The sequence below is a fragment of the Lutra lutra genome, chromosome 16 (assembly GCF_902655055.1).
Source record: "Lutra lutra chromosome 16, mLutLut1.2, whole genome shotgun sequence".
NCBI lineage: Eukaryota > Metazoa > Chordata > Mammalia > Carnivora > Mustelidae > Lutra > Lutra lutra.
The window spans coordinates 12,092,670-12,153,617 of record NC_062293.1 but is presented as its reverse complement, the minus strand read 5'-3'; the positions used below and the strand labels follow the sequence as shown (position 1 = coordinate 12,153,617).

Genomic DNA, 60,948 nt, shown 5'->3' with positions numbered 1-60,948 from the left:
CCGAGTTACGCCAGGGAGAAGCCAGCAGCCAGCTCTCTGCCTGTGGTTTGTTCTTAGAAAATTAGGATGCATTTTCAGCATAGCCTGATAGGCGGAAATGATGTATGTGATTTGTTCCAATCCCAAGTTTTCAAACAATCATCTGCTGATTTTGATATTGTATACGTAGCTGCGCGAGGCTATAGAAAAGAGCCCTTAGGGGGAACTGGAAACACGCTTAGTGTGGCCTGTCCCTCCTGCCCCGGGAGGCTGCGGGGACTCCGTCTGCATTCTCTTACGCAAAAAATGTGCCTCAGGTCAGGGTCCCGAGTCCTTGGCTCTGCGACAGAACGCATCCTTGTGGGACACTGGGTGCTGGGACTGTGAGTATCGCCAACCTTTGATTTTCATGATGCTGTAATCCAGATGTCTTCGGTTAGACACATGTGAGGTGTATTGGAATCAACCCAGACTTTGAAGTCAGACAGGCATGTGTTCAAGTTCAGACTGTGCCACTTACCGACCAGCTTGGCTTGGACAAGCCCCTCAGCCTCTCGGATCCTTGATTCCTTGGGTGGTGTGTGAGGAAACATAGCCACCTGTTAGCCGGGTGTCAAGGCCACCAACCCGGACCGGGCACCTGCCTGGGTAAAGTTCCGGGGGTGTAAGAGTGAAGACATTTCATCCTTGCCCCTACAGAGCTTAGGGTCCAGAGCTGTGGGTCCAGACTCCTTTCTGCCCAGTACAATGGGGACTTAGATGCAGACATGGGCATCCACAGAGAACCTGACTCACCAGGGCTCTCCCGGTGAGATGGGGCACAAATCCCAATGGAGAAGCTCTCCATGGCTGTCCAGGACCTGGACAGGACCTCCCTGACCATTCGGGTGTTCCAGTCACAGTTTTCATTTCTTTTTTCCCCTGCAGCCTTGAGGGTCCAAGACAAGTAGGCTCTGGACATGGGCCTGGGGCACAGATTTTAATGTTTTAGAGGGAGCCGTTCTGCTTGTGGGTCTCCCAGGAAGAGGATGCAGAAGGGTCCTCCAGAGAAGGAGGGAGCAGGGTGGGGGGTTCCCAAGCCGTATCACGCACAGGGCTGATTTTCTCCAAGAAAAGCAATGGCTTCTCTGCGCCATTCTACAGGAGGTGAGGTTAACTTTTAATTAACTGACTCTGGAGCCCCTTGGAAGTCTGGCCTGGCCCTGGAGGCTGGCCAAGTGTGTTTGGCTGGCCAGGGAGGCAGAGCAGGGAGCGGGCTCTGGACCTGGTTAAACTTCTCAAAGCCTCACTCGCTGGCCTGCTTTGATCTCTATCCTCAAGTCTGAAGAGGTAACTCAGATGCTCCGTGATGAATTGCATTTAGTGGAGATCACGTGACTTCATGGTGTCTGTGGCTTGTAGGGACAGACCCGGGTCTCTGTCAGCATCCCGCCTGTGGGTCAAAGTTCTGCCCCGTGCACATTTTCATTTGCGTGAAGCCGGTGAGGGCCTCCGTCAGCCTGCCCGTGATGTGCGGCGAATGTCGCTTTCCTCCCTTCCTGCCCACGTCTGACATTACTCACCATTTCGGAAGTGGCGTGTGCTTGAACATTCTTGGAGAACTTTCCCAGGGTAGATTCCTATTTTTATCCCTATGACAGTCTTGGAAATGGGCAGGGCAGGTAAAGCCATCCCGGTTATGGGAATAAAGGGCACTGAGTCAGCGACAGATAGGGACGCGCCCTTGCTCCGTGTTCAGATAACTAGTCCGTGGCAGCCCGTGGATGGGAACCCAGCCCCAACTCTTGCTGGGCAGCCCTGGTGTAGCCAACAATGAGGTTCATGGTTAGTTCTGGGCTCAATCTGGGGTCACCATTCCTTTCCCTGCCGTGTCTCTTGCCCCTTTCACAGCCGAGAGGTATCTTCTAGAGCCATGGGGGTCCCCATAATCCTGGTGACAAAGCTGATGCTGGGAGTCCTAGTTTGGACTTTTATTCACCTTCTGGATCTGAACCATCTAAGGTCTGCTGAAGCACAAGTTGCTGGCTAATTCTGAGGCTCACGGGACATACTGGGAGTCCCGGGAGGTCTCATCACCCACTAAAGCAGATAACTAAAACTCAGCATTCTGGCCTCCGCCAACCCCTACCTCCCTCAGGCACCTGCTTTGCCTACAAGCTCTGAGAGTACAAGGTGCCCTCATCCCTTCTCCTATCCCCGAGGCCTTCACCAGTGACGAACAAAGGCCAGGGCAGAAATACCCCAGCTCCTTCTCTCCAAACCGGTGAACCAAATTACTGCCCTGGGGACACTGATGGACATCATGCCCTCTGCAGGCCACCACCGCCTCCCCTCCAGACTTCCCCTGAGACTATTTCCTAGTCATTCACCTGAACTGCCATCTCAGGATCAGCTTCTGGCGAACCCAACCTAAGAAAGTCGCTGGAACAAAATGTAAACCTCTCACGAAACATGCCACCTTAGATTACCGTGGCCTCCCACTGAGGTCCTGGCTTCCTGCCTCCCACCCCCCCATTAGACCCAGCGCCCCCCCAGCACTCCCACAAGGAGGTGCGTCCTGAGAGCTCGATGACGTAGCTCCCCCGCTAGCTGGTTTCTCTGTAAAGTCAAGGTCATACTCTACACCAGAACGTTCGGTTTCCCCTTGCTTTGGCCACGCCCACTCCACTCTGGACAGCCGCTTGCCTGGCACGTTGTGGGCTCCTGAGATGCAGTCCTGCAGGCAGCTGGATCAGAACCCTTTGCTCAGGCTCTTTTGCTTTCCAGGGCTGTGCTGCTTACCTTCCTCCGTCTGGTTCTGCCCCTTCATCATCTCATCTAGGGCGGGCCCTGGAGCCCCACGCCCCAGCCCGCAGCACCCAGTGGACATCCTGGCTTTGGCTCTTCCCCTGTTCTTCCTATGTCATCTGCTTCTCTGTTTCCCTCTCAAACTCTTAAAGCACAAAACCAGTGTCTGGCCATCGCGGACACCGCCCCTGAGCCTAAGACGGTGCACGACACGGGGCAGACCCCTCCCGATGTGGGTCCGACTGACCTGCCCATGGTCTTGAACCTGATGGGGTACAATGAACTGTGCCCCGCCCCATTTACGTGCGGAACCCCTAAACCCCCAGAAGATGGCATTTGGAGCCTTTAGATGAGGTCATGATGGTGGGACCCCTGCGATGGGATCCGTGCCCTTATTAGAAGAGGAAGAGAACAGAACTCTCTCTTTCTCTCTCTCTCTCTGTCTGTCTCTCTCTCTCTGCCATGTGAGGATATAGTGAGATGGTGCTTGTCCATGGCCAGGAAGAGAGTTCTTCCCAGGAACTGAATGGGCTGGAACCTTGATCTTGGATTTCCAGCCCCCAGGACTGTGAGAAGTGAATTTCTGTCACGTAAACGACGCAGTCTATGGAATTTTGTTATGACAGCCTGAGCGGACCGAGATACACAGGCACAGTAAATCCAAACATAGACATTTCTGAGGAATACCAGAGCAGGTCTCCTGGAATCCAGCATGAAGACTTGTTGGAAATTTAATTGTTTAGGGATGAAAGAAAGAATTGAAGCGTTAATGTTATCGGCGTGTAACAGTGCCAAAGCCATCATCCATTTGCTTTAGATTATCTTGGCCCAGCCCTGTCTGAAAATCAGTGAACTAGCTCCCCAACACCTATACCTGGCCTCCTGAGTCTCCCAAGGGGAAGAGCTCTGGACCTTTCCAAGGATCCTGGTGCAGGTGACAGGGGCGGCCTGCTGGTCTCTTAGACACCGCTGGGCCCGTGAGCTAAGGCCAGGTCTAAAACTGGACTCACAGAGGCTCGCACTCTGTGATCCTGCTTTATTTCTTTTACCTATTCAATTCCACTTCTTCTGTTTCATTTTTAAATTGTATGTATTATTGGCACGTGGTGTGCAGGGGCAAGAGCAAGGCGGGTACCCCTGAGATGGCATAGTGTCAATCCATCCAAGATGCACGCAGGGAGAGGGGCCTGGAGAAGCCATTCTCTCTCCTCTCGAGGCACATGTGGACATCGGCTTCACCTTCCATGGCCCAGAGTCACTGTTTTTCCTGGGGCTTTGAGGTGGGGTGGCAAAGGGGTGGGTGTACACTTTCTTGCTTCTGTCTCGAGCAGAGGGATAAGGTGAGAAGATCCTGCCCCGTCCGCATGCCCCAGGCCACAGAGCCACCCTGACAGCCTCCTGGGGCCCGAGGGTCTCCCCTCGGGGGTGGGGGGGTGCCACCCACCCTTTCAGTGCCAGCACCTTGACCTTGGCCTGGACACCTCTGCCAGCAGCCAGCACTGCCCTTGCCAAGAACTCTTCCCTGTGGTCCCCCGCGCCAAAGGTTTACGGCTCCCCATGGACGGAGGCTGTGTGGTTCCTCTTCAGCACTCAGAGCCCCTTCCTAGGCCTGGGGGGCTCCCTTCCCTCCAAGGCCATCAGGTGCTCCTGGTCCTTGCAGAGGGTTTTTCCAGGGCCCAGAGAGGCAGAGCCCCAGGGGTGCCTTCGGCGCAGAAAGCCCTGGGGACTGGAGCAGAAGAGTTAAGTTCTGGGCTGAGGCTCCAGGTTCAATTCCATTACTTCCTGCCGAAGACACTGCCGCCTTCCCACAGCCATTGACACATGTTGCTTTCATCTGCTTCATTTCAAGACATGCGTACACTTGCTGGAAACTATGCTTAATAGCTAAACTCAAAACATTTGGATTTCCTTTCCTTCTTGACTCTTCGCTGGTATGCTGCGTACTCTCGTGGGTTGGTTTTTTGGGTGGTGGTGGCTTTTTTTTTTTTTTTTTTTTTTTTCTAGCCACCATTTTTAACCCAGCAAAGAGAAGCCAGTGGCTTCCTGGCCAATTGGCTCAGGCCCATCTGCTCCGTGTGGGCTCTCTCATTTCCTGGGGGGGCCATTGGCTCAGGCAGCCCCCTTGTTGTGGTGGTTAGACAGCGTCTCCCAGCCTCTTTCTCTGCCCAGCTCTTCCCCAGGTCAGGGAGAGAACTGGCCTGTGTCATTAGAGAATGGGCAGCGGGTTCTCCGGAAGGTTCCTGCTTCCTTGAGCTTTGTGACTCACGGCTTGGGCCTTCTGAATGGAGCCTCAAGAGTGGAGAGGTGAGCTTCTCTGTCTGGACCCGAGGACTCTGGGGGAACAAACAGGCCCGGCTGCTGGGGGATGGGATCCGGACAAGCCTGCCGCTGGCCAGGACTGGGGTGGAAAGTGGCCGTTGGAAGCAGGCCAACCTCATCTGGTTGGAATTGGGTTCGACATGTGTTTCTAAAACCTGGTCGCAGCCACTCAGCCCTCCCAGAGCCGGGACGGCATTGCGTGTTGACATATGAGCAATCAGACTTCTCCTGGAAGAGCCTCAGAAGTGCCTGGCCTGGGGTGACTGCCCGCTGCTCAGCATGCCCAGCCTCCAGCCGTCTCTCCCTCCAGAGGCTCTGGGACATTTTCCCGTGGGGGCACCCGGGGAGGGAGGGGGAGGGAACGGCAGGCAGCCTGGTTCCCTCAGCGGAAGGGCAGCAAGCATTAGATTGGACCTTGTGTCCTTTTCCTCATCCTGCCCTCCCTGTTAACATTCCCATTTCATGGTCGAGAAAATCGAGGCCCAGGAAAGGCAAAGTGGCGACACTGGGACAGGAGCCCAGGACCGAGGCGTCCCCAGCAGCTTCCATCTGCCTGTGCCATTCTTGCCTTCTCCCCAGGAGCCCAAGGTGCTTGGAGACCCCATATATCCCCCCCTTTTCTCCATGTCACCCACTCTGGGCCTTTCCTGCCCAGCAATCTGCGTTGCAAGCAGGTAGGAAGAAGGTCCTCGGAAGCTGGCAGACGGGTGAACGTGGTCTCATGCATTTCATCCAGGAAGAGAGAACGTTTGGGGCCCCTCTGCTGCCCTCTCCAGTGAGCAGACCTGGCCAGGAGTCTGAGGCAGCAGGACGTGCGGAGAACAAAACCTTCCAGGGCAGAAGCACGTGAGAGGAATGGAAATGCTCAGGGATCACAGGGTCAGAGATGTATCACTCTTACCTGCTCAGGTTCACGGACACAAGATCCCCCGCGGAGGAAATGGACTTCACGTCTGTAAAACAGATGCCACGTTCTCCTCCGTCTCCTTGTCTGCTCCTTCCAGGTTGTTGGTCTTCTGGTGTGCGTGTGCGAGCGTGAGGGGCTGCGTGAGGCAGTGCCAATGCCCGTGCTCTCTCTTGTCTAAAAACGGCGTCGGCACAAAGCAAGCGAGGCCACGCTGCCTTCCAGAGCTGACGTTTCTGAGAGGGACGAGGCTCTGTTGGCCTGTCGGGGTGTCCCCTGCGGGCCCTGGCTGGGGGAGTCTGATGCCAGCGCCGCCAGATGGAGATCTGGGCTGCAAAGCATCCAAATGGCCCTGAACCCCAGCTCTTCCGTAACCCTGGTGAAATGATGCGACGCCAAGCTCATTTAAAATATTTGACCTTCCTGAAGGCTCTCTAAAATGGCAGGGTTGCCAAGGATCCAATGGATCCCCTCTTTGGCAGTGAATTATTTCATTAAAAGTCATACACTGTCATTGCAGAAGCTCCGAAAACACAAAGTAATATTATTCCATTTTAAGGACCAGAGACCCACTTGATTGAACCCAAGGGAAAATAGGGGTGTGTTTGCAAAACACAAGGGGCTTGGGGTGCCCTCAGGGCACGGCCCCTCCCTCTGCCCCTCACCATTTCAAAAGCTCCCCGGCCATGGCAACCATCCCCTCAGCCTCGCTCTGGCCCCTTTCTATAGCTTTGGCTCCCACGGAGCACAATTTTTTCTTTGTTTCTCAGTTCAAATTTCCGAGTTCAAGAGAAAAACCGAACAACCCAGCTCCTCTTTCCAGGCCTGACTCGTCCAGTCGAGTGGCGCCGGCGAGCCCGTGATGGGCCGCCCATGAGTGACTAGGCGGCGTGGGGTTCAATCAGCTGTACCCAAGAAGGGGTAGGGTCACATGGCACCGAATGCCACCATCCAGGCCTGGCAACGCAAGCCCGCTAACACGGTATAAAAAGCCAGAGAAAAATGATCTATAATCCCACCGTCTACAGCTCTAGTCTTTTTTCTATACATTTGCCTGTTTGAATACGTGTTCAATACCACTTTTGCCTCTAGCTTCTTGGAGTGGACTTCATATGGACTTCCAATATCATTGCAACCCCATTACCTTGTATTTATGGTTTTTAAAGAGGGAGAGTGAGGGAGGGGCAGAGGGAGAGAGAGAGAATCTTAAGCAGATTCCACGCTCAGTGAGGAGCCCAACTTGGGCTCGATCTCTTGACCCTGAGATGGTGACCTCAGCCAAATTCAAGAGTTGGGTCTTAACCGACTGAGCCACCCAGGAGTCCCACTCCATTGCCTTTTAGATGACGACATAATGTTCCTGTGTACTGCCCGCGGTGTGTATATGATTTACATAATCGGTCCCCTCGCAGACGTGGATGTTATTTTCAAATCCCTCCTATTATACATAACCCTGAACGTTTGGGGTAGTGTCAGGAACGCACAAGACGGCATCCCAGACTCCTCGTTAAGTCTACGAGCATTTGGGAAACCTGACCCTTCCTCCCAAAGCAGAACTATGATGGCTCTTTGGAAGAGGCCACAGGGACCAGAGGAAGAAGTGGGTCCCGACCTCTTGGCATCTGCTTGCCTTCATGTTATCCTTCTCGAATGCTGGACCCGTGGCCAAGACCAAAGTCACAGCCCGGCCCCTCTCCACTCCCTCCAGGGAGGCCCACCAGGCTGCACATGGGAGGAGCGAGTGGGTGACAGCCTGTGGCCTTCTGCAGCCTTGTCGCTCCTCGCCGGTGGGTCCAGCCGTGGCCAGGGTGAGATTGTGCCGTCTCCTATGGATATGACGTGCAGCCAGGAGGGAGAATGGAGTAACGGGAGCTGGTGTGTGCGAGTCAGAGATGCCGGTCTCCAAGCCCCTTGCTGTGCAGGTGGGCACCCAGCACCCCCCAGAGTGTCCTGGGCCGGCGGGCAAGCTGGAGGCAGAGCCAGGACTGGGACACAGGCCTGGGCGCCAGCCACGAGCCTTCCCTGGGGCTGTGTGCCATCGGTGAGAACACACAGACACCTGGAAAATTAATAAACGCTTCATCAGTGTGACGGCTCTTGTTCTGAAAATCAGCCTTCCGACTGGGCGCCTTTGGAGCATTAGGCCTCTGAGCACGGACACCTGTCATTCAGAGACCGGGAAGCTGACACTGACCAGAATTTATACGAGAAAACTCCTTGAGCTCAAGACCAGGCCTGCACCCCGGACTCCAAGGCACATGAGTTCCTGGTGGCAGAGCCCACAGCTCTGTCCTCAATGGATGCTTACATGGTGGCTCTGTCCAGCCCGGTGCCTCCAGCGCCCCAGAAGCGTGTCTCAGCTAGCGAAGATTGCCATCTTCCAGGACAATGGCCCTCCTTGAAACCCTTGCCTTCTCAGAAGAATCCACCTATCAGAGAGCAGGGTGGCCCCGAGCTGTTGACTTGCCCTTTCTGAGCCTTTGCTGGCAGCTGGTGGCAGCACTGTCCATGGGGTAGAGGGAGGGCTAGGAGGAGTCCAAGAACCAACCCTTGAGCTTTGTCCTTTCCCACCGCCCGGCATCCCCACCCGGTGTCACCACTACTTCCTGCCACGTGGTCTTCGCCAAGCATCTGGGGCCCTCTAGACAGGCTGGCTCCGTGGACAGGTGATCAGTGCAAGTCACACAGCCACCAACTCCAAGGGGCCTGTGCGGTTGCCATCTTGAAATTCCCAAAGTGAGACAGGGGGCCTGTGTTCACGTCCTACACTGTGTTGTGCAAGCGGGGAAGCAGGTCCTGCCCCCAGGCCTGTGTTTCCCGTGACATAGGTTGGTCACAGTAGCGTCTGCCATGGGGAGTGGCTGGGCAGGGGAGTAAATGAGGTGACCCCTTCCTTCACAGAGAGCCTGGCTCCCGACAAGTGTCTCCTCACCTCAGCCGCTCTGCTGCTGTTATAACCCGAAGCCCTCGGCAGCCCGCCCCTCACCCTCCCGGCCTTTTCCGTCCTCTGGGAGGACTTTTCCCCAGCCTCCTCTCTCTCCGTGGCCTCTGACCCAAGAATTCAAATATCTAGGGCACAAGGACCAGACTTGGAAATCACAGTGTCTCCTCGGAGCGCTTGAAGCCCTTATCAGAGAGGAAACTACTAACGACTCTCTCTGGTTTATGGCAGTTTGCTCCGTTTATGGCCTTTTTACTGCCCTGGGCCCTGGGGCTTCAGACAGAGCCGCTCTTTGTGAGGGAAGATGGCGCCAAGGAGGGACTCCTCGCTGGTGGTGACTCCTGGGACCCACCTTCCCTCTGGGCACAGGCCTTGGATTCCCTGTGCTTGGGGCAGGGTCAGCCTGGAAACTTCTACAGAAATGTAGGACTGGGTGGGCCCAGAAGCCTGAGTGTGGTCATCCTGCCCCGTCTCTGGGCTCAGCTTCCTGGACCGGACACAGGTTAATCCTCATGGCGACTAGCGGCCCTTCTGCTTCCTCCCGGCCAGGGACGATGGCTGGCACTCCGCATCTACTGTCGTGATGCCCACAGCATCGTGGGCCTGTTAGCCGGGGCCTGGTAAGTGGGAGGCATTTAAAAAAAAAAAAAGGATAGCTTGAAAATTCTTTCAGTCACAAGCAACCCTTAAAAGTGGATGTTTAGCCTTAGCTCTGTTTTGCAGATGGGGAAATTAAGGTTTAAAAGGATACATGACTTACTAAAAAGGATATACGATTGGGGCGCCTGGGTGGTTCAGTGGGTTAAGCCTCTGCCTTTCGCTCAGGTCATGATCTCAGGGTCCTGGGATCGAGCCCCACATTAGGCTCTCTGCTCAGCGGGGAGCCTGCTTCTCCTTCTCTCTTGGCCTGCTGCTCTGCCTGCTTGTGATCTGTCTCTCTGTCAAATAGATAAATAAAATCTTAAAAAAAAAAAAGGATATATGACTTATTTCAGGTCATGGTGGGGTCAGGATTTGAGACTTGATGTATGTCTGACTCCATCTTTCCAGCATGGCTTCTCATGCATGAATTCTTCTGCTCCTTCCTTCATTACACTGTGCCAGGTATGAAAGAGGTGATAGGCTTGGTCCCAGCAACTGATGGTTCTGTGCAGGTCAGGCTGGCCATTATACATGCATGTTATATATGCAAGACAAGCAGCCCGGCCCAGGTCACATGCAGAAGAGTGGGAAAGAGGATTGTCCTAGGATGAGCATGACTGTGACTTCCTGTGACTGTGTCTCTCTCTTCTGTCCCCTTCTCCTCCCAGCCTGGGGTACCCCTAATAAGGGCCACCTCCAAGAGTACATTCATAGAGGAAACTCCTAAATTGAGTATTGAGGTTCTGGGGAAGGGGGCTAATAGCTAGCACTGCCATTCCCTGCCTGAGTATAGAGCCAATGGAGAGCAGACACAGGGTTCGGGCAGGTGGTAATTATACGTCAGATTTGCTGTTGAGGAAGGAAGTGTCTGGCAGGAATCAGCAATCTGGCTTCCTAGAACTGGGACCAAATTAGACGTCCTCACCTGATGCTGGTTTGGAGGAACAACCTCAGATCTCCCCAGTGGGGTCTGACCTATGAAACTTAGGGCTTCGAGAAGCTGATAAAGATGGGGACACTGTGCAGGCCAACTTCAAAGAGGCATGGGCCGATTACACATATCCCTGGTTGGTCTCCTCTTCTTCCGGGGTCAGGGGTCCCCCCACCCATGGAGCTGAAGTTGTGGAGGGAAGCGTGCGCCCAAGCCATGGCCAGCAGCCCAAGCCTCCGGCCGACCAGCAGAAGATGGAGCAGCCTTGCATCCATGAAGGGTGGTTGGACGACATGGGCAATGAAGAGATGTGTCCTGTGGCTCCATTCCTAAAGCACACGGGGCCTCTGTTCACACTACTGAAAGCGGGCAAGGCCCAGCAGGGAAGACCCAGCTGGAAAGCCCCAGATGTTCCCACTGCCCCTTCCTGCCCCTGCACACTCATCCAGCCTCAGGGCTCAGGGGCTCTGTACTGGGCGCTCTGCACCTAGTAAGGTCATTCAGCCTCCCTCCCCGGTCCTCAGCCCCCACCAGGGAGGAAAACAAAATCTGAAAAGTGCTGGCCGTCGGTCCTCACAACACGGCCGAGCCAGCGTCCAGTACTTCCGGGATGACCAAACTCCCTTGTCCCTCTCTGCCACGAATGCCTGCTGCTCTGTGGGCTCCCACGTGGGCTTCAGAGCAGGTGGAAGTAACGGATGGGCTTGTGTGCACCTTCAGTGTCCCGCGATGCAGCTGTGCCAGGAGGGCTCTGGGGCCCCAGGGTAAGTAGCCTCCAAGACCCAGTCGCCCCGTGCCAGGCACACACAGCACGAGATGGGGCAAAGGGCACAGCACAGCATGCACAGGGAGCACTGCGTCAGCGTGCGGAGCGCCAGAGGGTTGGAGAGGAGCCGGCAGAGACTCAGTCTTGGACCCTTGTCATCCTCTGAGCCTCCCGTTCCCCCCCACACCGAGATGTTACAGCTCGCCGTATCTCAAAGACACACAGAAGCCTTGTGGGTGAGGAAGACCAGTCCCGTGCCACACCCGGGCAGGAGCCCCCCTGGCTAGCAACAGAAAACGCACCCCGGCAGGAAGCCTTGACCCATCCTAACGCACTCCCCGAGGACCGGCTTTGAACAAGGGCTTTTTTTGACGCAGAATAAGATTGGATGGGATCTGTACTGAGAAGTCATCGGAACTCAGCATCTTGCAGGATTTGCAAAGAGAGGAGCAAATGTGCGGGGGTGGGGGGGGTATCAGAAACTTGGTAGTCACACCTGGATGGTTAAAAACTTGTGGAAACAGAAAGAGAAGCAGCACGCCGTGCCGTGTGTCTGGTGCCAAGGCCGTGAAGCTCCCTCGGAAGGCTCTAGGGGAGAGGGAGCGGCTGGGGGCCTTGAGGATAAGGGGGTTCGGGGACGGGCACCCCCTTCTCCCAACACCGCCCTATGGAGCCCATCTTACAGCTCTGGGGAGAAGCAGCAGGATCCTAAAACACGCCAAGGCTGCTCATATCCGAGCCTGGGGACAGGCCTGGAGGGCGGGAGGTGGTGGTGACAAGAGGCACCGCCATGGCAAGGGGTGCGGATGCTGGGCAAGAGTCCCCTTACTGTCGTGGCAGCAAGGCTTGGGGTTGGGGGGTGCTTTTTGAGGAGACTCAGATGAAGTTAGCCGGCGGCAGTCCTCCCCCCTAGCCGACGGGTAACACGCGCGCCGACACCCCAGCCGGCCTAGGCAGACCGTTTGGTGCCAGAAACTAAATTTACTGGCTAGAACGTTTCCACTCCAACTCCATCTGAAACATGCTGTTATTTTATTCCCATTTTATGGTGAAGGGAAGGGAGTCTCCAAGAGCCCAAAACACTTTGCAGGGTGTTCTGCAGAGGAGGCTGGCCCCAGCCCGGATGGCTCGTTTTGATTTTTGCCCAAGGTGATTAATCCTTCCCAGGTGCCCACCGGTCACCGGGTGGGGTCCCAGCCACTTGATGGCATCACTTCATTTAATCCTCACACCAGCTCCCAAGCCAGGTGCCGCCATTCCTCCCAATCTATACTTGGGGAAACTGAGGCACAGAGCAAGGTCAGACTCTCTCCTCTCTCTTTGGGGAGCCGGGCATCCCTTTTCAGAGCCTCCATGTTTAACCCCTATGCCACACTCACCTGGGCTCATAATTACATTTTAGGATAAAGAAAAACATTTTCTTCCCTTGGCCCGCAAGGCTCTGCCAAGCCCGCCCAGGTCAGTCTGCTTCACCTGCCTTTCTCCCTGGCTCTCAGCGTTCCTGGGTTTCTGGAGAAGGCACAGCTTCCTCCTGTCTGGGACCTGTGGGGTCCAGCTCCCAGCTGCCCACGGCCCCCGCGCCCCTGGCCCCTACCCCTAGGCTGCGGTTCACCAATTTCAGCAGGGAAGATGGATCCCAGGCTCTACCATTCACCAGGCTTTCCCGCCCCAGGTGATCAGAGCCCCCACCGTGAGCCCTCCTAGTCGAATAGCCACCTTCCCCCAGACAGCAGGCTGCAGAGCTCAGGCACTCTGGCCTTTGGATCCACTCTGGGGTCCTGGCGCCCGCAGCATGGGACGCCGGTCTTCCTCTTCTCTCCAGGCTTACCGGGAAAAGGTCCCTTCTTTGGGGGGGAGGGGGTGGTAAGCACATCCCAAGGGCACATTAGGCCCTCCATTGTCTTGTAGAGTGTAAGGTTGACACCTTTTCACAGGGAAATTCAGAACGGGGACCCCCCGGGGAGGCTGGCCCAGAGGAAGGAAGGCGGCCTTTGTCAGGGTAGCAGAGGTTAAAGCTTGGGGTGGGGGTTGGGAGGGTCCTGTCTGTTACTGCAAAGCCAAGTTCAGGTGAAGTGGCTAGACCTATGGGAAGTGGGTGGTCACCTGAGAAAGCCGACTTGAGGTGGGGAGAAGGCCTCTTGGCCATGCCCCCCCCGCCCCCCCCTCCCCGCACGCCCTAACTGAGTGGCAGAGTTTTTCCTGGCAGGCTTTTTGGTCTTGACCTCTGAAAGCTGTCCTGTGGCTGGGGCTTCTCCAGGGCTCCTCCCAGCAGCCATTGGGAAGACAGCCCCGTCTCTACGGGGCAGGCGGCTGTCTCACACCTGCCCTTCACACCTGGCTCCCTGTGCTCCCATCTTCTCTGACCTTGGCTTTGAGAAAGGGAGGAGGAGCAAGCCCCTTACTCAACTTGTTGCCACCCCGAGGCAGGTGGCCAGGTCCCAGTCATCTTCTGATGTGTGAATTAATGGATTCAGGTGCCAAGTGGTACACAGGTAGACAGATTTAACGCACTGAACAAATTGAGAAAAAATTTTAATTCTGCAAAAAAGAAATAGTTCAGGGAGAGGGGAAATGGTGTTTTCAACTAAAACACTGTCTTTTCATCGTGGCCTCTGTTGGTGTTACCATGCCCCAGTCGTCCATGTCTGGAGAGCTGGGTTAGCTCATGGCGGATTTTTTCCACTTAATTTTTTCCCTAACATCCCCGAAATATTGGGGTGATGTGTCGAGATTATCAAGACATATTTTGTAGCTTCTCTAACCTCTGTATCTTTTTTCCACACTCAAAAAGTATTATTGGGGAATATTTATTAACGGGACATTAGTAACAGGAGGAGATGCTCAACCCACACATTCTAAATTTGGTGATACTCATATTTTTGCTAAGAAAATCATTAAGTACTGTGTCCTGTGCAGCCAATGGTCACATGGTCACATCAACAATACAAAAACAAAAAAAAGACTTCCCAAGAGTTGTTCTGGACCATCCCATTCAGGAATTCTCTCCCCCAAATCCAAATGCAGTGATAGGAATTCAGAAGATTGCTTTACAAATATCATTAAAGGGGCACCTGGGTGGCTCAGTCATGAAGTGTCTGCTTCATGGTCCTGGGGTCCTGGGATGGAGGCCCACATCGGGCTCCCTCCGGCTCCCTGCTCCACGGGAAGCCTGCTTCTCCCTCTCCCACTCCTCCTGCTTGTGCTCCCTCTCTCGCTGTGCCTCTCTCTGTCAAATAAATAAATAAAATCTTTAAAAATATATATCATTCAAAGAATGAGCCCCAGCCCCTCCTACTGCTGGCGTCCCATCTGAATCCCAAAGATCCCCTCATTAGCAACTCCTCGTCAGGGTTCCTTTATCACTCCAAGCAGAAGGCTGGCTTCCCTCTTCTAAATCTGAAGCAATAAATAATATTCATAATTACCTTCTAGACGGATAAGTCCAATCTCTCCATTTCCGCAGGGGGCAGGGGGGACCCCAATAACTTGGGCAAAGGTGGCGGCAGGGTAGATGTTGTTTTTGAGTGTGATCAAATGTCACTAGCCTGGAACTCAGGAAAATCTCAAAACGATTTCGGTTTTGCGTTTCATAACCTATTTGGAGAAATCTGATATGTTTTTACAGAAACATCCAGTAACCTTGGAAGAACCTCAGACGTGTTATAATGATTGCAGGCTTACTCTTGTCGCCATTCCCCCCTCAATGCGCTGTTGTGTGTAAGTGTGGAAAAGGCTCCTGGAACCGGAGGGACTGCCACTTGGTCCCCAGCATGAGCCCTGTTAGCCGACAGAGCACACTTCTCAGGGACCTGTCTGGTTTGGCCACGCCCTTTCGGAAAGGAAGCCTCTTAATCCGTGGGCCCAGAATCTGGGCGTGGCTTAGCCGGCCTCTGGCTCCACGGGGTCCACGACGCGACAGGGGGGTTAAGGAAGGTTAATGGTGGGCCTACCCCACCTGAAGGTTGCCTCACCATCCTAAAAAAGCACCGAAGAGAGAAGTCACAATCTTTTTATAATCCAATCTCAGAAGGAACATCCCCGCCCTGTCTGCCATATTCTGTTGGTTGGAGGCAAGTCAGCTAGCCTCAGCACACTCAAAGGGAGAGAATGACACGGGGCAGAGTGCCTGGACATGGGGCTTATTGAGGTCTGCTTCGAGGATACCAACCATGATGCCCCATGACACAGCAGCTAAAGGTTTCACTCTGCCATGAGGATGTCAGGACCCAGCCCCGGGACCCAGGCCAGCATCCGTGCCAATGGGCCTGTGTCCATGTTATATCCGTTGTGCAACGTTTCATGTATCACCCACGTCCACGACAGGGTTCAGCCGTGGACCGGGCTAAAGGAGGCAAAAAATGTCAAAAACATGGCGCCTTCTTCGGAGCCCGTGGTTGAGCAGGTAGGACAGGTGTTTTGCTAGAGGTGAGGCCCAGGTGCCACAGAACCACAGAGAGGAGTGTCCCCCAGTTCGGGGGCGATAAGGCAGGGGAGGAATGAAGAAGCTGAAGAGGGTGGCCAGCTGGCCAAGGGCATCTCAAGCACAAAGGCACAGAGCAGTAGAAGACAGGAGCCACCATGAGGGACCGCCCTTGGCAGGGGCCTGGGAAGCCAGCAGGAGGGAGAGCTGGAGACCGGGCAGGACCAGCCACCTTGGGCACCATACGATGGGCTTTGGGCCTTGTCCTGGAGGATATATGTGACCAAGAAAGGATTGGAAGCCAGGGATGATACAGTCAATTCTGGAGTACAGAATGGTCTCTGTGGTGGCAACATGTCAGGGGGCCCCGGGGGCAGGGAGCTCTACTGCAGGCCGGGAGAACAAAATGTTCTGCTGTTCCTGGCAAGAGATGAGAAGAGCGTGAGCCCTGGTCAGTGGTTGTGGATAGGGGGAGAAGGTGGTGACTGTAGGAGATTTTTAGGAGGCGGAGTCAACAGAGCTGGATGACTGAGTGGAGACGGATGAGGGCGTGGAGCCATCTAGAAATGGTCCAGGTTTCTAACTGAGGCAGTGGGGCGATGTGATGTCACTGCCTACCAGGAGGACAGCTGGTTTCAACAGGGACAAAGTAGGTTTTCTTTTAAGGTGCCAGCCGTGCGCCCCCACCCAAAGTCTTGATGATGAGGGAGGTCGTGAGAGAGGGCAGGGCATAGGTCTGGGAGGCCCCGTCTTTAGAGGGTGGGTCTTGGACCGGCAGGTGGGGCAGGAGACCGTCCAGAAGACATTTCAGGGGAAAGGAACCCCGAGGAAGAGCAGCCCGGAAGGTCTGGGAGTGGGGGGTGGGGGCGGGAGGAATGCGGAGCAGCAGGAGGTAGAGATGCTCCTGGTAAGGAAAGTCCTGTCTGATAAGGGGGAGCTCAAATTGCGGGGAGCAGAAGGAGCAAGGCCGCAGCCACGTGAAGCCAGAGCAGGAGCAAATCATCCCACGAATTTACCCATTAGGATGGGTTTCAACCGCCTGGAAATGCTCTTTGAAGGGGGCAAGACTATCGCGGGTTGAGGAGACAATGGGAGGGGAGGAAGTGTAGACAGCAAGTGTAGACTCCTCTCCAAAGACATTTGCCAACACATTATCTGAGCGCTCCGAAGCCCACTGAAGCCGGCGGAGTGGGGGCCGCTTACGTAATAAAGCAGCACGTTGGGCCGCCTGGGTGGCTCAGTCGGTTAAGCATCGTCCCTCCTCTGGAGTCATGATCTGGGTTCCTGGGATCGAGTCCGCCTCGGGCTCCCTGCTCGGCTGGGAGTCTGCTTCTCCCTCTGCCCCTCCCCCTGAAAACTTTTGCACAAGCTCAAGCGTGGGCTCTCTCTCTCTCTCTGACAAATAAATAAAATCTTAAAAAAAAAAAAAATTAAGTAGCACGCGGAGGACTTGACAGAGAGGCGTTTCTTGCACCGGAAGGCAATACCCAGAGCCTCTCCAGGTGTTCTGGAGCAGCCCGGACTCTGCCTAGCCTCCCAGCCACCCCTCACGGGGTAACCCCCCCACCCCCCGCAGACCAGAGAGCACTCAATCAGCTTGTGGGGATGCTCGGAGCAAATGGAGAAACTGACGTGAAGGAGTAAAGGAACCCATTCCAAGCTTGGCAAACCTTCACTTTCCAGAAGCTGTGTCTGAGGAGCGGGAGGAAACATCGGGAGCAGAAACCGAAGTCTACGGAGAGAGCTTGGCAACGCAGACCTATTTACCAGCAAGGTTTCACGGGGAGCCACTGCGCATGCTCCTCCAGCGCCTCCTCTCCCCTTTCTCCCCTCCTCTCCCCCAAACAGCCTCTCCCGTGGGCACGTCTGCTTGATACCCTGGAGAAGAAAATGTCAAAACTCGGAACCTCTTTTTGGGTTTGTTTGGGTATTGGTGGTCTCTCCTGGTTAGGAGCTCAGGCCCACTCTTAAGAAGCCAGACTCAGAGATGATGAATGGCAGTGTGCCAAAGGCCCGGCCATTTGTAGCTCCATTTATAATAAATAGGAAAAGCACTTGAAAGGAAATCAGATTAGGAAGTTTTACACTATTAGCTCTGTTTTAAATTTAACATTTAAATGATGTGTTATCATTCGTTTTATTAACAAATAGTAGTTTCCCCAACACTTCTCTCTGGATAGGATTTCTGAGGGAAACCTCCCCTTTTCTCCCGTGGCTTCAAAATTTCCACCTTGACATCCCAGTCCCTGCTCTGCTAGAGGAGAGCAAGTAGGAAGGGGAGCGCTGGGGGTAAGTGGAGTCCGCCTTTTCCTCTTCCCTTCCTCCTCTCAGGTTCTGTGAAAGTCAGTCCTCCCTCAGGTGAACCCACCCCACTGAGATGCCCATGGAAACACCTGCCACCCGTGGTAGACTTGATGGATAGTCCAGTTCCAAGGGTCAACGTGATCCCTAAGCAGGGGCAGAAGGAAATGTGTTTCAGTGGAATTTCAGGCTGAAGCCCTGGGGTGATTCTTTTAGGAAGACAGCCCCGATCCTGTGATCCTGTTTATTCGTTCCGCAGTGGAAGTCAGGGGCTTGAGAAGCTCAGGTCGCCCTCTTAGCCAGCTCTATCCTGGGTCTCCTCACCGGGAGGACAGTAAGAGGATGGATCAGGAGTCAGAACCTTCCATAGGTTTCAGCCCAGCTCCAGCATGGGCAGAGTGATCTTGGGAAACAAACAACTCTTCACCTCCCACTGGCTTAATCCTAAAAGGCGGGTTGGATCAGATAACACTTTAAGAGTCCCCTGGCTGGAAAATTTGGCTGTTTCATTTTGGGTACAGGAAGGGACTGTTTTTGAGAGAGGACAGAAAAGCACAGCCCCCTTTCCCCTCCCAGCCTGCTCCTCCTTGCAGGGAAGGTGGCAGGGCTGGCTCACCTCTGTGGGACCTCCCTGGCAGCCTCCAGGTCCCCTGCTCCCAGGAGTGGGCCTCCCAACTGGAGGGCATCTTTGCTTTGGGGGCGCTGCATTTCTTCCCAAAATGGGAAAACAGACTATTGAGGGAACAGTTTGGAGGGCCTCCTGCGTCTCAAGCATCTTGCCGGACATTTATTTGCCTAATTGCTTATCCTCACAACAGACTTCTGAGGGCTGTTTCCTCCACTCTGCAGGTGAACACACGAGACCTGCAGTCTTAGGAAAGGTTACCTGTGTCCTTCTCCGCCTCCCTCCTCAAACAAAGGTACATTGTCTAAGGTGGCACTTTTCCAAAGAAACAAAAGACAAAGTCACTGAATCTTAGAAAACCATGTCCTGGGTCTGAGCTCTCTGAATTCACAGCTTGTATGACTTCCACACCAGAGGGGTTTTGGGGGGTAGGGGGGAGGTTGACCAAAGTTTGGATATCTGGCCAGATGCTTCCCAGTCCTCATTTTCTGGGATTCTAGGATTTCAATCTGATCCGTAATTCCAGAAGGGACTTACACTCTCTGCTTTATTAAACTTGTCTGAACTTAGGCAAAGTAGACTGTTTATCCTCTATAGGGTTTTGCTTTAAAGGACACGGGAGAGTGAGCATGTGCAGAAATACATCACCTTGCTTTCCAGTTTCCAGGCAACTGTGCAGGATTACAACAAGTCACATGATACACTGCCGCCAGGGAAAAGGGGAAAAATGGAAAACTGTGCTATCTTGAGAAAGGGGCTAGGTATAAGCAAAGGGCTTTGGATTCTCTTCCAGAAATATTATCAACAAGTAGTCAAAGACCTGGAGCCTTGAGAGGGCTCCTGGCTTCTCCACACTTGGCCCAGCCTCCTGCTGGATGGGAATTGTGCCACTAGATCTGAAATCAAGGGGGAAGGGGAAAGGGCAGGGGTGAGATGGAGGGGGAGCCGTTGGGTCAAGGTGACCAAGCACCTGTTCTGGAAATCAGTCTCTTAGAGGGGTCATTAATGAGAAGAGGCAAACCAAACGAGACCTTGTGTCTGCGTCCCCATCTCCCTTCCCTCCTTCCTGCTGTTGCAGCCCTGGGATAATGAGGGAACAGGAGGGTCTTTGGTTCAAGCCGATCCTGTGATGATTAGGGCTGGCTGGGGGGCAATGAAGGGTCACTGGGGACAGCTGGGAGGGGAGGAAAACCACCCATGAAGACCAAGTTTCCACTTCCTTTTTTAAAGCCTCCTCTTTCTGATCATTGTTTATTTGATTTTGGATGTTTTGATTTTTCTATCTCCCCTCCCCCACATTGTGTGTGTGTGTGTGTGTGTATACACACACACACAGTCATGGACGCTGCTGCTGTTTATATCATAGACACTTCTGTGGCAATTTATTCCCCCTTAGTATACACTTCTGTTCCTGTAATAACACCCTCTGTGGCCTTTAAAGGAGGGGGGAGAGTGAGCATGTGCAGAAATACATCACAGGGACAGCTTGGCTCCTGGCTCTCGTGGGGTCGCAGAAGGGGGTGGGTGTGTCCTTGGCCACGGGTCCCACATACCAGCATTCCGGAAGGCCAGGCTCTTAGATGGAGCCGACCTGAAGTGGACTGGCTTCCAGTTTCCTCACACCCAGCAGTTGTCCCAAGGCAAAGATGAGTCACCCTGCCACACTCTCGCACCGGCCCTCCCAGTTTGCCCCGAGGTGGCCATATTTCATAGCCTGGACTGTGGGCTTGCAGCCAGCCTGGCTGCCTGGGGAGGTGAGCCCAGAGGGGCAGAACGTGGACACAGACAGGCAGGTATTGGGAAGTGAGATGCCACCCACCTCGCCATTCAGGAGCTCCAAAGTCTGAGCTGCGAAAGACTCATGCCCCTTGTCCCAGCCCCATAGACAAGGGGAGGTGGAGCACAGTCCCTGCTGCCTGCCCTTTTCCAGCAGATCATGGGTGTTGCATGTGCTTTCTCTTTTCGTACGGAATCCCAAATAGATGCATTTCTTGCATGTTTCCAAGTTCTGAAGGCCTCATGACAGGTTAGGGGCACCTCTGCATTGGAAAGTGTTGTCATCCATTAAGTTCAACAAGCAAGTAAAAAAAGAAAAAGTGAGTAAAGCTGGACACCCCAAGCCTCACTCATCACCTTCAGTGCTGGGTTCCCCTTTTCTTTTATGGAAACCATCTGATTGACACCTTTATGTTTCTCAGGAAGAGGAAAATTTAATAGCTTATCATATGAGGGATCAACCCTATATATAGCTAGAGATAGTCTAGGTTTGTGGCATATTTTCTTGTTACCTTATGTGAGAAGAGAAGGTTGTGCCTCATAAACATTACTGGCGGTATGTGGGGAGGTGACATTCAAAGGAGACAGTTGGTGAAGAGTTTTCAATCCATTAAAACTGCAGATCAAGGAGAAAAGACATTCCGTGTCTGTTTAATATGGAACATACGGGAGGCTGGGGGATGCCTGCCATGGCGTGTTGGGAATGCAGTTGTTACAGAAAGATGTTCTATACGTGCACAAAAAGGGTTCTGGAGGCCAGGTTGGGAATTTGTAGTTAAATCTTCAGGGAACTGAGGCATGCTTCTTAACGAGGCGTCAGAGCCCATCTGCAGCCCTCAGGCCTGTCTTGGCAGATTCACACCCCCAACTTCACACATCCACAAAAGTGCGCGGTGGTTCTAACCCACACTTAGATACACGCGCACAGGGGCACACGCATGCCTTCTGCGTGCAGGCCTGCGTTGGCCCTATGACACTTGGCCAGTGGATCCCAGGGCTGGAATTCCCTTCGCAAGATCCTCGCAGCCCAAATTCCCAGGGAAACTTGAATAGAGGTGGAAGAGTGTTTGATGATAGGAAAAAAAAAAAAAAAAATCTGCTTGCTTGCAGTTCTCGTCACGGCCAGAACGCTTTCCAGAGTCAGGGAGGGCGAGGGCAGGCAGGGGGAGCAAGCCGGAGCAAAGAGGCCACAGAACTTGAAAGACAGAGTTGGAACTCCGGCCGAGAGCGCGAGCGCCCCCCGGGGCGGCGGGGGCCGGCAGGGGCGGAGGAGCACCCGGGAAGGGTTAACGCGGGAGCCGAGCGTGCGGCGGAGGCGGGCCGGGCCGGGCCGGGCCGGGCGGGCGCGGGGCGCTGTCCCTTTAAGGCGGGCGGCGCGGGCCGGCCGAGCGCGGCTGTGATTGGCGCGGCGGGATCACTGGCTCCCCGAGCCCGGCCCGGGGGAGTCGGCTGGAGCCGGCTGCGCTTTGATAAGGTCCTGGCAACTCAGTAACAACCCGAGAGCAGGGAAATAAAAATAACCCCGCGCTGCAATGGACTTCGGGGCCGCCCGGCGTCCGAGGCGCCCGTCTCCCCCGCCGAAAGCCTTGCTGTAAAAGGTGGGGGTGGAGGCGCGGCCCCAGCGGAGCCGCTTCAAAGAAAGCCCCCCTCGGACAGGGGGCAAGGTCGCGCCGAGCCGCGTCGCGGGCGCCGGGGGTGGAGGGGGTCCGGCCGGGCCGAGCCCGGGCCCGAGGGGCGGTGTGAGCCGGCCGGCCCTGGGGAGGGGCGGCAGGGGCACCGGGGGGCGGCCGGGGGCGCGGCCGGCGCGTACCTCCCTTTCAGGACCGTGCGCTCGGCTCGCGCCTTTGAAGTGCACAGTTAAATCCACAGCGCAGTTTTTGTTGGAAGCGCCCGGAGGACATTTGGTGCGCGGAGTGACTGCTGGAAACAGGACCTGTGTTGAAAGCCGGGCCGGGCGGGGGCCGGAGGGGCCGGGGGCGGCCGCGGCGGGGGCGGAGGCCCACTCGGGTCTTTTGCATAAAAGGGGCGGCGTAGCGCGCCGCTTCACCCTCCCTCCCGGTGGAGCTCGCTCTAATCCCGGGATTGTTGTTTCCCCGCACCCCCCTCCCCTGCCGTGCGACTCCCGATGTTCCCCGACGCCGGGACCGGCCCGGGGGGGCCCGGGGCTGCCGCTGCGAGCCGATCCGGGGGCCGGGGCCGGGGCCCTGTCCGGGGCGCCTGCGAGGTCTCGCCGCGGAGCGCGCCCGCGGATCAATGGTGAGTGCCGAGGCCGCGGCGGCCCGGCGGCCCAGCGCTTTGATGTGCCGGCGGCCCTTTGAAGTTGGCAGGCCGGCTATTTCGGGGCGCTCTCCCGGCTGGCGCGGAGGGGAGCGGCGGGCCCGGCGCCCGGCGCTCCGGGGGGCTTGGCCGGGCCGCCCCGCGCGCCTTGCGCCCGGGGCCCCCTCCCCAGCGGGGTGGCGGGGCCCCCGGCGGAGAGACCTCTGCAAGTGGCGGCTGCGGCGGGGTTGGGGAGGGGGCAGATTCCCCCCTCCCCACGCCCGGGGGTCGCGTCGCTGTCGTTGTTATGGATGTGAGTCGGGGTGTGAGTGTGCGCGGGAGTGCCTTTGGAAGGTGGGATGAAAGGGTGGCGGCGCCCCCCGCTTGCCCTCCCCCCGCCCTCTCCCACTCCCCCCCCCGCCTCTCCCTCCGCCCCCTCCTCGCCTCCCGCCTCTCTGCCCCCCTCCCCTCCTCCCCTCCCGGCCGCTGGTCCGGGCTTAGGGGCCCCGAGCACTGGCCCAGGCTCAGTCTGCGCGCAGGAGCGGCCAGGGCCCGGGACGCCCGCGTCCCCCGCGTCCCTCCTCCCAGCCCGGGCCCCGCGCCCCCGGCCACCCCGGCCCCTTGTGCGGAGAGGCAGAGGCTCCGCGCGTCGCCATTTCTGGACTAGGCTGCTGCTTTCCGTGCCTTTTCGCGAGCGGCGGCGCTGGGGACCGACCCGCGCCCGGGCTCCGGGTGCCGCGAGCGCCTCCCGAGGCTCTGGCCCCGCGCTCGGCGGCCCCCTCGCCGGGGCTCTGGACGCGTTCGGTTGGATTTGGGCCGGGGGGGCGGGCCGGTGGGGCTCGGCGGAGATGAGAGCCCGGCCTTGGGCCGCCTTCTTCTTCCAGGTAACGGGGCCGCCCCACCTTCCCTCCGCCCGGGCAGCGCGGCGCTCCCCGCGGCCCCGCCACTCCGCCCGCCGAGCTGCCCAGCCCGGCCCCCCGCGAGGCCCCTAGTTCGGGGTCGCGCCCCACCCCCCCGGCCCGCCCCTGCCCTCCTTAGTTTGATCCTTCCCGTGCTGGGGAAAGCAGCGTGTTTATTGGTTAGATAAGACTTTTTTCTTTTGGAAAAAAGACAGGATTGAGGTCAGTAGAGTTTGGGATTCTTGGCACAGGCAGTGGTAGAGAGAGACGGTTTCTGATCCGGTTTTGTAGGGTTTGTGGCTCCGGGAGGTGAGCTGGGGGCGGGAGTGGGGGCGAAGGGGGCAGCGGGTCCTGAGGCTTCTCTGCCTCTCTCGCAAAGTTTGAAGATCAAAGTCTTGTCTGAGTGAGTTGATTTCTGGTTTGGGGGAACGGGGAACACAGAGGTGTAGACTGAGCCGGATTCTTGGCGGGAGGCGGGGGCGCCGCGAACATTTACATCTGGGTGGAGGGGGGCGTTTTCCAGCTGGGAGCCCATTCCGCCCCTCGCTGGGCGGGCTTCTTTCTCGGTCGCGGATCTTCTGAATTTTTAAGGAGTGGGAAGGGGGAGCGCCGAGGGAAGGGGTGGGTGGGGGGAATGGGAACCAGATGCCGGGGAAGGGCACGTTTGGAGCTCGAGTTATCTGTGCTGAGAGCCGAGTGGGGAAATTTACCGAAATTGGTTTCACCTGCACACAGCCCGGCGGCTCCGTGTGCGCGTCTTTGGAGTTGATGCTATCGGGGGAGGGGGGCCGGGGGGAGCAGAGGGGAGGGGAAGAAAGCGCAGCGGAGCCGGTGCGGAGCTGAGGCTGCCCTGCGTGCACCCCGGCTCGTGGGCTTTTTGGAAGATTCAGTCTTACACCTTCCAGGCCCCTCCGCCCCCACCTCCCACCCTCTGCGCTCCCAGCTCACCTTCCCCGCCCCCCCCCAATTGTGCAGGGAGCTCAGATTTCGCCTTTGAAAAAGCAGCGTCTGATACTTTAGATGAGCACCTCGCAGATAGCTGGGTTGCTTGATTTGAATTTGAGGAGTTGAAAAGCCTGTTTACTTTCTTGCTTTGATGTTGGGTAGATCTGGTTTTGATTAGATCAATACCCCTTTCTCTCTCCCTACCTCCCCCCTTCCTTTTCTTTCCAGAAAGGAGGCTCAGATGAGCCCCTGCTGACTTGAGAGAGAAAGAGAGACCACGCTGATTGCTGAGAAGAGCTGGGGGAAGAGGACAAACTCCGGAGGGAGAACTCCCTCACCATGAGCAGTGCTGTGCTGGTGACTCGCCTCCCAGACCCCAGCAGCAGCTTCCACGAGGATGCCCCCCGGCCCCCCGTCCCCGGGGAAGAAGGGGAGACCCCGCCGTGCCAGCCCGGGGTAGGAAAGGGCCAGGTCACCAAACCCATGCCTGTCTCCTCCAACGCCAGGCGGAATGAGGATGGGTTGGGGGAGCCCGAGGGACGGGCATCCCCGGATTCCCCTCTGACCAGGTGGACCAAGTCCTTGCACTCCTTGCTGGGCGATCAAGATGGTGCTTATCTCTTCCGCACTTTCCTGGAGAGGGACAAATGCGTGGATACCTTAGACTTCTGGTTTGCCTGCAATGGCTTCAGGCAGATGAACCTGAAGGATACCAAAACTTTACGAGTAGCCAAAGCGATCTACAAGAGGTACATTGAGAACAACAGCATCGTCTCCAAGCAGCTGAAACCGGCCACCAAAACCTACATAAGAGATGGCATCAAGAAGCAACAGATTGATTCCATCATGTTTGACCAGGCGCAGACCGAGATCCAGTCGGTGATGGAGGAAAATGCCTACCAGATGTTTTTGACTTCTGATATATACCTCGAATATGTGAGGAGTGGGGGAGAAAACACGGCTTACATGAGTAACGGGGGACTGGGGAGCCTCAAGGTCGTGTGTGGCTATCTCCCCACCTTGAACGAGGAAGAGGAGTGGGCCTGTGCTGACTTCAAGTGCAAACTGTCACCCACTGTGGTTGGCTTGTCCAGCAAAACCCTGAGGGCCACAGCGAACGTGCGGTCCGCCGAGGTTGTTGAGAATGGATACAGGTAGGACTTTGTCTGTCCGGGGAGGGTGGGTGTCTCTCCAGGGAGGGGGCTGGGGGCTGGCGGCAGGGGGGGAATGGCAGGGGCTGGTGTGGGCTTTGCAGATGTTTTGAGTTAAGTGAGATGGATGGTGGGATGGATAGGCCGCTGAGGCTGAAGAAGGTCTGTTGAGAGCTAGGACCGCTGGCCACAAACCCTTTGATCTTGGCTTGTCGTTGTTAAAAGTGGGGAGAAGTACCGCACACAGCTGAATCGCAGCCTGCAGTCTTCCAGGACTGACTTCAAACAGTGGCAAGCAGTATTCATTAATGCGGGTTACTTATTATCCTGGACCAGTCTTAGAAGGCTGGGGGGGGCGGTGGGGAGAGAGAGAGAGAGAGAGAGAGAGAAGACAACAGCTTTTGATGCCTCTGAGTCACTGAGTACACTAAGCGCCGGTTTTGGAAGGGGTCACTCACCACTCATCAGTAGTGAGAGGAATGGATGTGGCCAGGGAGGCAGCTGGGTTGTGGAGGCCCAGGGAGCAGCGTGCGCACCCACTGGACGTGGGGGTAAGTGGGGTCTTTCGAACTCTCTGTGCAGACGATAGTCAGCAGTTGGCTTCACAACTGAGGCTGTGGTTCTCTGTGTACATTGGGTATCCACCCGGCAAGAAACCCTTCTAACTAGGGAAGGTCCTGTGACTTTCCCGAATAAAGGACCCTTGGCTTTAGAGTCCTCTGGTAGATTAATCTAGATTTTAAATGCTGGCGGCCTGAGGCTCAGACCTCCGTGGACGGTTGTGTTGCTTAGTGCTGGCGGACAAGAGTCTTGGATGGAGAGGACAGGGCCCTGGAGTACTTTGCCTTTTTGAGGCTTCAAAGATCAGCAGTCCTTTACAGAATGGCCAAGTCTTAAGATTCTTGACCTCTGACAGCAAGTTCAGACCTCCTGTTAGAAATGAGTTTTTCCGTGTCTTTCCCTCCCTCCCCCTCCAGATACCCCAAATGAGCCTCTCGCTTCTAGATCCACTGCTTGAGGCATGGCAGCGGAGGAGGTGGTGGGCATTTGATCCCTCTCTGCCTCCGGTATTTCTTCGTGTGTTTGGGATCGGGGATGCAGTCTGGTGGCTGCCTCTGTGGAGACTGCCCTCTTCCTGGCAGGTCCCGCCTCCGGGGTCCCATAGGAACACCAGGGGCAGGGTAGCCCAGTCTGAGCCTAGAAGCAGTGATTTAGGGGTGGCCCAGAGAGCTTTTTTTTTTTTTCCCACCGGGAGTGAAGAGCTCATTCTCCAGCCACCAGAGGGCGCTCCTGCAGCCTTGCGCTCGGGTTCACCCACATTCAGACATCTGGTCTACACCCAGGTGGAACTCCATTGGCTTTTGAAAGGAAGTGGAGGATCACGTGAAAAGGAGTTGTTTCAGCATCTTTAAGCTTCTGGTGTCAGGTGGTTTTGCGGAAGATACTGGGTCTGGCCTCTGTGGCCCGGCAGTCACCAGGCACCTGCAGCTACGCCATTAAGGGAACTTTCTGGTAAATGGGTGCTGGTCTCACTGCTACTCTAGGGACTTTCCAACAGTGGAGCTTCTGTGTCTCCCACTGTCAGGACCCAGAGTGGCCCGTTTGGGAACAGTGGCCCCTTTGTCAGCAGCAAACCTTGCGTGGTTTGCGTGTGGTTTGGGATGTCACCGAAGAGAAAGTGCTCCCAGGCAGGACCGTGCTGCGACCCCTCCCCTTTGTGGGTGGGCAGTAGAGAGCCCGCCTGGGTGGGCCCCTCCCCCTTCCAGAGGCCTCCACTGGGATCAGACCAGGATTAAACTTTCCCGAGATGACTCTGGTGAACTTTTTGAGATTCTGGGGGCAGGCGTCAGAGATCCTTGGTGGTTCCAAGGTGTGGACTGTGGGCCTTGTTGATCCGTAGATGACACCTTCTCACCCACCCCTGTGGTCGTCACATTCTATTTGTGGGCACTTTTGCGCCCTGTTGGATTAAAATAAAGTGTTTTATCTGTACCACACGGAGCCCGCCACGTCTTGACTGGGCATCCTCTCAGAGAACCTAGGACCTATCCGGTTTCACTGGAACGTTCAGGATCTTCAGGTGGACACAGGGTATATTAGGAGGTGTCCCACATTTTTCCAGGGCCTGGCTTCCAGCCCTGTCCACTCATCACGTGTCCTTCTCTGTGATGACTGGGCACCCTCCCTTCTGCTGTGTCAAGCTTGCTCTTAGGATCAAAACACTGGACAAGACAGCCCTGGTTATAAAGGGAAAGGTTCTGAACTCTTGCGAAGTCGTAGAATTCTTTTCATTTAACTGTGATAAGGAGTGGAGTGGGACCGGGAACGGGGTGGCCCGCGCTCCCTGGAAGCCCACCTTCCCAGGCCTCCGCTTCTCTGAGAGCTGAACTTCAGCCTGGGTCTCTTCAGCCAGCTCCTGGGATGCGGGGCTCCCGGCTGACCCTTTCATCTCCGATTGAGGCCGACCCCCCGAGTCCTGCCAAGGGGTCTGCTGTCCGCAGCCGTGGAGGAGCCGGCCCGGTTTCCAGGCCCCGTGTTTACCTTGGGCGCTCGGGGGAGGCCTCCTTTTTAATGACTTGTTTGTGTCTTCCCTGATTTGGTGTCAGGTTGGATATAAATAGTTGGAACCGAAGAGCGAGAATTATCCTCGGAGGGGAGGACTCTGGTTTGGGAGCGCTGGAGTGGGATGCCTGGGCTTTTGACAGGCTCCGTAAATAACTCCGGAGCCGGAGGGACCCGGCGGTAGGAGCACGTGCCAGAGCCCAGCACGCAGACGTGGGGTGTCACGGGGTGTGTGTGGAGGGGCGGTGGCATGAGGAGCTCGGCCTGGCATGTATTTTGGGAAGGAGACCCGTGCTGGGCTCACAGAGTGCTCCCTTGTGTCCTCCCCTGTCTGCCCCAGCCCTGGTGCCCTTCTGTGCCAAGCGGGTCTCCTGTGCCTGCCGTTGGACCTCTCCTCTGGCCTCCCTTCAGATGAGTCGGGCCTAGCCCATGGCCCTCTGCTGGCTCCAAGTGCTTCCTGGTCTCTGAAAGAGCTCCCTCAGGAAGCGGGTTTTTGTGCGAAGCCACTGGAATCAAGCTCGGCCTCAGTTATCAAAGAAGATGATGCCACAGGAAAGATAGGCTGGGAGCAGTGGCCCTCAGTTAGAGGCTGGGCTCTCTGAAGGAGGCAGTTTGCCAAAACCCACTTGTGAGAGCTGGCCTGTTTCTAGTGGCTCAGCCGCCCAAGGCCACCTGAGTGTCAGGCCCCTTACTGAATGCACCCCCCACCCCCGCCGCCATCTTGCCTTAGAAGATGCTTCTTGAAGAGGTGGTTGCCTTTGGGGCAGTGACTTCGGAGTACATTGTCAGAGGGCTTTTGGCAAGCCCTAAACGTGGAAATACTTGTTAAGTTGTACTGTTTGGAGAGAGGAGGCCCCAAACCTCAGGTCTCTGGTGCTCTGTGGGTGGCTTGGCCCTGGCGTGTGGGGGAGGGGGCCGGGGCCACAGCAGGGCATCAAGATAAGAGATCAGAACGAGCTGGGGAAGAAAAAAAGGAAGAGCCAGGAAACAATTTCCCTTCCTTGAAGGTCCCAGGAGTCCCTGCTGACTGACAGCCCAAAGCCCTTTGCCCATGGGCGTTACAAACCGACAGGTCCGCCCCCTGCGGAATCGGTACTGTAGGCCTCTGCTCTTTGTAGGAATTTAAAATCCTTGCAGCGGGGGCGCCTGGGTGGCTCAGTGGGTTAAGCCTCTGCCTTCAGCTCGGGTCCTGGTCTCAGGGTCCTGGGATTGAGCCCCATGTCAGGCTCTCTGCTCAGCGGGGAGCCTGCTTCCTCCTCTCTCTCTGCCTGCCTCTCAGCCTATTTGTGATTTCTCTGTGTCAAATAAATAAATAAAATATTTTTTAAAAAAAATTCTTGCAGCAACCATGGGAGCATAACAGTCCTGAAGAAATAAAGCATCTGGGTACAATTACTGTAGCATGGTCAAGTTTCTTTCCCATTTCTTTTTTTTTTCTTTTTTTTTTTTTTTTTCGGATACATGAAAAAGGGCTCTAATCCATTTTCTCAAAATCGTGTGGTGATTCTGACAATGTTCTGGGTTCTTAAAAATTGAATTTCTATCTCCACGACCCTGCCTCCTTCCTTTGCTCCGACCTCCCTCCTCTGTTACAATTATAGGAAAACCCAAATACTTTCTTGCGGTCAAGCGAGCTAATAAGGGCAATATATTTCGTTTTTAAGGATGGTCACGAAAGCAGCCCTCTATTCGGGAAGCGGAGGAAGATGAGTTTATTTTGGGACCCGTGTGTTTTGTGATCCATTCCAATGAGTGCAAAGCCGTGAGCACACACAGATTTGAGTTCTGTGTCTTTCTGGTTGGGGAGGGAGAAGGGATTTGTCTGGAGTCATTTGCTTCCCAAAAAGGTTGACCTCAGGACGTTGTCTGAGGGAATGCCACAGAGACAGCAGCCTGTGTCTGAAGGCTCTTGAAGGCCCCCTGGGCTTTTTTGATCTCGCACTAATGCCTCTTAGACCGAAACACTTTACAGCCACCTATCAGATGACCCCATGTCTGTTAAGGAACTTGAGCAAAGTCTAGAGCTCCTGCCTCGCCCCACCAGCTGGGGAGCCGCTGGCACCAAGGACCAACCTGGGCCTTGCCCTCATGGAGCTTCCGGTCTGGTTTCCGGCCTGTCAGGCATCCGAGGCCTAGACACCAACACCGAGTGACCATAAGTCCTGATAAATACCACGGAAGAAGGAAGAGCCAAACCCCCAACAGCTCTGTTTTCCTCAGCATTTGGTTTTTTGGAGGATTACCAACATCTCCCCAAATTACAGTGCCCTCGAGTCTTCGGAGATTGTAGGAATTTCCTGCCGATGGGCATGTTGGAGCCGGGTGTTTTTTAGGGGGAGAGCCCATGTCCATGGACCGTGGCCACCTGCTGGCCCGGAGCTAAGCCAGCAACAGCGCTCGCTGGTCTGGTCCCTATCAGGAAGGGCTTAGAGCACTTTCCTACCCCTGGGCTTCTGAAAGCTAGGAGGGGACCCAGGAGAAGTTTCCTTGTCAGAGCACCCCAGAGAGCAGGGAGCTTTGGGCTTTTTTAAAAGACTTGGGTGACTCCATAATCCTATCCACTCCATGGTCCGCTCAGACTGGTAGGAAATGCTTTCTTCTTTCTGACTTAAAAGCCCATTTCCTCTCTCCTCTTGTCTTGCCTTTATTTTATTTTATTTATTTATTTATTAAAGATTTTTTTTAAAAGATTTTATTTATTTATTTATTTGACAGACCGAGATCACAAGTAGGCAGAGAGGCAGGCAGAGAGTGGGGAGGGGGAGAAGCAGGCTCCCTGCTGAGCATAGATTCCCGATGCTGAGCAGGGAGCCCAGTTCGGGGCTCAATCCCAGGACCCTGGGATCACGACCTGAGCCGAAGGCAGAGGCTTTAACCCACTGAGCCACCCAGGTGCCCCTCTTGTCCTGCCTTTAGAGGCAGCTCCAGACACGGCCGTCCTCTCCTTCCTTCTGACTTCCCTTACCAACTAAGAGGCATTTGTACTCCATCATCTCTCCTCCCGTTTCCTCTCTTAAAAAAAGTCCGCTGCCCTTCCTCTGCTCCCACCACTCCTCTCTCTCCTGCCTTGCTGTCTGGAGATCCAAGGCACGGAGGGCCTTACTGTCCTCGCGTAATCATCACAACATATTCTGGGAGGTGGGGAGACTTCTTGCTCTCTACACTGAGGACAGGGCCAGTGTCTCAAGGACACTTTAAGGTCACTCGGTCCAAGGTATTCAACGGGTTCAAGTGGGACCTTCCTCATTTGCACTTCCTGGTCAGTACTGTACCAGCATCTGGCTGTGTGTTCCAGTCTGGCTCAGGAGAACAGAATCATTGTCCCTGCTGACGTCGAGCTCCTAGGGGAGCCTAGGTGTGGGTTCGTGGCCACGTCTCCAGCCAGGTGGCCTCTGGCAAGGCCTTTGGCCTCCACCTGGGGCTCTGTGCCTCCTGCCACGGTTGTGAGGCTGCAGGGTGACTGGACAGTAGAGCACCTGCTGTTTGCGGGGGTGCACCTGTGCCCAGAACAGAGATCCTGCCTCTCCCCAGTGCCCCGTCTGTGGTGACGCTTGACTGTTACTCACTGCTCTGTACCAAGGAGATTGGCTTCATTCTGGCTCTAAACGTTCCTGCTCTGGATGTAACATTTCTTTTTGTGTGCTCACTCTGGCTAGAGTGCAAGCTTTCCTGTCCCAGCTGCCCCCACGGAGGCCCTCACCCCGCACTGTGGCTGCGACCCCTGCCCATAGCCGACCCTCCTTCTGTCTGGTCTAGTGGCACGGCCCAGGTCCCACGTGCTGCTGGAACTTCTTGGACCCCTGAGGCTGGTCTCTGTATCAGGAGGCAGAAGGAGTTTGGGTGAGGGCCAAAGAAATCTGCGTCTTGTCAGTGACTCTGGGCTCTGCCCTGGGTGGCTGCTGTCCTGCGGGGCCAGCACGGGTGCACTGGCAGGGTGGGCCTAGGACACCTTCTCTCCGAGGTGGCTGCAAGCACGGGGGGCTGTGATGTGTGTGAAGGCGTGCCCCGCTCCGTGAGCTCGCACCTCCCCAAGGGTGCCCCTTTGTTATGGAGGCCAGCCCACTGGTGCCTAGAGAACAGAGACCCAGGCTGGGTCCGGCTAGAGCCCAGCACCGTGCTGCACACAGAGGAGGTGATAGGAGCTGGACAATGGCACATAGAGGCTGCTTTGACCTTTCGTGAGTCCCTTTCATCTGCCGCCCCCAAGGCCATCTTTAGAGACCTGTGCAATGGCCTGATGGAATGGGTTCTCTCTTCTGGGCCTTCCCCTTCTCCCCCAGTTGATTTCTTTGCTGTTGGCTTAGACTTGGTGGGCCCAGTGGAGTATGCCAGGGTCTTTGTCAGTGGGGCCATTTGTGACTTCGGGCTTGATGGGCCCCTTGCTGGAGCTGGCTGACAACAGTGGCCTTAACTTCTCCCCCCTCCTCCCCCACCCACTTAATGTCCTTCTCTAGTGACACAGGAAGAATGCAACCCAGCAGGGACAGGCACACTGGTGGTCCTGGGAGGCGATCAGGAGGGCAGAATGGACAGGCAGAGGCCCCTGAAACAAAGGGCAGGAGACACCGGAGGAGGGGCCTGGACCTTCCTTGGAAACAGCGGTGCTGCTCATTCGAATCCTGCCCGTCTTGAGCGTAGCCAAGTTACCTGGAAAAGGCAGGCCTGGTGGGGGGGTGGGGCAGGGCCCAGCAGAGGCCCAGCTCCAGGTGGGGTGCAAGTTCTGAACCTTGTCTGGAGCTTTTCTGTCCCATCTGTCCAGTGTCCCGGACCCGGGGTGGAAGTGAGAAGGTGATGCCAGGCCTTGGGTTGCGTGAATCTTGGAACTATGCTAACAGACCCCGGATGGGGAGTTTGGGTGCCTAAGACCCCTGGGGGCCCTAAAAACGTGTTCTAGGGCAGGCTTGGCCATGGTGGTGGGGAGGAGGCCCTTCACCTCTACGCACTTGCTCTCCTCTTTGGTTTGACAGCCTCCCCTCCTAGAGCAGAGTGCTGTGCCTTCCTCTGTCTGAGTGTGCGTTTAGCCCTTTGTAGGATCCCCTGGGCTGCTGACGGCCTCCTCTGTCCCCTGCCCAGCCTGCTTTCTTCCCAGGGTGAACCGGTGGCTTAGCTGCCCTCTCTTTTTTTTTTTTTTTTTAAAGATTTTATTTATTTATTTGACAGAGAGAAATCACAAGTAAGCAGAGAGGCAGGCAGAGAGAGAGGAGGAAGCAGGCTCCCTGCTGAGCAGAAAGCCCGATGTGGGGCTCGAACCCAGGACCCGGGATCATGACCTGAGCCGAAGGCAGCAGCTTAACCCACTGAGCCACCCAGGCGCCCCATTAGCTGCCCTCTCTTAAGTAGCCCCAGCTGTCAGCCCAGCGGCTGGGCCTGGGCTGCAGGTTGGCCCTGGCGCATGGCGGGATCGTGCCCTCGCTTGTCCCCGAGTTGCCTGGTCGCCTGGGTGTCTGGTGCGAAGCCATGATGTGCCACTCTTGTGCTTCTCCCGCAGGTCCTTCAAGAGGAGCGATCCCGTTAATCCATACCATGTAGGCTCTGGCTATGTCTTTGCGCCGGCTACCAGTGCCAACGATAGTGAGATATCGAGCGACGCACTGACGGATGACTCCATGTCCATGACGGACAGCAGCGTGTAAGTATCCCGGTAGCCCTGTCGTGTCCACAGTGGGCAGGGTGACCTGCCAGGCCAGCTGGCTGCAGTGTCCAGCCCCTCGCGGCTGGCCTTGCAAAGCCCATCTGGGCGTGTGCGGACATTTGCTTGGTGGTAGGGGTGGGGGAATGTGCTGGGCACGGGTGGGGTGTGGGGGGCGATGGGGTCATCCAGGCGGTGGCGAGCTTAGAGCCTTGGAAGGAAAGTTGGCTGGTGGAAACCTAAAGTAAGGTAGAAGGTTGAGATGACGATCCATGAGAAGACGTTGCCTTTCTTCCATGGTGGACGTGCACAGCTGGTCTTGAAGCCCAAGGTGTCCAGTCTGCAGAACCAGGAGGTGGGAGACGGGGTGGCGTAGGGAGGATTTGTGTGTACGTGTGTTGGTTGTTTCCGAAGGACAAGGCGTTGATGGTGAGGGTCGGAAAGCCAGAGCTCTGCGAAGGCCCCCGCTGCGTGAGGTTCCCTTGTGGACGTGTTCTGGTGGACATCAGCTCACTACGTGCTGGCAGAGTGCCTGCTCTGTGTCAGCTTCCACCACCGAGTAGGGCTTCTCTCCAAAGTTGGCTGATCTGGGATCTTTGGAAGTCAAATGCATCTGGCATGCTAAGGGTTTGCTCCCTTCTTTAAAAAAAAAAAAAAAAAAAATTTATTGTTGAAGTATGGTTGACACCACGTTGTACTAGTTCCATGTACACAACATTGTGATCCCGTCATTCTGTACATGGCTCAGTATTCACCATGACAAGTGTAGTCCCCACCTGCCACCAGCCGGCGTTGCTCCAGTGCTATCGACGAAAGTCCCCATGCCGTACTCTTCCTCTCCGTGACTGACTTACCATGTAACTGGGGGTCTGTACCTCTTGGCGCTCTTTGCCTATTTCGCCCATCCCCCCACACCCCTAGAGTTTGTTCCTTTGCTTTCCAAAAACAATCCAAGTCATCAGCCTGCAAGGTCTGAGGGGGTCAGCAGGTGGGGTCTGTCAGGTGGGGTCACAGTTTGCATTGAAAGTCGTCTGAAGTCATGCAGTGGTGATCGCTGTGTGGAGAACAGCCATTCTTTCTGTCTCATCACAGTGTGTGTGTGTGTGTGTGTGTGTGTGTGTGGAGTGGGGTACCCCATCTCTTGTCATCCTTTGGAATTCTGATTCAGGAGAGCCAAGGGAAGTGAAGCCTGGGGTTGGGCAAAAGTCCCCCAAGAGCCCACCCAGCGTCCAGTTGAGAACCGCCATTCCAGAAAGGGTCTTTGAAGACGTTCCACAGGTTTGTTTGCAGTGGGAATCTCCTTTGCCTAGGGGACAGTTTGGAAAGGCAAACCCACTGAGCCATGTATCATGGCGTATGTAGAATTTGTTCCTTTTAGCAGCCTCACTGGACCATCTCTTCTTCCAGTTTGTTGGAAATGATCTGGTTTCCATTGGCCAGGGTCCTGTGTTTTGGCCTGTGGCATGGGGCCGCTTGGAAGGGAAGTCAATATGGTTGGTTTGGGATTCCACGGTTGGTCTCCCAGTGGCTTTCCTTGTGTTATTTCAGATCCCCATGTCAGTCAAGGGAGGGAGAGCCACAAGGTGACGGGTGCCATTTTACCGCAAGAAGAGCATGTTGGCATTAATAAGAAGCGAATAAGGGTACCCCTCTTTCATCCAACATGGAGAAATGAGGGGTTCTGTGGAAGTTAGTTTCCTGTCCAAACTTGAGAAAAGTTACCCTTTGATGGTCACAGTCCTTAAAACAATACCATTTTTTATATGTTAATTGAATAGGATGAGGCATAATTTATTGCTTGACCTCAATCATTGATATCTGATCTGTTTTCATGCTATATTGTAGTGTTCCCTCCCAGGACACAAGGCCACGTAAGGCCGTCTGCCCCTGCATAGGCATACTGGCAGCACCCCCACTTTTGGAAAAATGGTTTTCCGTTTTTCTCTCGGTCATTCTGCCTACTGCCATATTTTGCCATGTTCTGTCTGTGTGCTTGCTTCTCCTTTAGCTTTTATTTGTGGATTGTGGGGGGGGCAGTCTTAGTGTCTTGAGTGAAAGAGTTCGTTGGGTTGGAATGAGGGTGCTAAGACTATAAGGCTTCTGTTTGGTTTTCTTAGAGGCTGTTCTTGGCTGGCTTTCTGGCCCTTGCCTGCATGTCAGCCCCACCATGGAGGCACTGTTCTGGATTCATGATGAGCTAACTTGGGTGTAGTCCCCATGCCTGTCTGAGCCCCACAAGAGGTTAGGAGACAGGTGGTCACTTGTGACTCTCACAGCTGGGACAGTCGGGCCTTTTGCTAGTGCAGCAGGATGGAGCTCTCCTCCAAGGCCTGTGCCTTTTGCCTGTCACTTCCCTCCTCGCAAACACGACCGTTTCCAACACGGGGTGTTGGGAGGACCCATTGGGAATGAGACCTTTAAGCCACTTTGAGTTCCTTTTATCTATTAGGGATCCATACTGCTTTCTTTTTTGAATGGTTTCGGGGAGGGATAGGAGGGAACAAGTTCTAACTTCTCTCTGGCACTGGCCCCACCCCTCCCCCCACCCCCCTTCATCAGCCCTTTCCCAGAAGGAGTTTCTCAGTTTGTCTTTTTAGAGATGACTCGAAAGTTCTTTCCCTTTACATGTCAGCGGAGACACTTGTGGACATGGGAGGTTACCTTGGCTGGTCGGCTGTTCTAGGTCACTGGGATAGGGCGTGGGCTAGTAAACTGCACGTGGCTATAGGGCCAGGAAAGGGTGAGCCCCTCGTTGCATCACTTTCTCTTTGGGGCATGCTAGTACCCCTGGGTCCCGAGTGGCAGGACATCAGGGCCCAAGGCAAGTTCCTGGAAGGCTTGGGGCCCCAGGGCCTCAGTACTGGGTCTGACCTTCTTGACGTCAGTGTTACGTGCCTCGAAGCCTTCTCCCAGCTGAGCCACCGGCACAGCTCTACCCGTTGGGCAGGGTCATGCCAACTTGGGGCAAATATCTCATCAGTGTGGGGTTGTCCTCTCTCTCTGGAGTTTGTCCAGGGCCATTTGTTTCATGCAGACCACAGTGGAGGCAAAGAGTTCTCTGGAATAAGAACCCGTCCTCTGGATGGTGGGTGGGGGTGGGGTTCCTCTGGGTCTCGGGCTGCCAGGCGCTGGGCGTCCCTGGGCCGTCCTGCTCCTGAAGGCTTGGCGCGCACGGAGAGCCCGGGCTGTGCGGGCCACTTTCCGGCCGGCTGGCCCAGGGTGGGTGTGATCTGCCTGGCGTCGGGCGGGTCACTGGGATTCCCAGGGCTGGGATTAGACCCCTCTTCAGAGCGCGGCCAATTGTGGGCCTCGCACAGATGAGAGCAGGGAGCAGGCGAGAAATAAAGTGTGTGGATGAAAAGCTGCACTGAACCGCTTTCAGCCCATTGTTCTTCTGGGGAGGCTTAGTGGGGATAAGAGGGTAGCAGGCCCCTTTGAAATTTCCTTGAACAAGTGAATAGGAACGCCCCATAAAGCATGAAGAGAGCCTTGGCTCTTTCTCCCTGTCACAGTGGGCGGCTCGGGCTGCCAGGGGCTGGGGAGTGGGGCTGGCCGCCCTGCTGGGGGGTGGGGAGGGGACCCGGCCGGGGAGGGGGAGAGGGGGTCACAGGCGGCCTTCAATAGACTCCAGAAGGTTGGAGTTCATTAGACACAAGCCGGGGAAGCAATCGTCTCATTTGCGACAGGACCAATGAAGTCCCGGGGGCCTTTGCCAGAGGGCCCCAGTGGAAGCTGGGCAGGGCTGGCCTGCCCTGGGTTGTTCCGGGGAGCCCTGTGCTGGGGGGCCTGGAGGTACAGAGCTGCCGGGGGCTCCAGAGAAATCCCTGCCTCCCCCCAAAGCCCACTGCCGACTTCTGTTTTCCTGCTAAGGAAAAAGCCTGTTAAAGATGGCTGGGGGCTTGGGCCTTCATGGTAGGCCTCGGAGAAGGCGGTGTTATGAGCCTGTTACTCTGAAACCACCATTCTCAGAAGAAATCGCTTTCTATTTTTTTCGGTGTGTGTGCGGGGGCTGTTAGCTGCCCGTCTCCCCGAAGTCCTAAACGCCAGTCCCTGAGTGCCAGGCGCAGAGGCTCGTGGGGCCATCCTGGAGCATCAGGCCTGGGAGGATGCCACGGAGGGGGGGGCGGGCGCCGCCCAAGTGTGGCTCCTATATGCAGGGCACAGCCAGGAAGCGTGGAAGCGACACCTGCGACACAGGGGGCATCTCTTGGGTGTCTTTGTCGTTGTGCAGAGCTGCTCTTGGAGCTAGGATTGGCCCGGCGTGGAGGCCGCTTCCGCTCCGGGTGTCACAGAACCAGCGCGAGAGCCTGCCGTGGCGGTTCCTGCTGAAGGGTGGAACGGGTTCTTTTCTTTATTGACTTGTATTTCCTTATATCTTATTCATGGGTTTACTCTGGGCACCAGGAAAGGCCCCCGAGTGAAGTTCAGATCTGATCTGATCTTACAAAACCAGGCTTTTGATGTCGGCTGCGGTCAGAGGCTGCCTTCTGAGTGGTTGCCAGATGGGAGCGGGAGTGGACACGTGTGTGAGCGCGTCGCTTACCGCGAAGCCTCCGGAGGACGGTGCTCAGGTTGGGCTGGGCGCAGCCGAGTCCGCAGGCCGAGCTGATGGGCTTGGCTCACGTGGCAGCGGAGTGGAGTCCACGCTTCAAGACCAGCGCTCCCCAGAAGTGGCTGGGCCCAGCAGTGGGCTCGTTAGCCAAAATGCTTATAATTAGCGGAGGACGGTGTAGGGAACAGAACTCGGGCACTTGGTAGCTCACCGTGCTGAGCGTCCGGGAGATGATGGATCCCGAAGGTCTAGAGCCTGAGTCCGAGGCGGAGTGGCCCTCTTCTGGAGCGCGGGGCTGTTGGGAAGAAGATTCTTGACTGGTGGGGGGATAAAGCCCCGTATTCGTGAAGGTGCCTGTTCATAAGCCTCATCGAGCCTCTCTAGGTTGTGCTCTCTCTTCTCAGCCTTGGTCACAGGTTTCCTGTCCTGAGTTTGGCTCCTTCAGCTGCCCTGGGCGCGGTGCTGAAATCATTTGTTCTTCTGCCTCCAGTTGGCCAGGCACCTGCTCCTCCCCGCCTCCCCCTTTCTATATGTACTTACCCCAGTTCTCTTCTTCCTTCTGCTTTGTATGGAAAAAGCAAGAGGTATAAAAAACCTTACCTCGGATTTCCATCTGGGTGGAAAGGGGAAGAGCAGAGGCTCTAGAGGACACTTGAGGAGACAGAGTCTTGGGGGAGATGGGTGGGGACCTCCTCTCGGGCTCTTGAAGTCTTCCCCATGTCACAGGGAAATCTGTGGGGTGCTTGACTCCTACCCCCGCCCCCCCCCCCCGACAAAACTGTCAGGAAGAGGACTGGAGCAGAGGCCAGCCACCCTTTGGAAGTCTGTAGAGGTGTGGCTGGTCAGGAGAAAGTCATGGGCATTATTTGTGGGGCAGCCCTGGCTTAATAGAAGTTTAGATCCGTGTGAGACCCAACCTGGAGGACCTCCACGGTCACCCTCACCCCTCAAGGAACATTAGGCAAGAGACAAGGGGATCCTCACTGTGCCTTGGAAACCACCTGGCATGCCCCATAGCCAGTGAGTACCAAGTGGTGGGGTACTGTGTTCCAGAATGATCCCCATGGAATGGGGATGGAATGTCTTCCATTCGCCCCTTCAGAGTGTCATGTGACTTCAAGGGGCTTAGGAAATGAACCAACAGGAAGCTTGGCTCCTCCAGGTGGGGTGGGAGGGTAGGTGGCTGAGTTAAAGACACCCATTCGGGAGTCTGGCTGTGGCTCAGATTTGGGATCCTGGGTCTAATTGCTACTGACTGACCCCACGAGAGCTACAGAGGGTCTCTGACTATCTGTAAAACTGGGTGAATTCGGGATGAAGTTGGAGTATACGTACCTCGGGGCAGGCCACCTCACATAGGACTCAGCCCCTTGGGTGGAATCTGGTTCTTGGTCAAGCCAGGCATGCTCGTGAGCGCCCAGTTTTCTCCCATCTTGAAGGTGATTCCAACGTGAAAACATTGAGGTTTGGTAAATATATACCAGGTGGTTCAGTAAGTTTCTGAACTTAGACCCTTTTATCCCACCTGGCCTTCGAGGGCCTGGTCAAGTGCGTGGGGGGCTGTCTTGGACGCGAAGTCCGCGCTAGTCGCCTGGTGTGCTGTCTCTGGCCCTCTTGCCCTTTCTCTGGGACGGGACTCACCCTTGTGTGCATAATCCTGCTTTAGATATATTTTTTTAAAAGATTTGTAGAGAGAGACAGAGAGCACGCACAGTGGGGGGGGCGGGGACCGAGGGAGAGAATCTGAAGCTGACTCCTGCTGAGCAAGCTGTCCCATGCGGAGCTGGGTCCCAAAACCCCTGAGCTCAGGACCTGAGCCGAAATCAAGACTCAGGTGCTCAACCGACTGAGCCCCCCAGGCATTCTCCTGCTTTAGATACACCTTTTCTTCCCTGTACCTTCAATAAAATGATCCTTTCTGTGCTAATTCCTAGCCAAGCTTCGGCTAACTGACCTCAGGGATGTACGGACCAGCCGTGATCTGTGTCATCCCCTGTGATCTGGCCTAGGTCAACAGATTTCTGGAAAAGGCAGCTGCTTGGAATTCTAGGGCATTACAGATGAGGAGCTGGAGGTCAACTGGTTCCCCCCGGCTGCTCCTGGGTATTTTTAGGCATTGCTGATTTTCACCCACAGCTGGTGAGCCAGAGATGTTTTTCTTCCTTCCACCCAGTGATGAACAAAATGCCAGGAAAAGGAAAATAACCAAATACCTAATTTCAGTATTTACAGCCTCCAAGCATGATTCACTATGAGAATGCTGGAACGAGACTTTGTCGATAGTGGCCTCTGGAAGGGCCAGCAGTGGGGAAAGGAGTCACACCTTGACCATGGACTGCTTTCAAGCATGAAGTTTAAAAAAAAAAAAAAAAAAAATCATAGCCTCTCCAGGTCGTGTCTTAGTGAAGACGGGCTGGGGTGGAGGCTTTTCTTTACTTTTCTTACCTCCTCCACTTGCTTTTTTTTTTTCTTTTTGGGGGGAGTATAATGATGAGAGACAGGGGCTCATCCTGCCTGCAGGTCTTTACTCAAAGGTCGCCTTTGCAGTGAGGACTTGGTTGGCACCCCCTCCCCAGCCCCCCACATAAAACTGGAACTCCCTCACCGCCCCCCATCCTTCCTTCCTGTTCTCTCCCTGTATTTTGGCCCAGTGCTTAACACTCTCTAACATGCTGTAGGTTTTGCTTTGATATTTTCTACTTCCTGCGTACCACCTGTTAGAATGTACGCTTTGTGAGAGCAGTCGTCTGCATCTTCATCCCCTTCTGTCCCTGCTGTGTCGCCTGGCGCCTGGAGTAAGGTCTCACATAGTAGGTGCTCACATACTTGAAATTGCCCAGAGTGCCACATAGTAGGTGCTTTTTCTTTATGCCCACATTGGTCATGTGTCCGTGGGAATTCCTTCGTTTGGAGGGGGGTGGTTAGCAGGGTTTGGAGCCGAGGGATGGAGGATCCCAGAGATACTCTTGTGGGTGATTTATAAAAGGAAGACATTTGGAAACAGGTGGGGGCCTGACTGTTGGAGAAGGATGCACCGCTTCACTAGGCTCAGCTTTCTACAGGCCTGGTCCCTCTTCCTGCAGTGTTTTGCCCTGGTGTGCTCCAAAGGGGCCTGAGTTTCTCCCACGTGTACCGCCTGTGATATAAAACGGGGAGCCATCACTCTGGGCTGGCTGGAGTGTAACCACTTCCCAGGCAGAGCTTGTAGGAGGACCTCACCGAGCTCTTTCCAAGTTGTTGGTCCCGAATCGGAGAGGGAGCCAAGTTGCCAGAGGTGGCTGATGGGCAGGGGGCTTGGCAGCTGGATCTGGAATTGGTCTTTCCCCTTGGGGGTAGTAGCCGTGGGGCCCAGGACGGGGACACAAGTGCGTGGAGGCATGCAAGGGCCCTCTCCACCCCTAGGTCTCGGGAGGGCTTGGGACTTAGCCTGCGTGCTGAAAGCATCCTCCTGAGCCTGTGGGTTCTGTCTTTTCCCTTCCCTTAGAGATGGAATCCCTCCTTACCGTGTGGGGAGTAAGAAACAGCTCCAGAGAGAAATGCATCGCAGTGTGAAGGCCAATGGCCAAGTGTCTCTACCTCATTTCCCGGTGAGTATTGTCTGGAAGGGGAAGGCAGGTGTTTTTGGCCATGTTGAGTCTTGCAGAAGAGGGCTGGGAGGTGGAGGGGGGCAGGTCTAGGGTCAGAGGAGCAGCAGTGCCTGAGGTATGCTAGGGGAAAGGGAAGGAAAGGGGGAACCAGGCGAGAGGTGTCGTTACCTGGTTTCTCGGGCTGTGATGCTGAGCAGAGGGAAGCTTGAGACGACCTCCTTGAACTTCTACGTTTTCTCAACTCGGCAAAGAAGTTTCTTTCCAAAGAAGAAGCCACAGCTGTTCTCTCACAGAAACCAAGCAATGGTGGGACTAAGCCGTGCTTCCTTCTGTGGGTTCCCACTAGAATGGAGGCCCCCCGAGGGCAGGGGGTTCTGTCTGTCCCATGAAATGCCCTGTGCACAGTGACTATGGCTGGTGCGTAACAGGTGCTTACTAAAACGTGCCGATTGACTGCGTATATGAGGAGGCCGCAGGCATCTCTGTCTCCCGCAGAAGGAAAAGTGCATCCCTAGGTCGTGTCTCCTGTTGACTTCCAGAGCCCCGGAAGGCAGCTGTCCTGTCTTGTCTGTTCCCAACCCCACAACTTGGCTTAGTACCTCCTGTTGGATCTGCACCTCATAAATGCTGCATGAATGAAGCCTTTGGAAGTTAGGATCTCATGAGCAGCTTCTCCCTGTGATTGACAGGAGAGGCCAGCATGGCATGAAGATCCTTTCCTTGCATCTCCTCTTCCGTTTCCAAGGCCCGGAGGGCGGCCAGCATGTGGCCCCCCCTAAACCCAGCAGAGGCCCCTCGTCTGTGTCTTAGGAGCTGTGCTTCTTGCAACACGCTGAGATCCAAGGCTGCAAGAGAACCGTCCTTAGGGAGGGGAGGGGAGTGCCGAGCTCTGAGTGGCAACTCCGTTCGCGAATCCTTCCTGCCAGCTTCCGAGAATGCCATTGGCTCATCAGTGATGTTGCATTCAGGAAATTAACACGTCCAGTTGCTGATTCGACATTGCGGGGAGTGTGTGGGTTACTGTCACTTAGAGCAGCTCCTCTCTGAAAGTCCCTGACCGTCCAGAGGGGACTTGGTCCGAAAATTTAGCGTATTAACAACACTTTCCTGGGGCCCTTCAGCAACCCCCACCCAAACACAGCGGTATTGGGGACACAGGTTCTTTTCTGGGCAGGCTTTGGGGGTGCAGAGGAGTATGCGTGTGAATGCGTGTGAATAAAAATTCTACCGCCCACACTTGTACGTTAGGTGATTTTGTCCTGGGGTGTGCAAATCGACTTTCTCCATAAGGCAGAGCTTTGATCTGGGCCGAATGGAGCCAGCCTGCCTGAGAACGGCCTATTCCTGGGGGGCCTTTCTCCCCGCCCCACCCCCAGACATGGTTCCCTGGCTCTATGGGTGCCCATCATGGAGGCGAGCCCTGCTCAGCTGCAGGGGGGACACAGACCTTCGCAGGTCAGCTTTCTGCCTCCCCCACTCATCCTGAAGGAAAGGGCAGAGCAAGAGGGCCATTGAGGAAGGAGGAGGCCGTGCGCCGGAGGGGCGGCGGTGGCGGGAGGACCAGAGGACGTAGAACCGGGCGGTGGGAGTCCTCTGTTTGCTGCTTTTGCAGGCACCCTAGGTGCCTTTTTATATTCTGTACTTGATTTGGAGATGTTCCCTTCTCCCTTGATAGATCAGCTTCAGGCAGCCCAGCGCAGCGGTGCTCTGCTAGCCCGCAGCATCTTTCTTCGTTTTCTGTACAAAGAGCCGGGGAGGAGGGGCGCGGAGAGCCGGGGAGATCTAGGACAGTGTTGAGACAACACCACCTCAGAGGTGCGCAGTGTGCAGCCACGAAATAAATTACCACTTCTTCTGATCTGGCTGTGTGACTCCCTTTTTTTTCCTGCCTCCCCCCCCCCCCCCCACCATGGCCCCCACCTCCCTTCCAGTCTTTTTTTTTTTTTTTTTTTTTTTAATTTCCAGTTCCCTTTCTGTTTAGACTCTACTTTTTATTCCTTGAGTTGGTCCCTCTCCCCTCCCTCCCTACTGCAGAGGGCTGCCTTTTTTTTTTTTTTTTTTTTTTTTTTTTGATGTTTGACAACAGTCTTTGAAGATTTTCTACTTCAGAGTAGCTACTGATGGGCTGGTTGTACTACAGAGAGAACAAGCCGGGCCTCTCGGAGTGCGACCAACTGCTCCTGCCCAAGGCAAGCGCTGGTGGGGACCATGGCTCTCCATGAGGCCGTGGCGCCAGCGCATAAAGCTCCCGAGCAGCCCGGGCGCCGCGCCCGCCGCTCTCCGCCCGCCTGCCCGTCTGCCCGTCCGCCCTTGCAGCTCTGGCCGTGGCTGTGGTTGTGGCCGTGGCCATTGCCGCCAGGCCCAGGAAGCTCCGGTGCGCACCGCGTGCTGGCCCCGCTGAACATGCCTCGCGTCTTCCCTCCCTGCGCCCCGTAGAGAACCCACCGCCTGCCCAAGGAGATGACCCCCGTGGAGCCCGCCACCTTCGCGGCGGAGCTCATCTCCAGGCTGGAGAAGCTGAAGCTGGAGCTGGAGAGCCGCCACAGCCTGGAGGAGCGTCTGCAGCAGATCCGAGAGGTAGTGCGGGCCCCCGTCCACTCCCCGGGGAGGTCTGTGCCCCGCCGTCTGCACCCCTCCACTGTCCCCGCGAGACGTGGCGCCGCCCCTGCCCGTGACCCACTGACGACCCAGGCTGGCCCCTCCTGCTTACCCGTTCGCCTCCCCCTTCTGCCGCCTGCCCCTCAGGACGAAGAGAAGGAGGCCTCCGAGCTTGCGCTGAGCTCCAGGGACGGGGGGCCTGCCCCACACCCTCTCTCCCTCCTGCCCTCCGGCAGCTACGAGGAGGACCCGCAGACCATTCTGGACGACCATCTGTCCAGGGTCCTCAAGACCCCCGGCTGCCAGTCCCCGGGCGTGGGCCGCTATAGCCCTCGCTCCCGCTCCCCCGACCACCACCACCACCATCAGCCGTACCATCCCCTGCTCCCGCCCGGGGGCAAGTTGCCCCCCGTGGCCACCTCGCAGGCCACTTGCCCCCTCCTCGCAGCCAAGAGCTTCGTGACCAAGCAGACCACCAAGCATGTCCACCACCACTACATCCACCACCACGCCCTCCCCAAGACCAAGGAGGAGATCGAAGCGGAGGCTGCCCAGAGGGTGCGCTGCTTCTGCCCCGGGGGCGCGGAGTATTACTGCTACTCCAAGTGCAGGAGTCACCCGAAGGCACTGGAGCCCGCGCAGGCTGAGCAGTTTGGGTAAGTGTCGGGCAGACCAGGGTATCCCGTTGGGGCTTTCTCTCTCACCCAGGGACCCGGGCAGGTGCGAGGTCGGGGGTGTATATCGGAGGTCATAGGCAATTAGCTTCCAGGAGGGAAGCGCAGGGTGGGGGGGGTGTGTAGGGGGAGCAGGTGCATGGGTCTTTCGTGTCTCCCTGCTGCTCGCCGACCTTCCCGGATTCGAGGCGCCCCAGAGATGTGACGTGGCCTCGGGGCTGGGTGTGGTTCTTGGTTCCCCGCAGCAGCAGCCGAGGCAGTACCCTGCCCAAGCGCAGCGGGAGAAGCGTGGAGCCAGGCCTGACCCCGCCCGCCAGGGAAGGAGGGGCGCCCGGCGGAGCCGGGGCCGTGCAGCTTCCAGGGGAGGAAGGAGACAGGTCTCAGGATGTCTGGCAATGGATGCTGGAGAGTGAGCGGCAGAGCAAACCCAAGGCCCCTAGGTAAAGAGCACCGCCGCCGCGGCCGGGGTCACGGGCGTCCCTGCGGAGGTATTGTGGGGTGGCCGTTTCTGCAGTTGGCTGAAAATATGGGACCGTGTGCTCCTGCCGTCTTCATATTTAAACGCCGGACTGAGCAGATGGCAAAAATGCCCTGTTTTGGCACCGCCCCCTGTCTGTGTGATGATAGGATCATTTTTTTTTTTTTTCTTTTTGAAGGCAAGATAGAGAAGTTTCTACTGAAGTCATCGTCTCCAGATTTTCTAACCCCTTTTCTTTCCTTCTGCTCTCTCTCTCTCCTCTTGCTCAGTGCCCAAAGCACAAAGAAGGCTTATCCGCTGGAGTCCGCCCGTGCGCCCCTAGCCGAGCGAGCCGGCCGGCACCACCTGCTGGGGGGCAGCAACGGGCACCCCCGCGCCACCCCCCGAGCCCACCCGTTCACCCAGGACCCCGCGATGCCTCCCCTGACCCCGCCCAACACGCTGGCGCAGCTGGAGGAGGCCTGCCGCCGGCTGGCTGAGGTGTCCAAGCCCCCCAAACAGCGGTGAGTGGTGGCAACGCAGAGGTGGGGGGGGCTGCAGCTGCGACTGGCGTGTGGCCTGGTGCGGCGGGGAAGGGCCTTCTCTCTGCCTGCATCTGGAGCAAGCGCTCAGCAAGGAGAGGTGGCTTCTGGCTACAGACCCGTCTCTCTCCCACCCTCAAGAAACTGTTCTTTTAGTTCTGTTTGTTCTGAAGAGCTAGCCGGGCTCTGTGTATTAGGTGAGGCGGCCGGGAGGACGGTGAATGTCTGTCCCTCCTTACAAATGCCCCCATCCCGCAAGACTGGGTAGATGAGTGTGTGAGACACCTGATAGTTGGAGGATCCAGAGCTTCGGCCCTTTGCCTGGGCGCGCATCGCCCAGTCCCTGGGCTCCCAGGGGACTTATGGTGGCTGCTCCCCGCCGATGGAAGTTGGGTCTACAGAGAGAGCCCAGAGCATCAGGATTTTCTGCCTGCTCCCCGCATGCCTCTCACTCCTCCACTCCCACTGTGTCCTCAGGTGCTGTGCGGCCGGTCAGCAGAGGGACAGGAATCACTCCACCGCGGGTCAGGCGGGAGCCCCGCCCTTCTCCAGCCCCAGCCTGGCTTCTGAAGAGTGAGTGTCTTTACCTGACCTTGTTGAGAAGCCCGCGCGTGGTTTATATTTCGGGGCATTGACTTCCCGGCCTTGGGGTTCCTGGAAACTTTCTCTAGTTTATAAAAGTCCCCTTGTGAACAGTAGCCTCAGGGAAGGGTCAGCGCGCCTACGGCTGGAAGGCGGGTCTTGGAAACCCCACCAACACGGGGAGATGCCTTGGGACGCGTACACAGGTGTTCCTTCCCAAAGTCTCGGATGGCTCAGGGCTCCTGGGCACATGCTCATCAAAAGCTGGGACGGGCAGCCATTAGCAGATGGGTAAGAGAGGGTCCCTGACCCCGGATGGAAACATTGCCCTCATTCAGCTTGCAAACTAGCAAGCTGGAAACGTCTGGTCACATGGAGCAGGAAGGTGCTTCTCCACCATTGCAGAGTGCAAGGACCGTCTTCGTCCTTTTGCTTGGGGAGAACACTGTGTCTTCCCCCGCGGTGCCATGGTTCTTCCCATCAGGTTACACTCTTGCCCAGTGGGCGGAGAAGCCTGGCTCCGTTGAATTCTAGGATGGTGCATTTAGAAAGAAATCGGCTACAGGGGTCTCAAATGGTCTCAATAATTCAAGTTTTCTTCCTTAGCTGGTTCATCTTGAGCAGTGAGCCATGCCTGGTGGCCTGCACAGGCTGCCACCCTTGCCCTGTCATTTCTCATCCGTTGGCCTTACGTGCACCAGCCATCCAGGCCTGCGGCTTTTTTGTGTTTTTTAAAGCCACTCTGCAAACTCCGAATAAACGAGGGAGGTCGAAATGATTGAACTTCCCCTCCCAGTGGGCTCTGGTGTCCATGTCGTCCCCAGAGATGCTCTGGGTTTGTCTCTACAGCATTCCCACGCCGGGCTGAGTGGATCCGAGGCTCTGTGGCAGCCTCTCCCCTCGTCTTCCTTGGCAAGACCGAAAGAGACCCCGTTTGGTGGTAGTGAGGGGAACAATAGCAGTGTGTACAAGCCAGAGGAGATCGTCCCTTCCTGGGTGCCCCAAGCAGATGACCTGGACTGTGCCCCCAGAGTGGCTGCCTGCGTGACCTGGGGGGAGGGGAGGCACACCCAGGCTCCCTTGGAGCTCACGGGTGCAGCCTCGCTTTCTCTTCGGAGAACATGTTGGAGAGCCTGTGTGTGTGTGTGTGTGTGTGTGTGTGTGTGTGTGTGTGTTGTATGTGCACTTGCCGCCTTCGAATGCTGAACTTGTTGCATTCCATCTTCTTTTCTCAGTCACAAAGAGCCAAAGAAGCTGGCGGGGGTTCACGCGCTCCAGGCCAGCGAGTTGGTCGTTACATACTTTTTCTGTGGAGAAGAAATTCCGTACAGGAGGATGCTGAAGGCTCAGAGCCTGACCCTGGGCCACTTTAAAGAGCAGCTCAGCAAAAAGGGAAATTATAGGTAAGAGCCCTGCGGCTTCTGCTGCCTTGCACTCTGTGTGCTCAGGACCGAGAGCCAGAGTCGCTTCCCTGGCCTGGCCGGACCCGGGAGGGGGCTCAGGAGGTGCTTAGGGAGGCCCCCCGGGCTGCCTGGCACTTCTGTTCCTTCTCATTTCCTCTCTGCCCTCACCACCAACAGAAATAACACAGCGGAGCCGCAGGGAGGCCGCTGGGAGGGCTCTGTGGGGACCTGCACGGGCTTTTCCTACCAGGTGAATGAGACTCTGAAGGAGAAAGGGGGCTTGGCCAGGAGAGCTGAGCTCTGGCCGTCTAGTGGAGGCCCTTCCCGAAAGGCAGCAAGCGGTGTGTGTTGGGGAGAGACAGACGGACAGACCGATGAGCAGGCTTGGGTCTAGGAGAGACTGTCCACACTGAAGGCCTGGGGAAGGGCAGAGGCCACTGCCTGGAAATATAGACAGCATTCTCCTTCCTCAGCCTTTATCCTTGAAGACCGGCCTTGTGGTGTGGGTCCCGAGAAGCAGAAATGCTTTTGTGTCCATAACTGAGAGGGGATGGCCCCGTGGGTGGGGACTGGGTGGACAGGGCCGGCCAGTCGTCCTGGGAAGGGCACTCACCCTCCCTCCAGCCCTCTTCTCCCTGTCTGCGCAGTGGAGCCACCTGCCTGGCCTTCTAGGGCCCCAGAGAGGATTCTGGAGCGGGGACCACTTCTTGGTGTCCTCCCCGGGAATGCGGGGCGGGTGATGACTCCACCTGTGTTCCTCAAGTCCTAGCTGCTCCTCCTTGATGGCCTTCATCCCAGAGACGTGTGTGGGCTCTGCTCTAGCTCCATCTCGGGTTGTGGTGCACAAGACAGGTGTGTGTGTGTGTGTGCGCGTGCACGCGTGCGTCTGCACACACACAAGGTGTTGCACGCTCACTTTAAGGAGGGGCCCAGTAGGTGCTCCGAAGGTGCCAACCCACCCCCACCTGGAGCCTGAGGCAGGCATGGAGAACTGTCCCAGGATTGTTCGACCCGCCGGGTGGGCCCGGCTCCAGGGCCCCGAGACTGGGTCCCTTCCAGAGCCGGCCCTGTGCGGAGACCTGGGTGCCCGGTGGGGCGGGGGTCTGGAGTGATTCCTCCTGCAGGGAAAGGCTGGGGCTCAGGGGCGAGGACCCTGTGAGTGACGAAGGCGCAGGGCGTGGAGCTGGGCAGTAGAGCTCTCCGCGCGAAACCAGGCCAGAGACGATTCTGAAAATGTGTCAGAGCGGTTGGGGAACAGGCCTGGCTGCTCTGCTGCTTCTTTTTCTTCTTCCTCCTCCTCTTCTTCTTCTTCTTCTTTTTTTTTTTTATCTTGAACAGACACAAGGTGAAACTAATTACACAAGTGTGCCCCTCCAGGGATTCATTTTGATCTCAGCTTTGACTCGGCTGGACTTTGAGTGGACCTGCAGGTGACCTTCGGGAGAGAAGGACGCTGGTGTGCCAGGCGGCGGCTGCAGGGGAAGCTCCGCGCTCAGCCGCTGCGGCCACATCTGGCTCTGATTGTTTTTTTCTAAGGCACACTTAATAAGTCCGGCTTTGAAGCCCCGGCCTCCCCTTTAATGCACAAAGACTTGCACAAATGGTTGACTCTCAGAATTCTTTCCTGATTGGATCAGGCTGTGGCCAGACCCTTCCCAGCCACCTTATCTCTCTCTACTTGCTCTCCGGCCTGAGCTGGCTCATGGAGGCACCGGGTGCCAGGCCTGGCCCTCCCAGTGGGGGTGATGCCCCGTCCTTCCACACGCGCTCCCCCTCACCCCCCCCAATAAAAAGCCTGGCCAGGATGGGGCCGCGGAGTTGGTGGGGGGGAACCCGGGGGGCACTGAGTAATCGCAACATGGCAGGGGTTCAAAAGGAGAACAGTCTCTCCAGACGTGCCAGACGCTGTTGGTGCCAGACGTCAGAAGAAAGCATGGTTTGCCACATAAAGCGTGTTGCATTGGAAAAGCCCGTGTCTTGGAGAAGATGAGGGCAGTGCAGTGCATTTGAAGTCTGTGGGCCGGGGCCAGGGAATGTGGCCTCTGTCCTTTCTGGAAGAGGTTACAGTTCTGGAAAAGGTCACCGCATGTTTGTTCGGAGGGGCCGTGCGTGGAAGCCCAACTTGGTAGAGCGGAGGGGTCAGAGCTGGAGGACTGGGGCATGACCAAGGGCGGCCTCGTGTCTGGAAGGGCCCCCCCCACAGGCTCTCCGGGGTCCCCTGTGTACCATGTCCCTCCCCGTCCCTGCTCGGGCTCCCCAAGCACCCCGACCCCATCCGCTGGGTAGGAAGCGGTCACCCCGGCGCTGTGGCCTCGCTGGGAACCACTAAACGGGGAACGTTGACTAAACCCAGCTGGTTCACTTTATTGAGCCTTATCTCCTGCGAAAGCATTTGGCTTGCTTTCATTAAAGAGGGAAGAAGTTGAGCTCTAACCAAGGGGAATTTTTTTTTCTTTTAAATGAAAAGACAGAAACAAAAAAACCCTGAGACACAATTAAATTTTTTAGAGAGCTGTCCCCCTCCCCCCCAGAGGACCAGGACCCTCCCTCCACGAGCGGCCTTTATTGGCTGAAGGTGACAGCTTGCAGGGACAGGCTTAATCCTGAGGGGTCTCCCTGGAAGGGGCCGGGGACTGGGCCCGTTGGGGGTGGGGGACAGCAGTTGCTTCTGAATGTGGCTCTCCTGAGAGAGGCTGGTCATTTTGTCCACACAGTTAAACAGCCTTAGAAGAAAGAAGTCTGGGGTGGGATAAAAGGAACCTTTAATCAAGGGGCATAATAGAAGGGTCTTTAGTGTTTGACCCTGGAGGGGTGGGGTGGGGTGGGGTGGAAGGGCGGGGGAGGGAAATGGGAAGAAGAGGGGAGAGAGGCCGAGGCCAAGGGCTGTCTGCAACCCTGGGAAGCAAGATGGTGCTGGCCAGCCTCCTGCAGCGGCCTGTCCCATGGCTGTGCCAGGGTCAGGCTAGAGGAGTGGGCCTGTGGGCACTGCGGGGTGGGAAGGACCGGAGGTGTCAGCCTTCTACAGACTTCTGCAGGTTCAGGGTGGCTGGGTCTGGGGCCTTTTGGAGGGGACACCCCCTCCCCACAACCTTGGTGGCTGCTGCTGCCAATGGACCTTGCATGCCTTGCCCTTCCCGCCCCCCTCCCTGCACCCCTCCCCAAAAGGGGAGAAAGCCTCAGGCAGCTCTCTGCAGAGTGCGCTCTGCCCAGCGTGGCGCTTCGGGTTGCGGGTTGGCCTAAGCGTTCTGGGTGGAAAACGCAGGCAGGAGGCTGCCTGGGCGACCCCATTGCGCCCCCCGCAGGGTCCCCGTGCACACCTGCCGCAGCAGCACCCTCAGGACCCCTCCTCCGGGTTGACATCTCGCCTTTCTCCTAAGCAAAGTAGAAAACGCACTTTTCACCAAGACGCTCTCTGGGTTTTCCTTTTAAGGTATTACTTCAAAAAAGCAAGCGACGAGTTTGCCTGCGGAGCCGTGTTTGAGGAGATCTGGGACGATGAGGCAGTACTCCCCATGTACGAAGGCAGGATCCTGGGGAAGGTGGAGAGGATCGACTGAGCCTCGGTGGGGGTCGGGCCCTGGTGGGACTACGGGGCTGCCCTCCCGCCCACGCCACCGGCCTTGGCCATGACGGACCGCGATGCGATGTTTTGAAGGAAAACTAAACCAATGAAGAAGACAAAAATCCCGGGAAGAATTGGCCACTGGCCACTCGGGGAGGGTGGGGAGGGTAGGGAGGTTGGTTTTCATTATTCACGAGCTGGGTACTGAGATAAGAAAAGCCTGAACTATTTATTAAAAACATGACCACTCTTGGCTATTGAAGATGCGGGCTGTATTGGAGAGACTGCCATGCGCAGGTAACATATGACCGCCTGGGGATCTGAAACCCACAAACTGAGGACTGTGTATAGCTTCCCTGAACAGGAGCCCTTCCTGCTATTTATTGAACAGTTGGTTCCCCACCCCCCCTACCCCCCAGTTAATGGATATGCTGCTTTAAACACGGATGGGGGAGAGGGGACGTTTTCATCGTCCTGTCCAAACTTGAGGGTTGAGCTAGGGGTGCATTCATGATTTCTTCATTAAAGGGGGAATTGCTTTGCCCTGCATTTCTCCAAGTGAAGATAGACTTTTTTAAATGGTGCCCTACCATTGACACACGCAGAAAATTGGTGCATTTTCTTTCTGTGCTGCTCTGTTTTGTCGTAAAGGTCTTGAGGACTGACTTATGTTGCAATGTCACCACCATTTGGGCGTCATCGTGTGGGATGGGATCCACTGTGGGGACGGGAGGTGGGGCGGGAGCTTCATTTTGGGGACCCCAGATTTCCTCAGTAACTCCTAACTCCCCACCAAGGCTCGGCACCCCACGGCCGAGGCCCGCTGGAACCTTGGAGTTCAACTCACGCTTGCGTTGAAACAATTCCTTGGAGTTTTGGTTGGTTGGGTTTTTATTTTTTTAACTAGTCTTTGGGAATCCACCCCCCCCTGCCGCCCATCCCCCTTCTTACCCTGCAAAGAAGCAGACAGTTGTGGGAAGACCTAGCAGCACCCTTTCCTCCAGACACCTTCATTTTGATGTTCGGGTTTTCGTGTTAAGTTAATCTGTACATTCTGTTTGCCATTGTTACTGTACTATACGTCTGTATATATTGTACAACAGAAGAGTGTTAATCCACTATCTCTAGTGCTTGACTTGAAATCAGTACAGTACCTGTACCTGCACGGTGTCCCGCTCCGTGTGTCGCCCTATATTGAGGGCTCCAACTTTCCCTTGTTTTTTGAAAGGGGTTTATGTATAAATATATTTTATGCCTTTTTATTACAAGTCTTGTACTCAATGACTTTTGCCATGGCATTTTGTTCTACTTATCCTGTAAATTATGCATTATAAAGAGTTCATTTAAGGAAAATTACTTGGTACAATAATTATTGTAATTAAGAGATGTAGCCTTTATTAAAATTTTATATTTTTCAAAACATTGGCCTCGTCTCTGAGTCCCCTGGGGCGGGAGCAAGGCAGAGACAGCCTTCTATGTGTGAACCCCTGTGCCGGATTTCCCACCTTGCTAGAGCCCACCTCCGACTGACCTGGACCTCTTCTCCCCCAAGGTGGCCCTGCCCTGGCATTTTGAAGAACCCTGTCTTCAAATCGCCAGAGTAACTTGCTGAGGATTTTCTCGGTCTCCGGCAGGCTATAGACCGCTTCCTCTGACGTTCCCCTCCCCCCGCCACCTCCTTTCACCTCTTCCTCGAAGGCAGGTTGCATCTGGCCAGGTAGGTCCATGAGATGAGGAGTGGAGATGGGGTAGTCCCAGGAATACTGGGAGAAAACATCCAGAAAATGGCATATGGGTCTGGAAAGGCCAGTGGTGCTTATGAGCCTTGAGCTCAGTGCTAACCAGCCACCCTCCCCGTGACCTTGACAGTGGCCTCTGCTGATGCCTTCAGCAAGGAGCCTGGCCTTATTGAGGGTCTGTGCTGGAAAGGGGGCGGGGGGGGGGAATGTGGTTCAGCAAGAAAACCACATGGTTCGCTGGACCAAGAGTCCGCTGACAGCCCTTCAGTCAACAGATTCTGGTTACCTCCTGGTGCGCCGAGCCCTGGGAAGTCGGGCTGTGTTTCTGACCTGGGAGAGCAGGTCTATCTACCTTAAAGAGTCCTCTAATGGGCCCATTTTAGAAAGAAAGGGTCTGTCGGACTTGGCTTCTTGGAGTTTTCTCGCAGTGGGGTCTGCTGCAAATCTGGCCGCTTTCTGTCCCCATTGGAACATGTGCGGTGGACAGGGTAGGGTAAGGCCAGGGCTCTGGTGGCCGTTGGGGGCGGTGGGTCAGGGGCCGGCTGGAACTGGCCAGCCTCAGGGCGCCCAGGTTAGGAGGCAGGGAACGGGGCACCAGACCACAGGCGTCCTTGATCTTGGTCCTAACAATGGGGCTTGCTGCACAATCCCCTCCCAGCTGCAACGGGGGGCTCACAGCAGGGGCATCCCGAACCCACTTCCAGACTGTAAGCTTCTTTCCAACCTGAAAGGACAAAGACATTGAACCTGGTGTGGGTGGTTTGGTTAGGATGTGAGAGGCATTTATCTTCAGGCCTTTTGATTCATCCCATGAGAATAATGGGCTAAAACCAGGTCTGGGGCTCGGACAAACCTGGGCTCAAGTCTAGGGGACCGTGGGCATGTGTGAGAAGGCAAGCCAGCCCAGAAGATGGACCACTCACATCTGCAGCTCTGCTGAGGGCCTGCTTCTCTGCCTCTAACAATCAGGCCTGCTTCACCTGGTCTGGTTGGGCTGCTGGGGTGGAAGGGGGGCTGCTGGGGTTTCTCAACCCTTGACATTGTGGAATCAGCTGCTTCTTTCTCTGAGGAAAGGGTCATTAGTCTTATTAGATTCTTAAAGGGATCTATGACTCAAAAGGAAAAGCTAACACACGGTCTGGCTATCTGTTCTTTCTTCCCTGCCCCCCAAATCATTTATGACCCAACCCAGCCCTTCAGAAACCCACTGCCCTTGCTCCAGCAGCCATCCACCCCAGCCCTACCGACTAGACAGGACCTGCGCCAATCTGGCCTCTCCCAAAGGAGTAGCACTTGCTCAGGTGCTCCTGGATCTCCCCCTTCCTGAACTCCAGCTTCCAGTCCGATTCACCCACTTAGTGCTCATTCCCTGGTGCTTCCATCTGCTCTGGCCTTATTTCTCAGACTAATTGTTAACCAGCTAATCACAGTGGGGTGCAGACTGGAGGGGGGTACAGTTTCTGCCTCTACTAAGTGAGGATAATCCCTGTGCTCACTTCCAGCGCTGCTACGACGGCAGGTGAGGTGTGGAGCCTTAGGATCGGACCCTGGGTCTTGAGGTACTTGGGTTCCATTCTTAGGGCCTGTGTTATTAGCTCCTCATTTGGAAATTCTACCCCTCCCCATTCCTGCTGCAGCATCTGGGCTCTGGCGTCCCTCTTCCCTTGCCCTTGGCACAGAACCAAGAGGGTGGTGAGCAAATGGGCTGGTAGGCGGCTTGGCCCCAGAACATCTGTAAATTTTCATTAAATCTATGACTTTATACAATACTTGGAAATTCTGTATGGACTCTCACCTAGGGAGAGTTCATGTAGAAAGGCTTGAAATGTGGGGTTTTGGGAAAAGGATCCTGTTCTACTCTCCCCCTACCCCAACATATGATGGGATCATAGTTGTGCTGTCAAAGAAGGAAATTATCAATTATCCCAAAGAAAATACTCCAGTCTATTTGAAGGATTAGGTTATATTTGTTGTTGTTGTTGGTTTTCCTTGTTGTTCTTTTTGGTAAGGAAAAGAACTCCTTTTTTTTTTTAACCTTTAATAAATCATTTGGTTTTACAGCAACTCCCCAAATAATGTAGATGATTTAAAAAGAGGGATTCACACCTTCCTTAGCATCATTATTCCACATCATCAACTCAGTTTTCTAAAAATCTGCTATGAGACTGAGCCTCTACTGTATTCTATGGCTTGTCCCAGGAGAGGGGTCCTCCCCCTGCATAGCGTCCAGTTCTGAAAACATAAAATCCCTGTGCTTCAACCACACCAACCTTTGAGTTCTGCTCAGAGTCTTTGCATATGCTGTTCCCTCTGCGGGGAACACCCCCTCCCTCAGCCCTTCCTGAGGTTGTCCGCCTTTCAGCCTTCAGGTCTTGACTTAAATGTCAGAGGTCCTGGGGCTCCCTGGTGGCTCAGTGGGGTAAGCCTCTGCCTTCGGCTCAGATCATGATCTCAGGGTCCTGGGATTGAGCCCTGCATTGGGCTCTCTGCTCAGCAGGGAGCCTGCTTCCCCCCACCCCGCCCCCACCCCCGCCTGCTGCTCTGCCTACTTGTGATCTCTATCTCTCTCTCTCTGTCAGATAAATAAAATCTTTTAAAAAAGTAATATTCTTCTGCTTTGCTCCACAACATGGCCGAATGATGGCTGCATTTCTTTAACTAATCACTTCTGGCTGGACATTTATACAGTTTACCAATTCTGCAATTATAAGTCACGTTGTAATGAAATCTTTCTAGCTAAGCACTCCCTCGGTATTCATCACTAAATGATCTTTATTTATTAGGATAAAGGTTTTCCAAGTAGAATTTGTGGATCAAAGGTCCTTTTTAGGGCTTCGGCCACTTCCTGCCCGACTGCTTGTTCACGGTTTGCCTTCGAGCCACGGTTATGCCACCCACTTAAAACTCAATCCCGGAGAGCCAAGGCGCTCCTCAACCTGAGCCAAGCCTGCCTTTCTGGTATGATCTCCCTTTTCAAGCCGGGTCTCCTTGAGCAATGAACGTCCCTCTACCTGGGTTTGCCTCTTTGTAAACTGAGCAGAGCCACGAGCATCCTTCCTGGGGCTGATGAAACTTGCTAAGGTGTGCACTGTTCCTGGCCATGAGTCTGGCCTCGAACACGTCAGCTGCTGCGATCACCTGCTGATCCCCACCGTCCAGTCTTTATCCCTGACTCCGCTTGGCCCTTTCCCTCTTTTCTTTCACCAGTCCCTTTCCCTGCCCTCACCCCAGGCTCCCCTCCAGAATCCCGGGGGACCCTGACTTTCTCTGGTGCTCAGCCTATGGTCACTTCTATTTTTCCCTTCCTCCTCCCCTGAGTTTGAGAACAGGGTCTGTGGCTCACACTTTGATGTACAAGAGTTTTACAGATAGGAGCGAGCGCCTGGCTGGCTCAGTTCGTGGAGCATACAACTCTTGATCTTGGGGTTGTGAGTTCAAGCCCCACAATGGGTATAGACATGACTTAAAAATAACGTCTTTAAAAGAAAGAAAGAAAAAAAGAGCTTTACAGATGAAAAGTCACCCTGGGTGATACAGAGAGTGCCGGTAAGACTTCTCCAGACAGCCCGTGACCACACACGACCCTTCTTTTTTTTTTTTTTTTTAAGATTTTATTTATTTATTTGACAGAGAGAGAGATCACAAGTGGGCAGAGAGGCAGACAGAGAGTGGGGGGGGAAGCAGGTTCCCTGCCAAGCAGAGAGCCCAATGCGGGGCTCGATCCCAGGAAGCTGAGCTCATGACCTGGGCCAAAGGCAGAGGCTTAACCCCTGAGCCACCCAGGTGCCCCACACATGACCCTTCTTAACCCACCATCTGATTTTGCTCCATTTCCCCAAACTCAACTTTGGACCAAACTGTGTTGTTGGGAGCCCCTGAGCCTTTCATGCTGTGTGTATCAGACATGGTGCATGGAGGGGATCAGCGGAGAAGCCAGTGGTCACAGGCATTGAGGTTGGCCTTCTCTCCCACCGTCTCCCAGTGATCTCAACAAGAAGACGCTGGAAACCAGCCATGAATGGTGTTGTGGTTAGAGTTGCCCCATTTAGTAAATTAAAATATAGGACGCTCCATTAAATTCAAATTTCCTATAAATGATGAATAATTTTTCACTCTAAGTATGTCCCATGCAGTAGTGGGGGCGTCCTTATACAAGAAATCTACCTGTTTATCTGAAATTCAGACTTTACTGGGCATCTGGCATTTAACCTGCATTGTCCAGCTGTGGTAGATGCTTTTGGATTGTCTCCTCCACCTTCCTTCTTCTCTGCTTCTCATGTGCTTTCTTCTACTCCGGAGACTGGAAAGCTAAACCCTCATTCTCCAGACTGCTTTGTGTCCAGGTTCCATGTGGCTTCCGTCCTTCAGATTTGCTCACGAGGAGAGGAAGGCATTTTCCTTTGGTGTTTACTCACCCACAAGTGGAGCCACGGAGCCATGGGGTTTCACGACAGCCCCACGGACGTCTGTTCCCAGCATCCCGGGAACTGAGAGGGGTGAAGCTGGGAGACAGGTCCAGGCTCCCCTTCGTGGTGTCCCGCCACTAGCCCCTGGATCCTGATACCAGGGCTCTGCCCCTGGCAGCATCTCCGTACACAGTCCTTGGGCAGATGAGCACTGCGGGACGTCAGGAGGTTAAGACCAAGGGCTCAATCTATTGCATTTGTTAACTCCTTAAACAAACCTTTGAGCACCTTGTATGAACTCACTTTCTGTGAGAAGGTCCTACCGTTTGGGGCTGCTAGAACAAAGCACGAAGAACGAGGTAGCTTCGAATCACAGAGATTTATTGCCTCCGTTCTGGAGGTTGGGGGTCTGAAAACAAGGTATCAGCAGGGCCCCGCTCCTTCCCAACCCTGTGGGGGAAGGAGCCTTTCTGGCTCCTTCTGAGTTCAGGTGGCCTCAGGCATTTCTGGGCTTGGGGATGCAAAACTCCCACTTTAGGGGGTCCTCCCTTCGTCTTATCACACCGTCCTTCCTCTACGTTGATCTGCGACTGAGCCCAAACTTCCCCTTTTTATGAGGACACAACTCATATTGGCTAAGGGCCCAGCTGATCTCATCTGGGTTAACTTACATCTGCAAAGATCTTGTTTCCCCATACGGGTAACGTTCTGAGGTCCCGGGTGTTAGGATTTCTTCACCATAACTTTGTGGGAGGACACAGTTCAACCCACAACAAATACTTAGGGCGGAATCTGTCTCCTGGCGGGTCACATCATGACTCCCAGCATTTTGTCTGTTCTAACAAGAAAAGAGAAGCGCAAATCTTTCAACAAGAGGCACTTCCACGATCACCTCAAGGAGAAATGCACCGTGACCACGCGCAAGGTCTCCCTTGTCCCTCTGTCCACCAGTCACTTCACCGCTCCCCCCCACCCCTGCCCCCCAACGTCACTACATCCTCCCTGCCTGCCTCCCTTCCCAGAGCAGAGCAGACTAAGCCATTCTCCTGGGCACACTCCATCCGCACTCCTCCATACTCTTTGGCTTCCATTTCTACTCAACCTGGGTCAAACCAGAGAATCCAGGTTGCTGGTCTTTGTCCACCAGAAGAGAAAGTCAGAATCTGAGACTTCCCCTCCCCCTGCTGTCCCCTCCATGTCCCTGATACAACAGCATGAAAAGCAGGAGTTGTAACTGTCTCTCCAAAAACTATCTTGGCTACCAAGATCTAAAACCCTGAAATAGGTCCCTGGGAGATATCACAGAATTTCAACCTCCTAAGATTTCCAGGTGACGAATATAAAACCAATACACTTTCCATGGCTTTCGGACCTCTTCTGGCCTGGAAGCTGGCATTCTTACTAGACGAGTTGTCCAAATCTGTTCCTCCCTGGGAGCCTGAGGGTGGCACAGGCTTGTGATCCCAAAGGGAAGGGCTCAGCTCCCAGGTCGTTGTTGGGTGGTGGCGGTGATACGGGTGTAGCTCGAATGGTCCCTTAGCGAGGGGTTTGTGTCTTGGCAGGGACGCTCCTTGGTTAACTGACCCTCAGCTCCCATCCCCAGCCAGGCAGTGGGTGCCTGGGCGCCTGTTCGCACAAGGGTAAGTAAAATCTCTTGTGGCAATCAATTGTACAAATGATTTCTGAGTCATTGTCAAGCACTTGGCAGGCTGAAGACAGCAAGAAGCTATTAGTCTTCTGATCAACATGGTTTGTCAGCATAAAAGGTTTGGGCTGCAGCGTCCTCCAGATGACACCCACTTCTTGGCTTGCCTGAGATGGCCACAGGCCTTTGTTGTTCATTCATCCAGAAGGGGGAGGGGCACGCGCTGGGGGAGGGGCACAGCTGTCTTCCATCTGAACCTGCCCTCTCTCCCTTGCCAGGCTCAGTGGGAACCAGCCCCTCCCAGCGAAGCAGAGAACCACCCCCTCCCCAACCTCACTTCAGGGGACAGAGCTGCTTGGGCCACCTGCTTCCCAGTCAGCCAGAGGCCAATTATCCTGTCGGAGGGACAGTCCTCAGGGTGAGAGACAGAGAGACAGTGAGAAAATGAATTAAATGGAAGAGTGGATTATGGTAGGAAGACATTGGCTTGTACAGTGTTTTGACACGAGCACCTCAGAGTTTTTTCCCCTTTAATTTGTATCCCACTCCCCTCCCCCGACAAAAAAAGTCACAGTAAAAAGAATTTGAAAAATGCACAGAATTACATAAAAGACAAAGAAATCCGCCTGTAATCCCACGACCCAGAGATGCCACTTAATAATTACTTGGGTGTATTTCCTTCTGATACACGGCACGCTCTCTTGCTCAGTAAAGTGTTCTGAGCGTCTCATAACTTCTCACAGTCGACACGTGCTGTGCACGTACTTCCATTGTTCCGAGCGAAGCTGGTGGCCGTCTCTGCCAACTTCTCTGCTCACTGGGCTGGTCTGTCTCGATCCCTCCAGCTGAACCTCCTTTTCCAACAAGAGGCAGAGCACAGCCTCTCCTACCTGGAGGCCAGAGGGGCGGGTGAAGCTGGAACTGGCTCCGGACTCTGTAGGAGCTGTAGAATACATTCTGGACCCAGAAAGAACTGGTTGGAGTTCCCGCCCTCACGGCGCCTTCTCTGTTGGGAGGTCCTGCTCCTGGATCCCACCTGCTGATTCCTCTGCTGATTGTCGAATTCCATTGTTCCTCTCCCTCCTTTGCATGTCTGATGAGGTCTTGTTTCATGTCCCGGTTTATCTCCACCCCTTTGCCTCCAACACGCAGTGTTTCCCCCCGTCACCACCTCCAAGAACTGCCATAAATGACACCAGTGAGGTTTGTCCTTGCCGTGTTCACGTGTAATTTTATTCGGTCCAACATCCATGTTTTCATCTCCGGATAACAGCACCTTGGTTTTCCTTTGGGGAGCAACACTCAACTACAAAAATGGCACCTGATCCGGCCAATTAACATACTCCATCACGTTGGCTATCATGGGTC

At 55.4% G+C, this 60,948-nt stretch overlaps 1 protein-coding gene across 6 annotated transcripts; it reads left to right on the top strand.

Annotated features, from left to right (window-relative positions):
• The first annotated feature begins 21,753 nt into the window (after positions 1-21,753).
• Positions 21,754-53,210, top strand: AXIN2 (axin 2). 6 transcript variants are annotated; one of them, XM_047708070.1, is made up of 11 exons: positions 21,754-21,989; positions 24,720-25,645; positions 33,693-33,833; positions 41,870-41,972; positions 44,409-44,549; positions 44,718-45,226; positions 45,487-45,684; positions 45,992-46,225; positions 46,721-46,816; positions 48,061-48,228; positions 51,659-53,210. In XM_047708070.1, the coding sequence occupies exons 2-11, from the start codon at positions 24,831-24,833 to the stop codon at positions 51,783-51,785; spliced, it is 2,532 nt and encodes an 843-aa protein (XP_047564026.1). In that variant the 5' UTR covers positions 21,754-21,989; positions 24,720-24,830; the 3' UTR covers positions 51,786-53,210. The 6 variants fall into 6 exon arrangements, with proteins under 6 accessions (XP_047564026.1, XP_047564030.1, XP_047564025.1 ...); XM_047708074.1 differs by lacking the exon at positions 21,754-21,989 and adding an exon at positions 22,103-22,647 and having other exon boundaries at positions 45,493-45,684; XM_047708069.1 differs by lacking the exon at positions 21,754-21,989 and adding an exon at positions 22,103-22,647.
• Positions 53,211-60,948: the final 7,738 nt, after the last annotated feature.

Coding starts and splice junctions, on each gene's coding strand:
- AXIN2 (XM_047708070.1), top strand. CDS start 24,831: ATGAGCAGTGCTGTGCTGGTGACTCGCCTCCCAGACCCCAGCAGCAGC. Junction 33,834..41,869: donor TCCATGACGGACAGCAGCGT/GTAAGTATCCCG, acceptor CCCTTCCCTTAG/AGATGGAATCCCTCCTTACC. Junction 46,226..46,720: donor TCCAAGCCCCCCAAACAGCG/GTGAGTGGTGGC, acceptor CTGTGTCCTCAG/GTGCTGTGCGGCCGGTCAGC.